Here is a 71601-nt window from a genome sequence, read left to right as displayed (position 1 = left end):
AAAAATCCTTAAAGCCAAAATGCTCAAAAGCTGTTTATTTGATTTTTAAACTTTTATTACTCCATCAGATTTGCATTGTTAATACATCAAAGAGAACAATACAGAAGAGGAAGATAAACAAATGCCTAAAAAAAGAAAATATACAATACAACATGCAAAGATAAATGCAAAGATAAATCCACACACACATACAGCATTCATATTCTGTATGTAAAATGTAGGGCTGCTACTAACAATTATTTTAATAATTGATGAATCTGTCGATCCTTTTATTTATTTGTTTGTTTTGATTAATCAGAGAATTCGATTAAAATAATTTATAAAAGCATTCATTTTCATTATTCAAAAACATGTTTCTCCTTGAGCTGTTACAATAATAATAAAATAAAATAAAAATGGTTTAACATGAAAAACATACACATGTATGCCAAATATATAGACTTTTTTTAATACATTGCCACCTGAGCAGCCAAAACAATAAATAATTTTTAAAAAATAACAAAAACAATACAAATCAGAAAATTTAACTGGATTTGTTTGAATGTCAGAACTTGTTCTCTACACTACACTGCAGACACACACTTATGCAGACAAACACATTCACAAACTCTCTCACTGACACACACACACTCTATCACTCCCTTTGATCAGACATTTTTCATTGTGAGCATGTGCACATGCTCCTGGCTCAGGCTTGCTATTTTGTTTCAGGCTATGTTGCCTGCTGCAGAAAACAGCCGCTCAGATGGTGTTGATGTGGCAGGGATGCAGAGGTAAGAAGGGAAGTGACAACGAAATGTGTCCTCTGCTTTTAACCATCACTCTTGGTGAAACACAATGTGAAAGGTGAGCTCTGACCAGGCATCATGCCTTGTTTGTTGCAGCGTGTAAAAAACACCCAGGTAACGAACAGAAACACTGTTCAAAGCGGTGTTTTTTTTTTAAACAAAAACATGGCCTGGTATCTTTCCTCTACCTCCGCTCCTTTTTTTTTTCTTTTTGCTCCGCCCTGTCTATGAGTCACCAAACTGTTCGACTATTTTAGTAATCAATTTTTGTTGATTAAATTTTTTTTTATTTTATTGATGCGTTGTTGCCACCCTAGTAAAATGAACATATGAGTAGTCTACCTCATTTCCTTCCGTAACATTCGAGATGATTTTACAGATTTTGGCTTTGCAAATGTCATATTTGTTAATCTATCAGAAATGTGCAATATATGCATGCTGATGATTTTTCAGATTATGTAAATGTAAGATCAAAGGGATCATCTAGGACCATGAAGAACTGGTGAAGATGTGACATGCATGTAAAAATACTTTTCCTATCGTAATATTACACTTAAACACTACAGTGCAGTAAGATACAGAAAAAGGCCTGTTCCCAACCATGAGCAACTCAACAATATGAGATTTTGAACACAGAAATGGTGATTATTCACCAATTCTTTAGTAATTGAACAATTTAAATTATATTTAAATTGCATATTTCATGAAGTAGATTGTATGCATGAATCTCATGACTACATAGATTGAAAGGTTATGACATACGTTCTGATGTAATCACCATTTCTTTCTGGTATTGTTGATTTAGTTGATTGGACACAAAATTTACACTGACCACAACATTAAAATTACTATCAGGTTCCAGCTATACCTTTGGATACATTATATGTACAATATTGTATTGTATACAGGCCCAAACCATCACCCCACGCTCCCCTGTCCTCTTCCTCCTGTTAATCCAAGTCCTGTTAATCTGTCCTAACGTGTGCTCCAAAAACCCAGAAGCGTGACAGTGTCTACAATTGGCACATGAACATCAGACCGAGGACAAATGGAAGAAGGTGGTTTGGTCTGAAGAATATCTGTTGCTCTCCCGAAGAACAAATGTCAGCAGGATGCACAATAGGCAGAAGAAAAGCTGGTGAGGGTACCTGTTGGTCCTGTGCAATGTTCAAGTTTAGTACATAGAGAAAACAAACTACTAACACTTCTGGGTATGATAGGGAGACAGTGCGAGATATAAATAAACAGTAAGATATTGGGCAAAATGTAAACAATATGGATCTGTGCAAACCAGTCAGAGAACATTCTAGATATGAACCTTTTGCATTTTCACTATCCTATAAACAGTCGGCGAAAACCAGAATAGGGTTTGGAGGAGGCTTCACGTTGGATGAGAGCAGCATGGTTGGAGAGGAGCCTGATGGTTTGGGGTAACAACTATAGCACTCACCTGTCAGACCTGTTTAGGATGCTGTAATCATGGTGAATACTGTTCTGAAGTCAGTAAGCATTCGCACATGGCTCTTTTGATGATATTGGCGAGTCAGATAGGGTGCACAAGCTGAATTGGCTTTAGTGCTGAAGCAAGTTAGCAGTGACTCTGCAGCCTTCTTCTGATGATGGCCTCGGAAAGCTATGGATGGTCTGCCCCATGGAGGTGTTGAATTCATCAGTCTGCTGGTTCACACACGCTTTGAACTCCTGGCCTAGTGCATTGTCGGGCCTCTCAACGTTGAATAGGCTGACCCTGAAGAACATATTCTTCACTTTAGAAAGGCTATTAGCCTTCTCATCAAATGAGCTTATTTAAGCCTTTAGGCTTACTGCAGTGTAGACCAAAGTCGTCCTTCAAAAGGTTTTTTAGTACTGAAACAGTTCATTTAAGTTAATTTACTTTCACTTTGGGCCCATTTCCACAAACTTGGTGCAATTTTGGAAATAAACATTGCAAATAAAAAGTGTGCTCACCCTATTTAAAACCCCAAGTTCAGAAGTAGGATTTTCCAGATATTTACTCAGTTGCTGCTACAGCAAAAGCCATGGTTCACAGAGAGCTTACAAAGCATCCATTGGGATCTCATTGTGAAAAGGTATCAGTCAGCAGAAAGGGACAAAAAAATACCACAGCATAGGATAAATAGTGGAACCCAGTGAAGACAATCAAAAAGTGGAGAACATTTGTGACAGCAGCGATGTTGCCAAGAACTGGATGTCCCTCCAAAATTGATGAAAAGACAAAATGAAAACTGGCCAGGGAGGCTGCAATAAGAAGGAGCTGCAAGGCTTTTGGACAAGTACTGGTTGCATGTGACATGTTTCCCTGTACTCTCAGGACTAAAGATTAGAGATGCAAAAACACCCAGGCCTGGCTAATATTTGCAACAACAAAAAAAAGGTTCCCGGAAGAAAATAGGTTATTGTCTGATGAGACCTAGGTTGAACGTTTTAGCCACAGTTCTGAAAAAGGTACATTTAGCACAAAAACACCACTTAACATCACCAAAAGCACACCATACCCACGGTGAAGCATGGTAGCAGTGTCAGGGTTTTGGGTTGCTTTTCTTCAGCCGGAACTGGGGCTTTAGTCAAGGTGGAGTAGATTATGAATGGTTCCAAATAGCAGTCATTTTGGCCCAAAGACGTCAGGTGCCTGGTAGAAAGCTGAAGATGGAGAGGAATTTCATCTGTCAACACAAGAATGGCTTCGTCAGAAGAAGGTTTTGGAATGCCACAGACAAAGACCAGACCTAAATCCCTCAGTGTGTGTCACCAAGGTATTACCTAGTCAAGATGCTGAATGCTCCTACCCAAGACGAATTAATCAAAATGCTGTGCTTAAATGTGTGTGCAAAATCATGCAATCATCAGTTGTGCATTTTTTAGATTTGTACTTATTATAGGTCACATTTTTTATGATTTATTACAGGGGTGTGTACATTTTTTATGTCCACAACTATTATTTTGTTAACATGCTACCACTCCATCAGTCATTTTCAGACTTATCCCACAATATCTGTTGAATACCTGAACCTTTGTTGCCTTTTATGTTCTTTCCTTTACATAATACACTAGAACTTGTTGAGGACCATCAATCCCTGAAGTGGTTGTCAACCTGTCTGTGAACTGTGTGTTGATTCTGCAGTGCTGGTCACAAGAACCCCTTGGGGATGATGCTGCTTTCTCAGACTGTCTGCCTTTCTCCACAGCTGACCTCATTTCACCAGCAAGGTTTTTTCACTTAATCATAAAAATGAATTAGTAAAGTAAATATATCTCATTTGTTCCTTTTCCTATGAACATTGGTTACCAATATGCCATATAATTATTTTTATATGAAAACAGATATGCACCAAATTATTTCACAATGTAAAATTATGAATACAGGTTAATGAACAATAAAGTCTAATTCTATTACACCACAGTTATGACAAATTATATTATCACATTAAAAGGTGGGCAAAAATTAAAGCAAAAACAATGAAAATTATGTAACTTTTCTGTTCCCAATTTTGGTTAATGCTTAAATATTGGCGGTGGAATTCAGCAGCAGGAAAACTAAAAAACAAACCGAACTTAAAAACATTTCATTTTTGAATCCCTGCCAAGCACAGCAGTGCTGCAGCACAGAATAACACCGCGGCATGCCGCACAGATACCCATGTCAAAAAGTCACTAGTGCATTTTAAAGGTGACATTGTAGAATAAGTTTGGGGCTGCACTAGGACTTTGATCGCACTGAACCCAGCGTCCGGAACCCTGGGCCCATCCTAGAGCCGAGGCAGCTTGTGCTGGAAAGAGAATCAAATCAACAGCTGTCAAGACGCTTGTCGTCGTAGGCGCGCAGCACACAGACTCTGGCAGGAACACTTCTGTTCAGCGTGTGAAAACACAAAGACAAGCAGGCAGAAATACTGAGACACTCACTGACAGATCTGAACATCCTGCTGACAGATCTGTAAAAGCTCGCTCCTGGTAGAGGCCTGGGTGACCAAAGGGTGCCTTTGGAGATGACAGCCATAATGTCATCACAGTGAACGTCCTCCCCATTTTTTTTTTTCCTGGAAGAGATGTGTGTCAACAAACATATCTCATGATGGAATGTGTCAGCCTGGAAGCGGCGCCTGACCTCCGGAGCGCCAGTCGCTTTGCAGCCATCATCGCGGGGTGACTGCCATGCTTCTGCATGTCAAATAAAAGATGATGAAAAGACTGGTTTGGTATGGGCAAGTGATTTTATTTACCCACTGCCGGGTGTCTTTGCACAGGGAATTAAATGCAAGAGCTTTGCAAGTCCAGTGGAAAAAGACGCGCTTGGCATTTCAGTGAGCATGATTAAAGAACGATAAGAATGTGTGTACTCCAGCACGATGCATATTCATCACCAATAAAGCAGTGCTTGTTCATTGCTTATTCAAGCCTTGCTTCGACAGGCCAACTTAATCCTGCACTAGTGAGAGAACAGGCGTTTTGTGGTGAATAATTAAAAATGGAGCACAGCGAAGCAGGCCTAGTATATAAGCAAGAGTTCAGAACAACTTGTCAACTGCATCAGCATTCATATGCACTCAATTCTAAAGGGCAAGTCTGCAAGGCAACCGAACATTCGGGACAGAGCCTCTTTATTTATTGTGTGTTATGCAGGCTCACCATACATTTATGTATTCATCAGACGTTGTGGATAAATGCTGAGCAGACGAGTTTAACGACCAAATACAATACCAAAAGCTATTCATCCATCATCCAACATCCAGCATTTATTAATAAAAGTATGATCAATATCTACAACATCAAATTGCTTTTGGAAGCTTGATCAGAAGCTTGAAAAGTGAAAGAGAAGTGATTGTGAAACACTGCAGCACAGCACATGGTGACACAATGAAATGTGTCCGCTGCTTTTAACCATCACCCTTGGTGAGCAGTGGGCAGCCATGATAGGCACCCAGGGAGCAGTGTGTTGGGACGGTGCTTTTCTCAGTGGTACCTTAACCGCTAGGCCTCCACTGCCCCAAACGCGCATAACAGAGCATAAGCATGATATGATAAACAGACATATGTATGAATAAGAGAGTACAATAGAAATGTAACTCACAAGCAGAAAGACACAATAATGGCTAGAAGTGCTGTGTGAAAACACATTTAACTTTTTAAAAAGATTTTTGCCTTTTGTAGGCCATGTGTAAAGATATGACAGCTACTTCAGTCGACCCTGGAGGCTGCCTCCATGAAGCCAATTAATACCATGCCAGTTGATCAGAGTCTTAAGCATGATTTTTCACTCCCATACCGCACCACAGACCCTTCTATTAATTAGCTTTTATTAATGAGTGCAGTGCGGGAATTGTTCAGCCTTTAGGGATGAATCGTTCAGTCATCAGCAGTCTAAATGAATTAGTGACCAAGTACAAATAATGATGGGACTGTGTGTTAGTTTTAGTCATGCTGATTGCCACAATGCTGAGTCAGTGAAAAACACATCACCAGATTGCACACAATCTCCATATTTCACTATTGTAGGTAATTTTTAAAATAGATTTAAATGTAGGTAAAAAAAAACTAGGTGAATGTGGCCTTGAGTCTCTATTTCTTCCTGGAATTAAGTATTTAAATTAAAAGAACGATTAGCCTTGTGTTCTGTGCACAAGCAGAGCTGTCCTGCTGTCCTACTACACATATTGTTCAGTTGGCAGAACTGAAATGCGGATGCATCAGCAACGTAGAAGAAAATGCTGCTTTTTGTGGACTGTGTGGCATATGGGGTGCCGGCTTCATTTTGTGGGTTAATTGATGAACAATCCTGTTTACAGAAGCCTGTTTACAGATAATCCCATTGACAGATGCCTGGCCATCTTGACAGCAACTGCCCAGTCCAGTCAGCATGAATATCTTGGATTTAGTAGGTGGAGGTACAGGAATGTCTGGCTTCTTTCTGGGTTGATGGCTCAGAAGGGACCATGTAAAAAATTTAAATGCTGCTGGTATGAGATTATTTTTATATGGTCTGAAACAGTGGGCCTGTTGCAGTATGCAGTGGGCCTTCTGACAATGAAACATGATTAGATGGGCTGCAGCATGCCTTACAGGAGCCATATACTGTTCCCTGGTCTGTTTTAACGCTGCCTTAAAGTTGCCCGTACTGAATTCACATGTTGACACAAAAAATATGCTGTGCATCCTGGGAACACAAACCCCTGTGTTTTGTCATTGCTGCAGCATAAGAAAATGTCACGATCTGGGCAAATTACAAGATTTTACAAAAAACCTGAGCAAAACTATATTAATTTTCGCTGTGGTTCATGAGCAGCCCACAGCCACTGCAGTTACAAATCGAGCTGAAGGAAACAAATAATAACTCCTGGTTACATCACTGACAAATCTATTACATCTATACAAACCTATTGCAACAGATCCCTTTTGGAAGCTTTTAGTATGGAAGGCAGATCGAGTTATGGTTGCCCCAGGAGACGCTCAAACAGGAGAGAATGCTCACGGCTTATCTGCACCGGTGCATGCAACCAGGATACAAACAGCAAAACACACATTAGAATCAAAAGACACGGTAATGTGTTGAATATGAAAGAATGAAGGGAAACACGGGGGGATGGAAAAGTAACTAAACTTCACGCGTTGCGTGATGATGAGCAGAGCACAAGCAGGTGGAACAAATAAAAGAGACGACTTGAGGAAAACAAACAGCTCTCAGGAGTTCAGATGGTCTAATACCATCTCAGAGCAAGGTTCTGCCTGGCACAACAACAACAATAATAATGATAATAATATGATTAGACCAATTTTTTTTTTTAGATCTGTCCAACTGTTGTACCTGTGTAATATAGCCTGCTATCAAAGCTACTACACATCTTCATAGATGTTGAAGACAGCACTGACAGCACAGAATGTGAAACCTGCTTTAGGAACCGAAGGTTATACTCTGATGAATGTTAAAATGCACACACATATTTCAATTAGCTTCCGTTTCTGTTGGTTTAGTATACACAGTACAAATACAAATATTTTTGTGTGACTGTTTGTGTATATCATCAAGGTTATGTATTTCACACATACTGTTTCTGAATATTGTAGAAAACCCGCTCAGCTGCATACAAAATGACCAAGCTGCAAAAAGCTCATTTTATGCTTCTGACCTTGAGCCATAAGCCATTAAAAAAAAGAAAAGAAAAAAATGAAATCAGAGAAGGGGATCATTACTGCCAAACCAATGCTTTTATCATGGAATTATTATAACACGATGCATGCACCAATAATAATTTAGATGTCAGTTTTGAACCCTAATGCAGCACACTCCACCAGACTGGTAGTCCTGCTGATGGAGGTGAGGAATCTTTTTGACCTTCCACTCTGCTAAGCAGCTCATGAAAGTCAGAATCATGAATGTGACACCATTGTTAAGATGCATGCATCTTCACATGTGACTGACATGCATAACAGAATTAGAAATTGATTTTCGCGGCGGGCCATGCTCTGATTAAGTTGCTATCATCACCACCACCACATAATCAAATCTTCACAATGAATCTGTATATTTTTATTCACTTCCAGATTTACTGTAGAAACTGAGGCCATGAGCACAAGGAAAAAACAGAATCTTGTCTGTGATTTTATTATTTTTTGCCTAAATTAGCATAATGAAATGACTAATGAAATAAAAGACCTTGTCTGGTACACTTGTGGTTTTTTGCTGCATCCTGTCAGTTTAGGCTGTTTAGGAAATGGTGTGTGTACTCTTTCTCTCTATCAGTGTTTTTACTGTGCCGTTTTAATGCATTTTCAAAGAATGAGGTTGTAGTCATTAACATTTCGGCCTCTTGTAAGAGATAACATAACATATCAACTTTGTGTGGATAATATAAAGGAAGTCAGAACTATCAGAAATCAGAAATGCTGTAGCCATTAAAAACATTGTGTTGATTGTATGTGTGTGTGTACATAGATATTCTAGTGTCTCGTGTTTTTAAGTGAATTCTTTTCTATATTTTCAATATTACACTACAGCATCTATCAACCTCAGAATGCTAATTTTATGGCTCTGCATACAACTCAATGAGTCATGATGTTTCTAAATATATTTTGTTGCTAATAAAGGGGTGGTGGTAGCTTAGTGGTCAAAACAATCTGACAGCATCTGATAAATGCTGAAAATGTAAATGCAATATGCTTGGTAATTGTCAGTTGGAGTTGCATATGCTAAAAGGTGGATTTGCCTGTAAGGCCTGTCAAATTTGCTCATTGGGACTGAGATGGCAAGAAAACCTTTAAAATGTTCTATTCAATGGACTGTCTTCACTCAACATCTACGAGCATACAGAGTTAATTAGTTTTTGTAATAAAAAATATTCTATGGTGGCACTCATTGACAGGTGAAGCCATCCATATTGCAGAAACAGATACTTACTCACTGTTAGCTAGAGGACTGAGTTTTGAAGCCAGGCTGATGAGGTTGAGTTGGACTTTTATTCATGAGTGTTTTTCTTTTCATGTTAATTAATGACGATTTTCTCACCTGCGCCCACTCCAAATCCTTTATCAGTAGAGATGTGAGGGTCAGACATAACAGTTTGTCCCCTAATGAGATTTCTTCCTGAAATGCAAGAGCTGCCATGGTGTTTGTTACAGCATTATCCCCTATTACCTCCTCGGAGCTAATACACACACATTCTGATGCGGTATTCTGTGCAAGCGTTCGAGGCTGTCTGGCTTTGCAGTCCGTTCGGATATGCTTTCCGGTTCGATAACTGAGAGCACACCAAGCTGATGGATCTAATAAAGGAAGTCTCAGATCAGCAGGGAGGTGTAGCAGGCTGCCTGTGTGATCCGGTGACACAGTGTGAACAGTCTGTGCACCTGAGCTCTACCCAGTCATTTTTTTATACCTACATAATCCTGAACTATTCACTGCCTGTTCCAAACTCCAAAACTACATTTTAAAATACCAAAAGCATTCTTTTGATATTTCATGTCAGAGCTGTGAAAATGGTGGTGTAATATTAATATGAGACAACAAGCCAACAGTGAATTACACTTCTCAAAAAATAAAGGGAACACAAAAATAATGAATACTGTTATTAAATACTTTGTTCTTTACATAGTTGAATATGCTGACATCAAAATCACAGAAAAATTATGATGTGAAATCAAATTGATCAACCCATGGAGGTCTGGATTTGGAGGCACACTCAAAATTAAAGTGGAAAGACACACTACAGGCTGATCCAACTTTGATATAATGCCCTTAAAACAAGTCAAAATGAGGCCCAGTAGAGTGTGTGGCCTCCACATGCCTGTATGACCTCCCTACAACACCTGGGCATGCTCCTGATGAGGTGGGGGATGGTCTCCTGAGGGATTTCCTCCCAGACCTGGACTAAAGCTTCCACCAACTCCTGGACAGTCTGTGGTGCAATGTGGCATTGGTGGATGGAGCGAGACATGATGTCCAAGATGTGCTGAATTGGATTCAGGTCTGGGGAACAGGTGGGTCAGTCCATAACATCAATGCCTTCATCTTGCAGGAACTGCTGACACACTCCAGTCACATGAGGTCTAGCATTCTCTTGTATTAGGAGGAACCCAGGGCCAACCGCACCAGCATATAGTTTCACAAGGGGTCTGAGCCCTGCTGGAAGTAATTTTGTCAAATGCAGAAGTAGATGTCCTGCTGCTGGGTTGTGGCCCTCCTACGTCCTCCTCCACGTCTCCTGATGTACTGGCCTGTCTACTGGTAGTGCCTCCATGCTCTGGACACTACGCTGACAGTCACAGCAAACCTTCGTGCCACAACTCGCATTGATGTGCCATCCTGGATGAGCTGCACTACCTGAGCCACTTGTGTGGATTGTAGACTCCATCTCATGCTACCACTAGAGTGAAAACACCGCCAGCATTCAAAAGTTACCAAAACATCAGCCAGAAAGCATAGGAACTGAGAAGTGGTCTGTGGTCACCACCTGCAGAACCGCGCCTTTATTGGGGAGTTCTTGCTAATTGCTCTAATTTCCACCTGTTGTCAGTGTTGCTTCCTAAGTGGACAGTTTTACTTCACAGAAGTGTAACTGACTTGGAGTTACATTGTGTTGTTTAAGTGTTCCCTTTGTTTTTTTGAGCAGTGTATTTAAAAATTATTTCATTCTTCTTCAGGTCACCCCACAGATTTACCTCTAGTTTGTTCCAATATATTTGTTTTCTTCTGATAAAGCCATTGTTTTGTTGATTTGGATGTATGCTCGGGGACCTTGTGTTGAAAGGTCTTCATCTTTCTTGCAGACACCTGAATATATTGGGCCTAAAGTGACTGGTATTTGGAAAAGTTCTGAATAACAATCCCTTCACCTTGACTATCACCACAATTGCTGATTCAAGAAACCAACAACAAAGCATACTACAAAGATACTACAACATCCATGCTTCACCATGATTTTGGAGATGCCAAGTTACCAAATTTCCCACATGGTGCTTTAATGCCTGGCTGAAAAAAGACTTCTGTCTCTCAACCCTACCCCATAGTCCGAACGGGTGGAGAATACAGGAGACTGTTCATTCCATTTTTATTTATAACTTGGCACAAAGCACTTCACATTAGAACAGCGCTCAAGGTCCCTAGTAAGCAAGCCATAGAGACGACAGTAAAAACTCAATTTGGTTTCATCTGCTATTCAGGTTTTAGGACATGAGGACTCTGATATGTCAAAAATCATTATTGACTCTTGAACTATGACCGATGTATTAAAATTATTTGTGGTGAAATAGCAGCATTACAATAGTTTTGCCTTCACTTTTTTACACCATTAACTGTGCCCTGACAGTATATGACTGATGGGCACTCACAATGTCACTGGAACATCTTTATGCGATTACTATTTTCCAAGCAGTTCCTAAGGCCTGCGGTTTTAAAAATAATTTTTTAACTGCTTTAACTGAAGGATTGGACTAAAATTCAATTCACCAATGAAGCAGGAAATAACCTGTTTAGAATTGTACCTGCTCAAGTTGATCAAGTATTTAAAATGCTGATTGTACACATATCTGAAAGCTGATATTATCTGTGACATGGTCATTTAGCCAAAAACACAATTATTAAACAAAATTGCTAAATCATTTCATCATAGCAACATGGTGCCTAATATCATTCAACGATAAGCGTGCGGGTGTTTTATAGCTCAGTTATCTGCACTGCAAGAGTCACCAAGGAGATAAATTCCTCCTAATCTTGTCACAGCCATCATGTCAGTTCACCCACAGATGCCTGATCTAATCGAGTTCAGGATATCAGCAGAGGTGTCGGTGTCCAGAATTTTGTTGGTAGGCTGTACAACAAGGTCACAGGGAGACATTGTTGTTTCAGTTCCGTTCTTGGTCAGCTGGAACGTTCCAGACACAGATGTAATGCTTATTACACAATTTGATGATGGTTCCTGGACATTCAGTAACAGCTACGTGCCACTTATTAGAGATAATTGCCATGTGTCCAGGGGGGTAAACAAACATCGCCTATCAGCACACACTGCTACAAAAGAAGACTGGATGTAATTAGATGTTGTCAAAATCCATCTTTTGTCTGACGTGAGAGTGCCGCTCTAGTTTTCATCTTGAACAATTTACATATCTAAGTGCTGCATTGTCTGTGACAATCCACGCTGCATCTGGATGTGTGATGATACTATTTTGAGGGATTGCTTTGATCAGAATGTGACCGTGTCTGGCACTTCAAGGCCACTTAAAAAAAAACATGTAAAAAAAAAATACCTTTAACCCCGCTGTCAAATGCAATTATGTTAGCTCTCTTTGAAATATATGTGCTGTTCATGCAAATGTGTGCACGGCATAATCTAAATGATTATATTAGTGCTTTAATCAGCTATTCAGGCTAAGGAAAGAGCCCACTTTACCCAGCTTAACTCACAAAGTGACAGAAGGACAGGGTCAAGGATGGGCGAAAAAGTTGTGACACAGAACAAACTTCATGATTTGCAATCCTTGCAAGGCTCCACTGTCCTTTCCCTTTACAGAAAACTACAGATAACCACATTTCTTTCCCATTGGTATTTATTCATTTGTTTTATGGTTTTAATTCAAATTTGTTTTCATCAAAAGTCAGCAGCTATGTTTGAAGTGCTTCTTGAATATACCATCTGTTTGAAATCCCATTAAATTTCATTGGGGTACTATCAAGGTCTAGACTTTTTGAGTCATTTCTTGGTGGATTTACTAGGGTGCTTCAGATAGTTATGGCTCAGCTTCAGTGTTCAAACTTCAAGCACTCTTGATATACTTTAAGGGGATTCATACTTGATATGAGGTCCATGTCCTGCAAGACTGTAATCCTCAAAGAGTGACAACTCCAGTTTTTGTCTTAAGTTATTTTATTGGCATGTGTCAAAGTTGCAAGTGTGAAGAAAATTGTACTCAAATAAAACAATTCTCTTGCAGGCACATGGATGCACTCAGAATATTAAATACACCTTCACAAAGTTTCAAGCTAAAATGAAGAACAGACATGGACATCAAATAATACTCTAGGGGTCTGGCACACTAGGAGAGCAGAGAGGTGACAACAAGACTCCCATGTAGGTAATATCTCTGTCTGATCTGTCTGATTCTACAGGTCTGCGCACCATATAATGAATTTATGGGGTTCTTCCTACTAGGAGAATCAAACAATCTTTGGGCTCTTGGTCTAAATAAAAAGTGGACTCCAGTAAAACATTTGAAAAGTAAAAGAAGACTAAATCTCACCAAATGACAGGGGTGTGGTTTTGGGTTTGTTAGAAATGGGTGGAGTGTAGAATGGTGTAGCCTATGATGTCGATAATAATGCATCTTGATCGCAGAAGCATAGCTCACTGTGATGATGCTCCTGGCCCCAGTTTCCAGAAGAAGCTGATAGAGGAGGTTTGTAGGCCTGCAGGAGAACTGATTTAATGCTTTTCTTTTGTAAACTATACAGAAGCAATAGAGAGGTCTGCCCATGAATGTTTTAACAATTCAATAAACCAAAAAGATTTTTTCATTGTGATGTGTCTATGCATCCACAGAGACATTTAAATTGTCTAGTTAAAAGCCCAAGCAGTGAATGGTATTTCACTCTCCAGAGCACACAGAATTGACCAATGTTGCATCACAGTGTGGCTCAGCACACAGGTACAAAAAGAGTCCTGAAAAAGGGAAAATTTACTTTCAAGGAATGCCATTCATGATGTGATAGCTATTCTTCAATTGACTAACTTTTCCTCATTTGATCAGCATGTATTTCAATATCTATAAAATTTATTTGATTGAAATATGAGTGCCCCTCATAATCATTTACAGCACATACCACATATGCAGCATTTACAAGAACTGTGAACACATAGACTCTAAAAAAGTTAATACGACTATACCGCACAGATGAAAAGTGCATTGTCAGCACCCTTTTATGAGGTTTCTCCTCTAATCCACAGAGAATGACTTATTCATTTAATTGGAGCAGAGGTAGACTATAGCTCATGAATAAATGATGGAACAACAATAGCTTTGTTAATAATTTGAACTATGATAATAGAACAGCATTGATGTCAATAATCAAAAATGGCAGTTCAGTTACAGAAAGTTTAAGCCAAGGTTGTTAGTTATTGACAATACAGATATAATAAGCAAAATCACAGAAAATAGCTCTGAACTAAAAATCCTCTCTGGGTGTGATCAATTCTGTGGTTGCATTTTGTTACATTTTGCATGCTACACATTGTAAATGTTTTTTTCCCCATGTATGCCCAAAAGGTGACCTAAAACATACATAGGATTTATGCATGCATAGTTACTGATGTTTTATTTATTTATTTATTTATTTATTTTGTGAGTTGGAGGTATTGACTGCCATGTCAAACAGGCAAGTCTGGTTAAAGCTACACCTACTGCTGGAACTGGCTGACGAAGCCTTTGCCAGTGAAATGCAAGAAACAACTGAGAAGGTTTAACTGCCGTAGTACTGTAGAGCTTCAATTTAACTAAACAATGATTGGTGTGAATTTGAGGAATGCATCTTGTCATTTGGACATAATTGGCATAGGAATGCATCTTGTCAAACTGAATATCATAGGCATCAGCCTTCAGTATGGCAATGCTGCGCTATATTCGTAACTGATAAGAAATTTTGTTGTGGCGCTATTCAGCTTTTTTTTCTGCAACCTCCAGTAAGGCTTCAGTTCAATTATGGACTTGACTACAAGAGTCAAGCAAGTGTTTTAAAGAGCCTATGATCCAAACACTCGGCTTGCAATTTTCAGTTGTCTGTAATTTTTGTGTCCATTAGAGTTAGCCACTCTCAGCCTAAACAAGGTTTGGAGAAAACAAGGTTTGGATATTGCTGTGCCACAGTCTAAAATAGAGAAAGCAGAGAAAAGAGGTAAGAGCGAAAAGGTTTATTTGACCTGGTAACAGATGGCGTGAGTCATCCGTGGCACCATGCTACAGTGCAGCGGTTTACAGGCAAAGGTGATTGTCACCTCTGAAGGGGAACTGGATACCGACTGATAGATAAATAAATATATAAACCTGTATGTACAACTCAGACCCATTATGACCTTCCGTGTCCTTCCACTGCTCCAGACCCACTTTACACACATTGATTCTCCGTTTCCTGTCAGGCCTCAGCAAGTGATGTCTGTGGATGTGTTTGCCCAGTTAATTTCCCTTGGTAGAGCATTTACAGATGGCCAACTCTTTGCTCCTTGTTGTTTAGAAACCCTCAACAGATTTTGGCCATAAATTAGCATTTACTGTTGAGATCTACATGCCACAGTTAGAAGAACAGAAAAAAGTTCAACAGATTAGCATTTTATACAATGATGTGCTTTTATATTGTCATATTGCTTATGAAATAGCACATGGGCAATGAAGCAACACCGATCATAAGGAACATCTTCTGACATAACTTACAAATATTACTAAAATGAGATTTGAAGTGGTATATGAAATGCTCTTTTTACTGTGTGATCAGCATGGCATTTACAGGTACTACGTACCAACCCCTATGGACCAGCGTGCAAGTGCTGGATGCCAGTGAGCAATTGCGGAACAGCAGGCTCTCTGAGTTCATTAACAGTTGAGCAGCAGGCAGATTTTTCCTCCTGTGGTCAGTTCTAAGGTCACTCTGTAGGTCAAGCCTCTGACACAGACAGTGATTTTGCCCAATGAAACACATTTCTATATTTGACAGTGGAGAGCCAGTTTAGAATTATGAGAAAGTTAATGAGAAATGAACAAATACAACAGCTAATAAGGGGAAATATTATTGGACTTCATTAATATTGTGCTATGTACTATGTTGTTTTGTATTCCACTCACTTTGGCTTTCCCTGTTTTATTGGCTATTTTGAATGAACAGTGGTGTATTGACAATAGAATGGAGAACCAGTTCAGCACTGGCAAAAATCCAATTAACAGTGGTATATTGGCAGTTGCACGGAGAACCACTTTAGCACAGGCAAACAGCCAATAATGCCCTATTTGATCCTCCTTTGTAAGTTTTGAATAAACGTGTTGCATGTTAGAAGCAATTACAAGGACTAAAAATGAGCTGCCAGAATGCTGACTTAAAACCAGCAAACCTTTGCAAGAGAAGTAAAGATAAAAGAAGAGTGGTAAAGGAGATGTCGCAGAGCAAAATGAAACAGATGTGCAGAGGGTGTGGGTGTCAGAGTGGTGGATATTGTTTCAAGACTTAGGTATCAATAATATTCTGCTCTGTTTACTGGAATTGTTATAATATCTACAAATGTTCTATACATAAAGCAGGGAAAGAAAAGAGAGACCAGATTCAGTTGCTATGGTGATTAATTCTCTTTTATTTCTGGGCATGATGGCACAAAGACTTTTCTTAACAGAAAAGTCTGAAAACACTCGGGGGTGAGTTAGTCTTGCATGCAACTATAAGTGAATTGCTCAGTTTTCCAAATAGTTTCTCTGTCTGTTAATTGGTGCAAGACATGGATGCAGAAAATGTGGACACTGCATCATCTTTGGAAAGTGAAGCCATCATGGGTAGCTGTTGACTGTGCTGCTGGTCTAGTGTTGTTGCAGTTCACGTTCTAGAACCACCCATCCCAGGCTGTTAGCATGTAAAAATCCTCAGAGTCACTTTCTCATGTAAATGCAAAATATATGTTTATTTTTATAACTGTATACATGTATTAGTCTTAATGAGAGATTCTAAATTGACTCTAAACAAGAGCGAAGGAGAGTAAAATAATCATTTGTACAAGGTTGACAGTAATCATTGGTGACAGTGAAAATGCATTCAATGATAATTGTACAATAACAACGTCTGCCGCTGCTTCTATTTGTTCTCTCCAAGGCACTGAATTAAGAGCCCAGACAACCTCCAATGAAGAAACCATCAGATGAATCCTGGTCCCTAGCAACTGCTGGCGAGATGACTTAGCATGAAATGTACCAGAGGATCACCACAGCCACCACCACCGTAACAGCTAAAGCTTCAAGGATCTTTAAATAGACCAGCAGCATTATAATGGACATGCAATGTACATCATGACACTGGACTAAACAACTACTCTGCATTGTCCAGTACCACCAAACATCGACAGATTCTGTATACTACACTGTTGGACTTGGATAAATCATCACCAGCCCTGCACTGACACCAATTGCCTTTTTTATTTGTGGATTTAAGCCACAGAATTTTGTGTGCAGAAGGGTCAAGTGTGGGGGGTGTCAACTGTAGGGCTTGTCAAAGCTCATTGAGACATACTGTATGTGATTATGGGCTCTATAAGAAATAAATGTTGTTATTAGGCTACATGTAATGGTGTGTCACGTCTGCAGGCTGACGGGGGATGGAAGCGCAGAAACAGGACATCGTGCAAATGGGATTTATTAATAACCAACACAAAAATAAACCCGCAGGAGTGTGGTGATTGCCAGGAGTAAGTAGCAGAGTCCACATCAATGGTGCAGCCTTGGACTGACTGCCGCATTCTGGTTTTATGGGAGTCCTGATCCATTAAGCCCAGTTGGTGCCAAGTGCAATGGATCGGGACTCCCTTATCAGGTGCATGGGCACCTGCTGTGACATCCCCATGGCGTCACATGGTGAATATGTTTGAAGTGAAAAATAAATTAATGTTTGCGTGAATGACATTCACAGATGATTCTGGTGTTGTGCAAAACTGAATATGAAATTTGTGAAGTGGTGGCCTAGCAGTTAAGGAATCGCCCCCGTAATCAGAAGTTTGCCGGTTCGAATCCCGATCCCAAGGTGCCACTGAGGTGCCACTGAGCAAAGCACCGTCCCCACACTCTGCTCTCTGGGGCGCCTGTCATGGCTGCCCACTGCTCACTCAGGGTGATGGGTTGAATGCAGAGGACAAATTTCACTGTGTGCACCGTGTACTGTATCACATGTGACAATCACTTCACTTCATTTCATTATACCATACTAACCAACTCAAACTGAATCTGGTATACTCTAATCTAAAGTAATTTTTCAAAGCATTATTTCAACATATGTTGTTAATACAGTACATTTTTTCGGCACTGTAGGGGACATAATGTTGTCAATGAGAATGAAGATTTAATGCAAGTTTGTCATCACACAAAACATCACACTCAGCTCCTCCTGAGGAGACAGCTCTGGCGCAAGCTTGAATGAGATTTCTTCCGCAAATAAATCCCCATCAGTCTTTATAATCTTATAGATTATAGGAATAGGCCATCCTTCTTGAAACTGAAAAGCCAGGAAAAAAATTTAACTTAAATTTAAATGGATGGGTGAACAAATCCTCTGCATGAGTAAATCAGGACACATCAGATACATAGTAGTGTGCATATATCTCTATTAGCATAATTGTTTTTTATTTGAAATGCCCTTCAGACCTTGTCTTTTACAGTGCTGTGGAGAAATTTTGGCACACTCATCTTTCCTTGTAGTATGACCATGAACCACTGCACTGTCTTCATTCTGTTTTCCTTAAGACTTGCTGTTTCATCTTAAAGTTACAAACAGATAGCCAGAAATTCTCCTTCAGGATTTTTTTGTAGGCAAAAGAATTTACTCAAGTCTTCTAGGTTCTGAAGCCTCAAAACTGCCCCAGACCATCACACTACCACCGCTTGTGGACATGTTTCACTTACACAAAAAATTCTGAGGACATAACAAAAATTGATTGGTTTACAGAAAGAACCAATCAAATTGTAGAGGAGGCAGGTCTAACTAAACAGAGGAGGCAGGACCAAGAAACTGAATAAATATTTTTGAATCAGTTCACCGATACTGCCGATTATATAAACTCCCGCCTATTCAGTTTTTTGGTCCTGCCTCTTCTGTTTTGTTAGACCCACCTCCTCTCTGGATTTCATTCTGCCCTCAGAACGTTTTTGAGTAAGTAAAACTCCACGACCACCACCATATTTTGCTGTTGGAATTTTTCAGAAATGCAGTGTTACTTTTAATGGGACACACACCTTCCAAATTGTTACACTTTCCGCAGAGGATTTTCCCCAATAGTCTTGGGGATCATCAAGATGTTTTCTGGCAAAAATGAGATGACCCTTAACATTCGTTTGACTCAGCAGTTGTTTTCATCTCGGAACTCTGCCATGCAGGCCATTTTTTGGTGGTGGAATCATGAACACTGAGCTTACATAAGGCAATTGAGGCATACATCCAGTTCTTTGGGTGTAGTTTGGGGTCTTTTTGGGGTAATTTTAGTTAGCCGGCCACTCCTGGGAAGGTTCTAAAAGTAAAAGTGAAGTGATTGTCACATGTGATACACAGCAGCACAGCACACGGTGCACACAGTGAAATTTGTCCTCTGCATTTAACCCATCACCCTGAGTGAGCAGTGGGCAGCCATGACCGGCGCCCGGGGAGCAGTGTGTGGGGACGGGGCTTTGCTCAGTGGCACCTCAGTGGTACCTTGGCGGATCGGGATTCGAACCGGCAACCTTCTGATTACGGGGCCGCTTCCTTAACCGCTAGGCCACCCCTGCCCCCTGTTCCATGATTTCTCTTGAATTTCTTTGGATCTCGACATGATGTCTAGCTTTGGAGGACCTTTTGGTCTACATCACTTTGTCAGGCAGATCTTATTTAAGTGATTTCTTGATTGAGGTGTGCCAGTGTAAGATGGGAAATCCCAGGTCCATGGCGCTTTTGCATTGTACACCAATTACACATACACCAGATTACACCAGTAATCAGGCCTGGGTGTAGCTAGAGATATTGAACGTTTTTTTTCTCCCTTAGCAAATCCTTCACTTAAAAAACACATTTTGTGTTTACTTGTGTGGTCTTTGAATGTATGATTTTTTGAAGATCTGGAGCATTTAGATGTGGCTAACATGGTAATAAGAAAGAAATCAGAGAGGGGGGCAAACTCCAGTATCTGAATAACAACTAGCCTTTGCTCTATGAATTGTACTTTTAATTTTTTAATTTACTTTGAAAATTAAACTGTAAATGAGCCTAAATGTTTGTGGTGGTAGTTGCCTAGTGGGAAACACACTTGACTATGAACCAGAAGACGCAGGATTCAAACCCCACTTACTACCATTGTGTCCCTGAGTAAGACACTTAACCCTCAGTGTCTTCAGGGGGACTGTCCCTGTCACTACTGGTTATAAGTCGCTCTGGATAAGGCTGTCTTACAAATTGCATTTAAAAAATAGAAGTAAAATGTATCTTATTGTAAGGGTGTGCTTATATTAGGGCAGTGACCACCTCTCATAATAAAATAAACATATTTTTAAAAATGGACTGAGCTAGGTTAAGTAGTATGAAGCAGAGTAAAATGCACAAAAAAATAGATATGTACACAAACACAACAAAAAAAGGAAAATATCCCTCACCTGTTCTGCTTTAGGAAAGAAATTGGATCTCTGTGCAAACTGACATTCAGGGAATGTCCTCTACAGTGACAATGACAGTTTAATAATAGCAAATCGCTACTGCAAAGTCATATTTTAGCACATGGAGAAATACAAAGAGGCTTTCTTGCAGCTGTGAAAGCTGTGCTTGGATAAAGCTGGGCCCTGCTAAGAGGCAATTTGCATCTGAAGTTGACAGAACTGTGCAGAAAATCATTTTAGTTGTAGGTCCTTTTCAAAAAATTACCTAGCTCTACTGTTTTGACCTAGCAAATGGCAAAACCATTTACTGTCTTGATATATTGCTTTTTCTTTGCCTCATTGTATTTTACTGAAAATATTTAGACATAATCAGTGAAGAAATAAAGGTATGCAGTCATGAAGCAGCCCCAGTAATGGTCATTTTCTTCTCCATATAAGATAAAAACAGGGCTGTATGCAGGCTCAAAAAGTACTGAGGTCATGAATGAGTCATCTCACCCCCTTTTATTCTCCGCAGAACACGCTGAAGGCTAAGACAGGAACTATACTTGAATGAATGTCATCTGATTTCTTCTTGTTTACCCAGTGTCTATGTAAGTCATGAACTGACTGAATATTATTACCTGCTCTGGACAAATGTTAATTCCCTCGCACATTTAACCTCTGCCTCTGATTAAACATTTATTATTTGAAATAGTGAAATGTGTATGATAACTTGTCAAAAGTCCTCAAAGGTATGTCAAATATTTAATATATAGGTGAGTAAATTATTTGAACATATAGATGAAGGACTACACAAAGCAGCTCCATAGCACAGGGTAGGTCACCATAATCAATGTCAGAATTTAAAGTTTGCAGACATCTTTACACTTCCTTGTTTCTTACAACAGGGGTTTCTTACAACCCTGTTGAAATCTGTTCCTAATCCACCTTTAATGTGCTTTTTTTAGTTCTTTTCAGTCATTATTTTGGCAGGGGGATCTTTGACAGGACATCAGTGGCCAGTTTATTTGAATATAATATAACGGTAAGTGTCCCAGGACACCAAACTCTATGTGCTGAACAAAGAACTGTGTAATAATTTGCTGTTAGGGTATATGCTGTATAGAGGTTGATATTATATATTTCTTTTTCCACTTCATTAATCTGGTTATGAGCATAATAGAGCGTGTAAATCTTATGTCATTTGTAGATGGTTCCCAGGGAAAACAGTAGCTGAAATAAGCATGGTTTAAAGTGGATTTAGAACCCTTTCATATTCCTTTGTCCTTTGTTTTTGGTGGCATTTCACCAATATTTTTCCTGGGAGAAATTAGTACACATTTCTGCACCTGTCAACATATCATTTGTTCCGCCCTTCCTCAGCAAACTGTTCCAGCTGTCCAGATTTGAAAGTTTTCTTCACCAGACGGCATGTTTCAGTTTTTTGCGATGATGTTTGATTGGATTGAGATCAAGGCTAAAAGAAGGCAGCTTTGCTGCATTTTTTGCCTCATTATCTTGAGGGCCCATGATTTTCATCTAAAAAAAAGCTTTCTGACACTGACATTCTGTATGTTTTGCTGCAGAATGCCTTGATTGTTTATGATTTGACAGTTTCATTGCATACTCAAATCTCCCATGTCGGAAAGAATAAAACAGCCCTAATGTAATAATTAAGACTCCTTCATGTTTTCATGCCACTGGCAAGACCAACGTTCTCCCACATCATTGTTTTACGTCATCATAAATATATTTATATATTTATACCAGAGCACTCATAACACTGTCCCGTCTGGAGGTTGGTTCCCCAGCCCCTTTGAATGTCAGTCAGTGTCAGTGAGTGCAGGATACGTTGCAAGAATGGTGGTGAGAGTACGCAACATGGGTGGGTGCGGTGGAGTCTCTGACACAAACTTGACACAGTTCCTTGTCTTCCTCCAGTTCCCAGTTGTCACCTTCCTCTGTTTTCCCATGATTAGTCCTTGAACCACTTTTCCTCATCGTTGTCATAGTCTGGGCAGTCAAGCAGCTCCGGGATGGTGTGGTGAGCACCTAGCTGTCCAATGAACCCTGTGTGTAGTGTTGCTGCGATAGTGGTGAGGTCAGAACTGTTATCCTCACTTCCCAGGTAGTGAGGTCCCCAGATACTGATTTTTTTTTTTAGCTTATTTGTATCCCACAGAGTGCCAGAGACATGCATGTCACTTCGCATTATAATTCTACGTAGGTATATTTTTTGACCTCACTGGGAATGTAGATTGTAGAGTGCAACTTTTTTGCCATCTTCAGCATCTTTTTCACCGTCTGAAGAGCCTGCATGTACAAACCACATCTCTGCTTTTCTGTGTAGATATCTGAGATGCAGCTTGATTCATGAATATACTTTTCAAGGGCATTCTGTATCTTACACAAATATAACTAGAGGGTGTGCGTCAATGCAGCCACATTGCACTCCATCTGAAGAGTCTGCAGATACATGAAAAACTGCAGCAAAACAAAAATACAATGAATATACAGGATGGCATATTGTAGCATCCATTAGCTATATAAAATCCATTATATGTGGTCCTAAACCCTACCAGGCCATTAAAAACGATGACTGGGGTCGTCTGGAATTTTATCCGTAAGAGAAAAGAAACACAAACGTGGAAATGTGATTACAGCCATGTGAAATCTATTTAAGTAATGAACCGAAGGACAGTTGGATGCATTCAAGTTCTTAAATTTAAACTACATTGGATTTGATTGATCAATCAATCAATAGATGCTCAATATCACATGTACATGAAGTTATTCCTGTCTGCATTTTTTTCACTGACTTGATAAAGGTAATGAAACATATCTTTGAGTAATTTTGTGTGTAGTTAATTGCTGAGCAGCTGAATTGTTGTTGGGTGATTATGGATTTTTTTAATTTGATTTGGCGTATGTGGAGTATGCAGTAATGAAATTGGCGAGGTCACCAAACATGTGTGGTGCCACCATTTGGAGTGTGCAGTGTGCTCAAGGAGATGACCATCCCCTGCAAAATAATTCAATTGAAAATCCACTAGAGACACAGGAAAACAGGAAAGGCTTTGTTCTTCCACCTGGGCTTGAGGCCTATCGGTGTCCTGCAGGTGCCACAGACAGCTTCCACACCAAGATTCTTCGACTTGCTGAGCAAGAAAATATTTGTTACAAAACCTGTTAAAATTTCTCCATGTGTGACGCCTCTGCAAATTTGTGATGGCAGTGGCAACACTATAAGTATGTGTCTGCAACCCTGGGTCTGATGTTCATGAAAGACAATCAGTACATGTGAGTGAAAATGTGACAAACTTGCATGAGACTGTATCAATTGTATTTTCTGTGCACATGGAATTAAGTATACATTTATTCAGGTCATACCTATTAATATAGGAAATACTTAAATTCCACATGTAGTTACTCTGTATATAGAGTAACGGTATAGTGGGAGCTGTCTGTGGGGCTGACTCTGGAATTGCAGTCGGGCTCATAACTGATGGGTTAATTGTCATCTTGCGGCTTTTAGTGGAACTATTTTGTGAGATGTAGTTAACTCAGTGCCAGAACTGAGGAGGCAATTGGAAAACTCTTCAGACTTATGTTCACATTTGACATTTAAAAGTTTGCATTTCCTGTGTACCTGCTGGTCTAAAGGAGCTTTTTATCTGGCTGAATTGCCAGGGTTGAACCTTGGAGAATTTATACTGTGGATTTAATAGCTTGTAAGACTTTAACTATGTAGAAAGCAGTTTTACTCTCACTCATGCCTGCAAATATGTCGCCCACAGTTTTAAAGATTTATCTACCGGGCTGAGCTGTCTACTGCTGAGAATTAAATGGCTCTTGATTGCTCCACAAAAATAGCCAGGACTGACATTGTCAGTACAAAGGAATCCAGTCATTAATAGTCTAAGATTTTAGAGAACAATTTCAGCATATTGTGTAAAATAATTCACTGGATAATTGCTGAAGTTCTAAAAGGTAGGAATGACAGATTCATCATAGGAATGAAAGAGGAATATTTTTTCTCAGATGACTTTGCAAAGATTGTTATGGTCACAGATTTGTGGATTTTGAAATGCGAAAGAACTGTGCTTGTTGTTCTCTTTTAAGATTACTGTAATGCAACACATTACTTACATGCAACACATTAGGTGCAGATAACTAAAAACTACTGCAGCAAAGCAAGCCAAACTAAACAGTGGCAAATCACTGTGTGTCCGTGGAGCTTGTTTTCAGGCTGAATTTAGAGCTTCATGACAATAAATATTTGTAAAAATGTAATGTTTGAGTTTTCTGTTCATTCCAATAATCCAATAATCATCCCAATAAAACTTGAATTATTGTTTTTATTATATTTACAATATTTGTCTTGATTCTTTGTGTTAAATGCATGTCTGTCCTGATAACAAAAAGTAGAGGAATCAGGTATGTAGTGTATCAGGTATAAGTGCTTAAGTACTAAAGATAGAATATCAAGAAAATAGTTAGAATTTACATTGCTCAACAAAAGTGCTGCCACTTTAATTCAGAAAGCTGTGGGAAACTGATTATCCTCAATGTGAGTCACAATGAGCTGACTCATGTTATTATTTCAGCCTGGTGAAGCGCTTCAAAGCTAATCACACACAGGATGTCTAATCTGACTAAAGATAAAAAAAAAAAATCATACATCCAAAAATACATTTGACCATGCACTGAATATCTTCACCTGAAATTTAAAGACATGCATTACAATCTATGACATGAATACTAAAATATGGCAGACTTATGTACATAAAATTATTTTTTAAGGTGAAAATTATATTATACATTCTAGTTGTTTGAGAGTTGCTTTGAGGATCCCATTTTGTCACTCTTCAGATGAGAGTCAAAGAGAAGCAAACCAGTAAAATTACACATTTTTAGCAACATTTTCACTGCCAGATTTTTACTATTGGTTTAATTTCATACAACTAAATACTGTTTTACTGAAATTTACTGAATTGGTATAAAGGTAAGTGGTGAGTTGGCAGAAGTTGAAAAGGGAAGGTTATCCAAAATAATGTACATATCAGAATGATAGAAATCAGTATTTTTTCATGGAACTTAAAGCTGTTCTGCAGCAACGATTACTCACAATCACCTCTGTCTGCATAAAAGTAGTATTGGAACTCACTCTGTTACCCTGCCCTTGTGGGCATTATTTGAACAGTCTTGCTCTGCAGAAATTAGTATATTGCTGGGGAAACTCTGACAGGAAGAGGTCTGGCAGACCCAAGAAATTTCAACAGCTTGCATGATAGGACACTCACAGGACCACAGCTTGGAAGTGTGATCAGTCTTCGTTCCAATATGTGCCTGGGTATTTCTGTTACTCCCTGTAATTGTAATAATTATCCATTTATGAGTTTTCATTGTTTTGTTTGATATGCAGTCTTGATCTTCTTGCTGGTTTTGTCTTTTATCTCAGTTTCCCTTCAATATCTAAACATTTTTCTTTCCATTTGGCTTTTTTATGTCTTGAGATTTAGTGTTCCTTCTTATTCCTCCAAATTGTTGCAAACTTCATCTGTTAGGATGTATTTGGGTCTTACAAGTAGCATCTGAAACCATATCGAGCTATTACCAGCATATTAAACACCGAAAAATTCTGGCTGACTGCACCTCAGATGCTCACAGGCTAAGTGGAATAAAGAAAGCCATGCTCCGATGCTTTCCATTCTCTCTCCCATGATTTTTCTTCTACTTATTCTTCATAATTCATAAGTCATAATGTCATCCACCGTGAGATTTGCATCAATAAATGGAAAATGGGAAAAGTACATTTAGGTTCTGCATTGTTCTGCGAATGTTGACTTACAACTGCACTGAACAAAACTTTTGTTTTTTCTCCCATTTTTCATGAGCTGAACTCAAAGATCTGAAACATTTTCTACATACACAAAAGGCCCAATACTCTCAAATATTCTTAACCATTCTGTCTAAGTCTGTGTTAGTGTGCACTTCTCCTTTGCCGAGATAATCCATCCCACCTCACAGGTGCGGCATATCAGGTGCACATTTTGAGTAAATTAATATTTCCTGCACATACCTTACATTACTATCATTATTATCCCTGGCCAATGAAATAATAATCAAAAAAACTATTTCTGCATTTCTGTCGGATAAGTTCACTGGCCATGAGAGACTGCACAGTACTTACAGGAGGTTAATGAGTGCAAAATATTAGGAAAAAGTATTCCAATCATGCCAGTTGCTTGTCCTTGAGCTGATGCTACTCATTAATGCAGCACAGACCTTTCACACCCACGCTGATGAGGAGCACAGATTCAGCAGCGGAACTGTGAATGACCTAACAGGCGCAGAGAGGGAGAGTGCATGCAGTATTTCTGGAAAGTGAGGTATAACACACACATACACACAAACAAATAATATATATATGTCCATGAACCTTGGAAGATGTTTAATTAAACCGTATTGATTTACATTGTTCTAAGCAGTCACACAATCTCTATGACCGTAATTCGTAAGAACATGTTGCTTTTCACTGATCAGTCACTAGAATCATTGATTATCTCATTACAATGGCACCTATCAACGGCAAGTGACCAGTCAGTTCTTGAAGCTCATGGCTTGGAAGCAGGAGATAGGATCTGTGGATCGAACTGTCGGAGCATCTCTGGAACAGCGGATCTCACCTGGTACCCGGTGATTAGCACCTACCAAAATGGACCTGTGAGGGACAACCTGTGAAATTCTAACAGGGTCGTGGGTCACTAATGCACATGGACAATGACGTCTAGCAACTGCAGCACAAAATTGCAGACAACCTGAGCGCTTGTCTTCCTGATTATGAGGTTGCGCTGCTGCAGAATGGTCACTATGCGACTGCCTCCTGGCACAGAAGCAGTCAACAGCACTGACAGACTTGACAGGCCTGGTGACAGTCACAGGCAGAACATGGTAAGTGTTGCAAAAGAGGAGCAATGACGGAGAAGCCTTTTACACCAATTTCAGCAGTTCCTGAAGCAGATTCCGAAGTCGCTGTTTTCTTGTCGGCTTTGATCTCATGGTAATATTGAGAGAAAATCCATGATACTTGACAGCAATAAACACAAATATGTATTAATTAGTGAAAATTGACAATAACACACAACGTTCAAAACCTATCGCTAAATAAATCAAGGTTCTCAGCGTACATCCTCTAGCATCAAATCTTTAGATGATTTCAGCATGTGTAGCTGAGAATTAGTGTCAAAGATGTCTGAGGGATTCATTTATTTATTTGAACAAATCAAATAAATAAATATTATATGAAAAAAAAAAAACATGATAAGGTTCTTTAACAGATATTCAGTTTGAGACACATTTAATGTATCTGTCTGAATTTCTGGCCATCAAAGATTTGTCTTTATTATTTTCTTTGTGGCTATGGCTTTGTGGCAAGTTGCTTGAAATGTGAAGTGATGTGACGGAGAATTAAGCCTCTTATGGAAGCAGTGATGGTGGCTCCTATGCAAAATTCTATACATGTTCTTTCAGGCTGTGGATGACATATAGTGGAGCCTATTGTCCCACAGAAACGTCACCGCCAAGTCATTGATCTCCCTGGCAGCTTTCTAAATAGCTTGGATTTCCAGTCATTCTGGGAAAAGCAGATCATGTTCCTTGCTTTGTGATCCAGAAGCGCTTCCTTTTCATTCCCACCACTTCAAACCGAATGCTGTGCTTGGATACAGCAGTGAACCCTCCATTGAAATGATAATAACCCTGGAGCGATCCCCAGCTGGGATGCAGGGAAGCATTTACCCAACCAGCATTCCATTAATCAATATTTGGAAATGATTTGGAGGTGGTTTTTGGCTGTGTGACTCACCGGGCCATATTTGTTTGGCCAGCTTTCTGCTCTCCAGCCAGCCACGCACTTCCCTTATGCTCTCTCACTGCCGCTGCCATGAGGGGCACTGCATCTGATTCATTTTTTATTGGCGCGGCTACCGCAGCCGCCAAACGTCTGCTCTCAGACGGTTGTCATTTGATATTGCACTGGCAGCAAATACAGCGCAGGCACATTTGATTAATTTTCTAAAAAAAATTCACATAATAATAAGAATAGGCATAATGTAGACAAAGCATTTACACAATCTCCATTTTGTAAGAATATGTTTGTTAGCCAATGGCGGCACTCAGGGCATTGTGCAACATTTAGAGAAGTGCACCCGTGCAATTTATTTGTAGGACTTAATGTAGTGAATTAATTCTTGTATAAAGTGTATATTTATTTATGGATGGTATATTATGTGTAACTGTATGGTTTCTGTAGTCATTACACATGTGTGACTGTAGCACAGAGCAAATAAATATTAACTTACTTAAACAATCAAAAAATGAATTTTGAGGCATTGCTAAATGTGGACTAGTTTGCCCAGACTAATAATTCAAGAGACCCTTTAAAACTAAATTATAAAAACCTCGTTTGCACTATGGGAAACTGTTTCCTGGCTGACATATTTAATTGTAGACAGGCTGTGAGCTGCCGTCTCACAAATTGTCTGACTGGTTCCCATGAGGCAGCTACTCCGACTGCAAATGAGAAAAATGACGCAGTCATAGCTGTACATTACCATCATGTGTGCATTTATCCGTTGTGTCCCATTGCACCAGTGGGCAATTCCGAGAAAAGAAAATAATGTAGTTTTACCATTTAAATATACACAAGCAAAACTGTCTAAAAGCAGCTGACATTTTATTCTTTCAAGGTTCCTATGCAAAATAGTAGATATTTAATGACTCAACAATGGCATAGGGCAAAAAAAATCCTTTTTAAGTCAGGTAAATTAGAAACATTAGCCATGAATGTCACATTAAAATGTATAAGCTAAATAAGCTTGCAGGCTAACAAAAAAATCTACTGAGATCATCAGGTTTTGAGGAGGGTATAAACATACTAACAAGCTATCTTGACAGACTTTACTGGCCTGTGGGACTCCAGGGAGGTGATGCAAGCCAACATATCATGGACATCTGATTAATGTTCTCACAAACTGGGTCAAGCAGTGTTACAGTAGGGATCAGTTGTGTAAGGGAACCAGAGAGAATAATGACAGCTTGTTATTTGTTGGCTAATAATGCCACAACATGAAAACAAGAAGAAAAATGGTTTTATTGAACCAGTTAAACATTGCATGTGGTGGAGCATGTACATATAATGCCAGTGTCATCTGGAGAAACAGCAGTGGGATGAGGAATGAGCAGTGACAGTGTATGCATGGGACATTGTAGCAGGGAAAGGGGGAGTCTGATCCAGTAGACCATCACCAGGCCAAACTCATGGATTTCAGGTCTTTCATAATCCACATCTATGAACATAATTCCTGAACCACCCTGCTGATGATCTGTGGCAACTACATGATCTGAAGAGGGCACTGGGGGTCATAATACTATTAAATGAATAAAAAAACTAAACTATTTGCATAAGTATTTGTGAATATATTTACTAATCATATATAAAACATTAGAAGTTCTTTTAACTGGCCCTAATTAATAGCCTATTTATTGAAATAAACATGCTATTTGTTGAAACTAAATTTATTTATTTTTATTTTTAGAAAATTTTTCTAGAAAATGTCCAATGAGAAAGTTTAATACAAGCTTCTATTAGTTTTTTAATTAAGAATACATTAAAATTTCTAAGTATGGCAGTTGCTAATGAGGGTAAATAATTTAAAGATTTCAAAAGAATCGTTAATAAACTATTGGGTTCAGATTTAGTTGCGCTGTATTCAAGCCATTTAAAGTTTTTGCCTTATGATTTTGGACAGTATAGCCACAAAATACCATGACGTTCCTGAAAAAAAACAAGGAGATCTGAATGTAGTGAGCCCAGAAAGAAGATCTTTTTCTGGCTAAATATATATGCTATCATCACATAATCACACATTGCTTGGTCCTAATTTTGAAGTGAGCTCCTCCTGGCTCTTTTCCAGTCACCTCCACACTCCAGCACCCTCTTAGTCATCTGTGGCATGACGTCTCTTCCCAGTGAGAATGTGTACTGACAGCGCTACATTACATGGTAACCAGTTTGTTCCCTGCCCCCGTCCAGTGGGCTTTGCTGACACTTGCGTCCCCGTGTGTCACAGCATCATCAGTGGAGGGCCCACCTTGAGACATGGGATGGTGACACAGAGTTCTGTTACGTAGGAGACGTGACTGGCAGCTCATCAGTGCTGCAAGATTGGCGACCATGCAAAAGGAAGAAATCGTTGGTGCCCTCCATAAATAACAGCAGATGCCAAGACCTCCACAAGGCTTGGGGCACAGGCTCCCTTTTCCCCAAGAAGCCCTGCTTAGCGCTGATAAAGTCTATGCCAAGCACTGTGAAGGAAACACTGAGTCAGTCCGGATGAAGGTGGCTCACACAGATGCATCATAAGCACTGCTGTCATTTTGGAGACTTTTGGTAAACTCATCCAAATTACCAATGGACCTTTTCTTTCCTTGACCATACACATCAGCAATGGGTGGCACTGTGTATTCATTTGCTACATTGGTAGTTTCTGTCATAATTTGGAAAATCCACATGAAACAATTCCAACTTAACAAACCAGAAACGAATGCTAAATGCAGATAATTTTTTTACTAGGATCTGTACTTTGTGTCCATGGAATACTGAGCATAATCTCATCTCATTATTGCCTGTCTTACATGCGGCTCACATTCATTCTTTATCTCAGAAAATGGGCAGTCGCGTTCCATAATCTCATGTTTGAATTGCAGGGCCCGCAGAACCGTTCGGTTGCAGTGTCCTCATCCAAATCAGAAGAATCATGACGACGCCACTGATAAGTTTTTCTTATTTTTTTTATCTCTCTCTTTCTCTCTTCACTTAGTTGAGAAATGAAGTAAAACTATATGGTGAATCTACAATCTATGGTCAACAGCGCACAATTTCACACCACAAGATGCTGGGAAATCATGTTTCTTTGATGAAATAGCGTGATTTGTCCTGCTCCATGTTCTCTTAACAACACCCAGGAACACATCAGGGAAAACATCAAGTCAGAAATCTTAAATGGAAAATACTGGTAGTGCCCTTGTGTAAAGGATTTTTTTCTATTAATGTTTTATTTAAATGCATTAGCTGGTTGGTTTGCAATGTGACCTGGATTCAATCCAGTCTGGGCACTTGCTACATGTTCTTCTGTTTTTTTTGTTTTTTTTTAATTGAACTGCATATACTAAATTGCATGATATTGCGTATCTATGTCTATCAGATCTAAATCTGCTTATTTGGAAGTATGCAAAAAATGTACCTAAATCAACATGTGTTTACATTTATGGTATTTATTAAAATTATTTATGGTGTTGATTAAAATAGGTCCGTACTTGAAATAAACTCTATATCCACTGGCTATAGAGAATCTAGTAAAGGCATATAATACACAGAAGTTGAAAATAAACTCCCAGTTTAATGATGTCTGTACCTTAGAATTGTTTATCCATGAAAAAAAAAATGCTTTTTGCCTCCGGGTTGATGCTAAGGCGGCTCCTCCTGTCAAGAAATGATTGTCTGTTGTTCATTATATAACACAGGGGGAGGCCAAACCCAGCCCGTCACACACAGCAAAGAGCATTTTGGCCTCGGCTCAACATGCTGATATCACCACAGCTGCACGATGAGGAAATAAACAGACTAATTTTGACCTGTAACACCATTACCGGCACAGTGTCCTGCTCAACTGCTGTACAGGAAGCCACCATTTGAGCCTTGAGCGGCTCACATGCAGCTGAGAGAAAAGCTGACGCTCAAATTCATGTCACTTTATTTCACAGCTCTTTAATTTCAGATTCTTTAGGAATATGTCCTGCTGACAACTCCAAAAAAACCTAATCTTTGCATTTTTGCATATTAATGAGCATATAGCCTCAGACTCATGCACCATACAAGCACACACGGGGTGTGTCTATAACACCATCGGTTGTTACTGAAGGATTAATAGGAGCATTTGAGCATCACAATTCCCAGAACACCCTTTGTGTCTTCAGGGAGTTTTTCTTCTCTAAGTGAGGTTAAAATGAGAGATCACGCGATACGTTTATCTCTGAGGAAGCGTTAGTTCTTTTCTACCTTAGGGCAATAACAAGCTTCTTTTCTTAATGGCTTCTTTTCAAGGGGTAATCACAGCTCCTTCCATCATCATTAGAATCAAATTAGTCTTCATCCTGATAAGACTGCTGAGCAGCGAAGGAGGCATTTTATTAAGGCAAGATGGGTACAGTGCTGCGAATTCACTACATCAGCTTTTTTTATTATCTGATCACGCTTCTTTTACAATAAACAAAGAGTTTAACAAGTATTCTTCCTGTTAATATTAAAACATATTGGAGGTTTGTAATACAAGTTGATTCTGCTTCAGTCACAACATTAAGATACCCTGCAAAAAGTTCTGTAGCTCCCTCTTTTTGGCAAGGATGCTAAAAGTCCTCTGAAACTGCCTCTACCTAATCTTTTGGCTAATTGTGGTTATGAGTTATCCTCCACTTTTCCACTGTAACTGTTTTCTCGTAGTGACAATAATCTCAGTTCGAGGTCCCCACGTGAGATGTTAAGACCATGTATGAAATATGCAATCTGTAGCCTAGTGCCGGATTCGCACTGAGCCCAACCGTGTGCTCTCCCTGAAGCAGAAGCACCAGAGGAAATAGAACATTGGGGGGATACAGCCATGCGTTTCATAGACCAAAAGTCTTTAAAAATAGCAGTAGACGGGGGAATGGGCGATGATGGACCAACATAAGATTTATCTATACATCCTGGAAAATGGCCTGAAATGTGTAGAATCCTCAGTGCAGTAGGCTGAAAGGAAATAGTTAATGTCTCTGAGGGGCTCAATTGAAAATATGTGGTAGGAATGGAAAATGGATCTCACAAATGGTCCCTTTCCAATTTAATGGGCCATGAGCAATTGTGCAAACAGAAAAAGAGTGGAAATTGCCCAGATGTGGGAAAACAAATGAATGATTCCCTTGCTGACAGGTTTTAACTGAGAGTGAATGAATAATTACACAGTGGATTCTGAGTAGAAAGAAATATTAGATTGTGATACCGCATAATAAAATTTCACGTCCACAATTCTGCACACTTGACCATGGCTTACCAGTGTTAATCATTTCAAGTGTGATTTACAGTAATTAAGGCATTCTCATCATTCCAAATGGATCTATATACCCAAACGTGTCAGCATTTTACCAAAGCCACCTCATCCATCCTGTAGCAAATAAACTGGTATGTGCTCAAATTAATGTTTATTAATGTTGATTACCACCAACCTCTGTTTCTAACTGTCGATTTAACACAGGTAAAACTATACCTTAAATATCTAAATATGGATCATAAAGATGCTAATATACAAGGTCTACATCAGGTATTTGGACAGAATCCTCTGGGTTCTGACCAGATTTAGTTTGCTTTCAGTTGAATGGTATCTGGCTCCCCCACGTGTCTGAACTATTAACTACAACAGGAAAAATCAATTTCACTAAATACTTTCAACAATGTACAACATATACAGTCCCCTCCATATGTATTTTAACAGAAAGTCCAATTAATATTTTATATGATGAAAAAGAGTCTACAGTTTCCCATAATATTCAACGCTAGATACGTTGAGCCTTATCAAGCCATTCACCATTCACATACACCTATTGTCAATTTAGATCTGCCAACCCACCTAGTGAGCATGCCTTTGGATGGTAGGAGGACACCGGAAAACTCAGAGGAAACTCGATGCAACACAACATTTAAACTCAACACACAGAAGGTCTGATCCAGGATTTGAATGCACAACCTTGGAGGTGTGCGTCCACTGCTTGTAATAAATGCATATACAACTAGACTTCCTTGTTTCTTACCAAATTATGCCTCTCCAAGCTTTTTCCACACCATTGTCAAAGAAAAAAAAAACACTGAATGGCCACAATCAGGTTTAATACAGAAACAGTTCAATAAACAGACACAGTCTTACACCATGACCTGCATGCAATTAAAAAAAAAATTACCACAACACTTTTACTTAAGGAGGAGCTGTTTTTCCACATCATGGCACATATAATGCATGGCAATAGACATCATTTTAAAAATACAAATAAAATAAATAAAACCTGGATAACACGCCACCATAACAACATTCCACATTTTAAACACACCTTGAAGTGCTCACATTTCTGACCTCATAAAACATCCTAAACCACCAAACATGATGTTTACACAACAAAAGACAAACAAAGAGAAATAAACTTTGTAAAATAAATTTTTTAAATTGCACTTGTAGACATCAACAGTTACTCCTCTGCACATGGACCAGTTTGACAAAATATATCATCTATATCACCTACATCAGTGTCAATCATCTTCTGCCGCAGTCGATTACTTATGTAAAATATGTAAACCGTAAATAAAATATTTGGCAAGAGAACAAACACCAGATATGCAGAGTTCACACCAGGACTGGATCTGTCTGTACTGCATTATTATGCAGTTATGGCTAATGGGTGCTTTCAACCAAGTCACGTGTATATAATTTTATTTGGTACCCTTCATTAGCCCCTTACGAGGCAAATGTCAAACAATACTTCTCTATTAGCAATTAAGATGAGAGAACTAATCATACCATACTCAGGAGCTCTGTGCACCACTGATGAAAGCAACACTTACACAGGAACGGACAGCAGCGCAGCAGCCCATGAGCACTAAGGATTAATGACAGGACATCCTGGTGACATAGAGAGGAGATATTCATGTGATTCGTTGTCTTAGAGCAGGGAGTGAGACAGGCTAATGTTTGGAGTCTCGCGGGTAGAACTCGGCCAAGGTGCTCTGCGGGATCCTCTTCAGCATCTCCTTGGGGAAGATTCTCATAAGCTGCCAGCCAATGTCCAGCGTTTCGTAGACGCTGCGGTTCTCGTAGGCACCTGAGGCAACACAGACGCCAGGGCATTAGAGCATGAAATTGCATAGCATGAGAAAGATCATACGTGGGTAAATCCTCCACGCTTACACTGATCTTCTGCACCTGCCCCAGAGCTATGGTCACAGCTTTTACTCTGACCTTAGGTAGCCTAGTGTGCGTGCTCACCCTGAGAAATGAAGTTCTTCTCAAACTTCTGCAGGAACTCCAAGTATAACAAGTCATCTGCAGTCAGGGCCTCCTCTCCCACCACTGCCTTCATGGCTTGGACGTCCTTTCCAATAGCATAGCATGCATACTGCAGAAAGAGAAGATAGCATCTAGCAAACTGCAGTGCATCTACCGCATCTGTAGTAATACAGGAGAACTTTACCCTGAATATCCAATGCTCAAAAAACTTCTTACAAATAATTACATTAAACAAGATGCAAGATAAAAAGAAACTGAAAAACTGAAAATTCTGTATACTGCTGATACAGTACTAGTGTAAAGAAGGCCATTTACAACACGAACAATGTCTGGACTGGAGTTTTCACCCATTTGATGTCAACTCTTACTTGAGAGCAAAAAGAAATGTCATGCAGGTCAATATTGTACAACACTGGGTAAATACGTAAATATGCATGCAGAACGTTTTTTATTATTTCAGGTAAATTATGGTCACCCATACTAACCAGCTGATTAGACACGTCAGAGTGATCTTTGCGTGTCATTCCTTCACCGATGGCTGACTTCATCAGTCGAGACAGAGAAGGAAGTACATTGATAGGAGGGTAGATCTGTAAAGGGAACATCCAGCATATCCGGTAAGACTACTATTCCATTCCCAATCTAAAGATAAGAGTGGCCTGAGCCTGGTTCCTCATCACACCTGTCTGTTGTGCAACTGCCTGTCCACGTAGATCTGGCCCTCTGTGATGTAGCCGGTGAGATCAGGTATAGGATGAGTAATATCTGTAATGCAGACAGATATTTAGCATGGGCTGTTTTTTTCATACATGCCTTCTACCAACGTTTTTGATCCTCACCATCGTTTGGCATTGTGAGGATGGGGATCTGGGTAATGGAGCCGCTGCGTCCCTCCACACGTCCTGCTCGTTCATAGATGGTGGCCAAATCGGTGTACATGTAGCCAGGGAAACCTCGTCGGCCAGGCACCTCTTCTCTTGCAGCTGAGACCTGAAGAGACAATGTCAAAGTGTTTTAGGAACAGAGCATGCCCCGCTAACATGGTCACGTGACGTGCTAGTTCAAACTTGCCTCTCGAAGGGCTTCAGCATACGAGCTCATGTCAGTCAGGATGACAAGGACGTGTTTCTCACACTGGTAGGCCAGGAATTCGGCGGAGGTCAGGGCCAGGCGAGGTGTGATAATGCGCTCGATCCTGCAGAAAGGAGGCAAAGTCTTAACTCCCAGACATGCACAACACTTTCTCACGTCTGATGACATTAAACATGAACAGGCCATGCACTTTGTTATCTTTCGTGTGTTCTTACGTGGGGTCATTGGCCAGGTTTAAGAAGAGGCACACATTGTCCATAGAGCCATTCTCCTCAAAGTCAGACTTAAAGAAACGTGCAGTCTCCATGTTGACCTGGGTTAAAAGGAATTTTAGTCATTTGGAGAAACATGCAAAGTTTTCTATCACTAATTTAGCCAATCTGTTTTCCATTCTGCAACCAGCCATGCATTGATTACTTTTGTAAAAGGGATTTAAATCTGATCTCAGTATAATTATCAACTAACTAAAGGTTAACAATAAAACCCCAAAAAGTTCCTAATAAAATATACAATGTAGAACAAATTGTCTGAAAATTACCCCCATGGCAGCAAATACAATGGCAAAATTGTCCTCGCTGTAGTCCATTACATCTTTTGACTTCTTCACCAGGCCAGCTTGACGACAGATCTGCGCCGCAATCTGGAAAAGAGCAACCAACCAAATAAGTGCATCTCAGTGGGAAGTAAATAGTCTGACAGGGAACATTTCAGCACAAATGTCTTCCTCAGTGCTGATGTTTGCATACCTCTTGACAATATAAGAGAAAATGTAAAAACATCCACACTGAAGAATTCAGGAATCTGAAGTCCAACTTTCAGTAGCTGTGATATAAACTATATAAAGTTCTAAATGAATCTGATCTATAAAAGACTTAATCAGCAAACCCAAAAGTCTTTTGGTAGCGGTTAAAAATAAAAAATATATTCTGGCCAGCTGCTCTAATGAATGTAAAACTGCTTGATATGAACATGTGCTTTGTATGAATTATGGCTAATCCCATTTAAGAGCTATTTGTGAAGAAATTGCTTATCATTCACACTGAAAAAGAGGTTCCCAAAAACCCCTGCTCTAGATATTCCTGCATTCATTTCCTAAAGGGGACAGTGGTGGCCTATTGGGTACGAAAGCACTCATTATCGGAAGGTTGCGGGTTCAAATCCCGAACCGTACCAAATTGCCACCCTTGAGCAAGGTACCGTCCCACACACTGTTCCACTTTCATGGCTGCCCACTGCTCACTAAGGTGATGGGTTAAATGCAGAGGACACATTTCATTGTGCTGTAGTTGTCAGTGTTTATTAAAATAAGTCTTCTTCCTTCGGCGGATGGTTTTCCACTCAATTGATAGGATGCCCTCCCCATTTAACCGGGCTTGGGCCTGGCACCAAGAAACTGATGGTCACATGCAGCTACAGTAACTAAATATGTAGATGTTTTAATGAATAAAGATCCATAATTGCATAAATAGATCAAACCTCATTGTGTGGCAGGCCAGCAGCAGAGAAGATTGGGATTTTTTGTCCTCGGGCAATACTGTTCATTCCATCAATGGCAGAAATGCCTGTTTGGATCATCTCCTCAGGGTAAATACGGCACTGAGGGTTAATCGGCTGGCCTGCAAAATTCCAATATCTCAATTAAAATAAAATAAACCAGTCATCTGTTTGACCTGCTGTATCCAGAATTTAATGCTGCGTCTGTGGCTGCTCAACAATACAGGATTTGACAGTATTTGTACTACCATTCAAATAACTATAGAGAAAAGGCTCATACCCATGATGTCTAAATAATCCTCTGCCAACACAGCAGGGCCTCGATCAATTGGTTTCCCTGATCCATTGAAAACCCTACCTGAAAACATACAAAAGAGTTTTATAATGTAGTAAAATAACACAGTGCATATTACACAGAACATTACTACGTATATGGACCGAAAAACATCTTACCAAGCATATCCTCAGACACTGGGGTACGCAGAATGTCTCCTGTAAATTCACAGCTGGTTTTTTTAGCATCAATACCGGATGTTCCTTCAAACACCTTTCAAGACAGAATTTGTGAAAATGCTGGTAATCGGCAGTAATCGTCATACCTCTACTGGTGCCATACAATAACACTGAAAAGCTAAACAGTAATTCTCCTACCTGCACAACAGCTTTTGACCCAGTGACTTCTAAAACCTGACCACTCCTCTTTGTGCCATCTGGAAGAGTGAGGTGCACAATCTCTGCATACTTGGGGAACTGAAATCATATCCCACCATTAGCATAAAAGAACAGAAACATTTGGGTAAACATTAAATTAGGTGTGTGCAAATTAGTGTGCATCTTAGTGTCAGCATGTATCAACAAAAACTAAAGACAAAAAATAAAAACTGAAACAATTCCATGTACAGTGAGGCAAAAAATTATTGATGCGGCAGCCCCACTTAAAAAGATGAGAGGCTGTAATTTTCATCATAGGTACATTTCAACTGTGAGAGACAGAATGTAAAAACATCCAGGCAATGTATGATTTTATTTGTTAAGAATTTATTTGTGTTACGTTCTTTGGACAGTAGAGTGGTTTGGGTGCTCTGTGTTAGGTGTGTGTTTCCCTTTTAGGCTGTTTGCTGGGTGGAGATTGGGATTGATGGTTCCGCCCACCTTTTGTCATCATCAGTCTGCCAATCAACTCATCAGACAGGAGCATTTACGGACACCACCAGCCACCAGATGGGGTCCATTAATGTGGAGCCGGAGGAGGATAGAGAGGAGAGTTTCGGAGTGTTGAAGAGAAATTAGAGAAAAGCCTTTGTTGCGTGTTAGAGTGGTCAGTGTTGCTAGTTCTGTTTTTGTTGTGTAAACTGTATAGTCTCTCATTTTATGGTGTGTTTGGTGCTGAAAGCCAGAATTCTACCCCTCACACGTTACTTCTTCTTTAAGAAGCTCTTCTTTCTTTCACTCGTTACCTGTATTAATGGCACCAGTTGCTAATTACCTGTATTGCTCAAGGACACAATGGTAGTAAGTGGGATTTGAACCTGGGTCTTCTGGTTCATAGGCGAGTGTGTTACCCATTAGGCTACTACCACCCAGATCAGTCACCCAGATCAGAGATCAACTGTTGGAGCAATTATTAGAAAGTGGAATAAATCTGCCTCGACCTTGGGCTCCATGCAAGATCTCATTTCAGGGGTAAAAATGATCTTGAGAATGGTGAGGAAACAGAACAGAACTACACAAGGAATCTGGTCAATTACCCGAAGAGAGCTTGGACCCACAGTGACAAAGGTAGCACACTACATCATCATGGTCTACCAGCTGAAGCCAGCACATATCCAGGCCCATCTAAAGTTTGCCAAAGACCATGTGGTTGATCCAGAGGAGGGTTGGGAGAATGTCATGTGGTCAGATGAGACCAAAATAGAAGTCATGTTTGGGGGGGGGATGAATGTTGAGTCGCATCTCAAGAACACCATACCCACTGTGAAGCATGGGGGTGGAAACATGGTTTGGGGCTGCTTCAGTGCAAAGGGGACAGGACGACTGATCTGTATTAAGGAAAGGATGAATCATGTATCATGAGACATGACAATGATCCCAAACAGAAAAAGCATTACAAGGCTCTGGAGTGGCCTAGCCAGTCTCCAAAGCTCAATCCAAAATAGAATTTGTGAACATTTCCTACCGGGTACATTTGACCTCTCTCATTGCCAACCAAGGTTACATTAAAAAAAGGATTGAGGTGAACTTTTGCTATTAACCAAATATTTTCTGTCTGTTACATTTGAAGTGTATCTATGATGAAAATTACAGATCTCTCTCATCTTCTTAAGTGAAACAATACAATCGTTGGCTGCCAAATACTTTTTTTTGCCCTACTGTACAAATGAGGTTTAATTAGTGAAGCAATATACCAAATACACTACATTATATAATATACAGAAGCTGAAGGCCTTATTTCTGAACATGATAATGGCAAAACTGGCAATTCATTCTCTTTCAGACATTTCAGACAAAGAGGCATTGCCACATTTATCGCTTTGCCATTATACTCCTGGAAATAATATTCCTGCACAAACTAATAAGCACCACATAAAACATAAACTTCTAAACTTGCTTAATTACTTATGTAGTAAATGGAAACATGAAACATGTCTAGAAGCACTTACTTTCACTTGATCCAAAATGACCAGGGGTCCATTTACACCCGACACTGTCTTATATGCTGTGGATATTGAAAGAGTGTCACAATCACCAATGCGCCAAAGGTTTCATAAAAAATTCTAGTTTTAATGGACTAATGAACCTGTAGCTAAGCTAACCTAGCACTACAAATAGTTCTCGTCATAACACTCAGCATGTGACGGTACATTGTATTCATAATCATATAAAGATACATGTAACAAAGTACAAAACAATGTAACCTAGCAGATAGCCTTTCTTCCTAAATAAATTAAAGTTGACTATACAGTTAGACCCTGATAAATTATTTCATAAACCAAAAAGAGCACATTAGCCACTGATTACAAATCGTGTAGTATGTCTTATCTGACCGTTTGACCTTTAATAGACAGTTTTTTTCCAGCCTTTGCCATTATTGTAATATTAAGCATCACTATGTGAAACCAAATGTAGCACTCTTCGTGTGTTCTTATAAGTGACCATAGTGACAGAGCGATATTGTAAAAATGGTATTGCCAACCCATCACCCATGAAAACACTGGTTAGGTGGCTGCAGCTACGCCACTGCAACGACCATTTTCATCATGAACCGACCTTTCAGTGCAATAATCACTTAAGAGTTCAAACATCGTAAATTATTCGGCTAATGCTGATTGTGATCTGAAAGCCAATCGGCTGGTTATTTGGCACAAACCCCTGTGATGTGATGTACACTAATAAATGGTTATCTGAACGTTAGCTGTGGCCACTGATTATTCCCGAACTCTACTTACTTAACCGCGGTTGGGAAATATAATCCCGGCTGACAGCGAGAGCGTGTTCACGGGCAGCTGCCTGTGGTGGTTTCGGTCCGCTGACAACGGAGGAAAGTTCATTCATCGCACCGCCAACCATTCCTCGGAGAGCCTTCATCGCCATGTTGGCTCCACTGCCAGGTCGTGACAGGCTTCTGCGCATGCGCGGGACGCGCTGCGTCTGTGCACACGCTGTGTTTACTGGACCGAGAGCTGGCCAGGGTGCTGATGTTCAGTTATCTTATACAGGCGATCAATATTGGTGCACGTCTGTGAAGATTCTCAGTCATCCAGGTGAATTTGTCTGAAAGTTGAGTCATGGCAACTGAAAGTGCACCTAAATTAAATTTATTTATTCTGTGATTTGTTCTACACTTTCATTACGTGTAACTTTGGGCTGATAGCTCGTATTAATCGCTCACATTAATGTGATATTACACAATTACTCGAAACAGGATTCACAATTCAGAAAGAGTGATTCTACTTCTGAACAGTATTTATACAGTCAGCGCTTGGTTGGTGCATTACATTTTTCACAATATTCCATTCTTTAATCCTACTAAATAGTGCCCACTATTTAATATGCAGAATACTATCCTTCTGAAATAAAACATAACCAATGTTGCAACAAAAACAAAAGAGAAAGCTTGCAGTTTAAATATTTATTTGAAATGTGAAGGTGTAAAGCTAATTCCTCTTAGAAGCCACACTTGTCCTAATGATATAAGGACAAAAGGCTGAAAAACCTATTGAAAGAAATGCCTTAAAACACAGTAATATAGCACAGAGAAGAGTAGGGTTTAAAAAAATAAATACATGAGTATACAAGGAATCAGATGAATACTTCTTCAGGCTTGATTTACAGACCCAGCTGCAGCAATTACTGTGTACCTGCACATATTAAACCATTTTAATCATAGTTTCAGTAGAGCATCTACACTGTTACTTCTACACAAGAAGTAACAGAACCAAACATGTACTGGTCAACTTGTGTAAGATTGAAAGGGAGAAAAAGAAAGACATATAAGGAACGAGATTCTCAGGCAAAGCATATTCTTGAATATCTGGATAAAAATAAATAAAGAAAAGGAATGAAAATGAATAGAAGAACTGTGATGGTGCCTCTGTCTTTTGATTACTTGACTCCAAAACCACATACTATGTGGCATTCCTTCATGTTCAGTCCATTCATACATGAAGAAATCAGGCATGCTGATGCCTGAGGCTGAGGAAGGCACGGTCAGTGTATGCCGGATGGAGTTATCGCAAGTCCAGCACAGTCACTGCTGTCTTTGTAATGGTGACATGTCTGCTTTCCTGAAAGCACAAAAAGCGTGTCTTTCACACACACTTTACAACTGTACAAGTCAAGACAAAAATGCAAAACATATGCAATACTTTCAATACTTGCAATATCGAGGTCTATAGCAGTCGCTAACGCATTTCACTGAATATCATACAGTGTATGACTGTGTATGTAACAAATACAATTGAATGTGAATTTGATATGCTACAGCTGAACCCACTTAAAAGATATGCTAATCTGAATAAAGATATATTGCTTTTGTTTGATAAAAATAACAAAATTCCTTTAAAATTAGTGCAAGAGTGTCTTGCTATTAAATGGAAAACAACTGAATTTGTTGTTAATCCTTATGACACTGGAATCAACTACTATTACATTTCTATTTTCTATTATTCTAATACATATAACTACAATGTCATTTAATCTTAAAGATGTATCTTGAAGACAACACACACTGTTCCATCTATGTATAAAGTATGTGTTAATATCTCTTTATTTAGCAGTGTTGTTTAAATAGAGCATGGGAAATATTCCTGAAGTGTGTCTTCATTATTTTACAGAAACAGATACAAACAAGAAAGCTTTGATTTCTAGTTCTCTTTATCATGTAGAAGAGAGACTGATGACACACTCAGCCCTTCTTGTTGGTGTGTAACCCCATCTTGCAGCCAGAAGACAAATGTTAATATCAATCAAAGAAATCAAACCAGAAAGAAAATACACATGTAGAAACATAGAAATGGTTACTGGTAGAGCATAAGATTCATACGTTACTCACAGAAAAAAGGGGAGGCTCTTTAGTATGTGGATGGAAACCTTTTTCTTTACAGGAAGAAATCTCAGTCATCCCATGATCAGTAAGTCTGAAGTATCCAGTCCTGAAAAAGATTCACATAAAATTCACATTAAAAAAAGTATCTGAAAGAATTTACAACATTCTGTTGTCTTTTATTATACTCACTCATTGAACTTAGGAGAACAGACAATGGCAATGGACTCTGGTAGCATCATTTGATAAGAACAATGGGTGTGCAGGTCCACACTGGAAAGAAACGCTGTTTGTGTAGGATGCGTCTAGGTGGTGAGGATGCAAACAAAAATCAATCAAATCTATACACATCCCTTCAAAAGACATAAACCCACAGATATTGTATATGGTGTGAGGATCTTACATGGATCCACCCGAGCGTAATGAGATCATACTGATCCTGAATCATGAACAGCTCCTCTTCATTCTCAGTGTCACAGTAGTCAGGACCACCGCACTGCTTGGGCACGATCACATGAGTTACCGTGAATGCATTCTTGGTCTGTGAACAAGGTACAGATTGATTCCTTTGCAGAATACTTTTTCACTGTGAAAACCACGTGGGAACCAATTCAACACTGTCTCGCACAGAGCTCACCAGTTTGCCGCAGAGTATACCACAGGTCTCCACTGCCCGGGCTGTGTTGGCATCTGCAAGCTTTAAAAAGTTATGGCACACCTCAGCAGGCACTGCAAGCTGCCGCAAGCCACCTAGCATGAAACCTGAAAAAGGTGGGTGGGAGGAAAGAGACATTTCTTCACTCCATGCAGTACAATCAGATATTCCTTTACCTAACACAGATGATCTGCCGATGATTTTTCTTACTGTCTGCCGATCTCAGTGGCACTCCGGGTTTCAGCGAGCGATCAAAAGTGGGAGGGCCAACTGGTGACATTGCATTGTTTTGGGGGGTGCTACCAGGGCTCAGCGGGGGAGCTATGGGCGCCTCTGGAGGTCCTGGCACATCAGCAAACAGGATACGAGGGGGTGCAGTCGGAGCAGAGGGAATGCTAAACTCTTGAACAATGCGCTGCCGCTCCTTCTCCAGCTCCTGTCGTCTAATCATCTCTTCAAACGCCAAAAACTGCTCCTGTTCCTGCTGACGCTGCTTGAGAGAAGCCAGCCGCTGCTGCTCAGCCTTCAGCTCCCTCTGCCTAGCCAGCTCCTGCTCCTGAGCCTCCTCTTCTGCTCTCTGTCAGGATGGTGGGGAAAGATAAAGTATGTCAGTGGTTACATCATCATGAATGAAAACATTAAATTGTACAAATAAACGTGTGTAAATAAGGCTCGGACCAGTATGGCTATCAGAAATCTACATAATCTGTTTATAATATGATTGACCAACCTTTCTTATAAGATATTCTGCATATTCTTTGTCATACTGCTTTAATAGTAGTTTCTTCAGTTCTTCAGCCTTGGGAAAAGCTACTTCTCTTAGATTCTGTGAAAAGGAAAGGCGTGATTAAGAAACGTATCTAGTCCTCTGACAGGAGTGCTGATGTCTACAGTCCTCTCTTATCACACTGACGTATCGCTGCAAAAGTAATCCTTTCTTTAAATTAATTCTTTACCTTCATAGTGTCCTTCTTCTCTGGTATGTTTGCTGTTTTATAATCCCGATGCTTCGGAAGTTTTTCAATGAAAAGTCTGGATTGAAGGAACAGTGTGTTAAAGCATGTACAGTATTTTAAATCCATGAAAATGCTAGAAAAAAACCCACCAAGTCATAAAGAATAAAGAGCAGTCACTTACGTTATATACTTATTGTAGAGAATGAAGGCATGCTCTGTGTTCCCTTCATTGGCATACACACTGGCCATCCGGATCATCTCCATGCCAGACCGGAAGTAACGGCGAGGCGGCACATCCTCATTCACCTCCACTGAGCTCCCCATCCTGGTGAGCACCCGGACCCGATCATCTGGAGACATGGTGTGGTCTGCCATGGTTGTTGTCTGTAATGCAGCATAAAAACAAAAATAATACTCATTTTTGATCAACAAATGAAACTATATAGTGTAGACAGTTGGCAAAGCACATATTTTAACAAGCTTATCCAAACAGAAGAGACTCTGTACATATCAAACTTCCCCTACGAACTGGTTTACATAACTCAGATTCATTTGCGGGATGATAGCGAGCAGGAGATGTAAGGAGTTGTAACACTATAATTGAAGAAACAAACAAAATAAGCTAAAGAAAACGGTAGGAGAGCCCACTATATAAAAACATTCAAGTAATTATGTGTAGTAGCATTCTAACTACTTTCCTAACTTATATGGCATTCACGAGTAAACACTACACTTAATGAATTTACATTTGGTTTAAACCACTGTAGTTTAAAGACCGTAAAAAAATGTCCTTCGACCCCAGTTCACTAAGTGGTAGCTTACCTGCTAGCTAGCAGGCTACTGCGTCTGTATGCTAGTCTATTGGCTATCAACTGAACTTTTATCTCCTATAACGCCAGATTCCAATTACCAGTACATATCCTGTTTAAGTGTTCCCTCCGTGATGTGTTGTTGCTGGATAGTGGGTTTATCCGCAGCACGTATCTTCATGATTTAATGTGTTGACAATTTACTCTTGCTATAGGCAGCCATATTGCTGGTGCAGCCCTTTGTTGCCAGATCATCCTACTTTTCTACTTCTTTGACTTCGAAACTGTAAGGTATTTTAACTAAAGCCCTAAATACCTTACATTTTTACTTTAGAATTTACTTTGTATTTCATTTCAAGTTTGTCGCTCACAGCATTAAAGCTGTTTTCCTGTGATAGCTAAACATTTATCTGCAAAACTCCCCACGCTGGACAAGTGACTGGACAAAACGGATGCTTTCACGGAAACATTTATATTTAGGGCATTTATCAGACGACTTATTCAGAGCGACTTACATTCAGTAGTCACAGCTACAGCCCCCCTGGAGACACTCAGGGTAAAGTGACTTGCTCAGGGAACACGACTCACTGCTCATAGTGGATCACGGGATAATTACAGAAATTATATATGATTAGGAGAAAACAAATAACACGTATGTTGATTGTGTCATAAAGATCCATCAATCACGAGAAATCTGAAATTAATAATGGCATCTTTCTTGAGATGTCTGGCAACAAAGATGCGGCCGTGACGTGGGCGGCAGCTGAGAGTGAGATCACGGTCAGGCGGTCAATCTTACACAAGATTCCAACAACAAACATCGAGCTCTATTTGACATAAAACATTGAACAGTGACTAAGTATCAATCAATAAACAAATGAAAGGCTGTGGATTTCAGAAGACACCCTTCACCACATCAGACAGCCCAGCGTCTTCTGAAGTCTTCTGAAGTGAATCACTTGTGATACACAGCAGCACAGCACATGGTGCACACAGTGAAAATTGTCCTCTGCATTTAAACCATCACCCTTAGTGAGCAGTGAGCAGCCATGACAGGCACCCAGGGAGCAGTGTGTGGGGACGGTGCTTTGCTCAGTGACACCTCAGTGGCACCTTGGCGGGTCAGGATTCTAACTGGTAACCTTCTGATTATGGGGCTTCCTTAACCGCTAGGCCACCTCTGCTTCTTCTGTGGAGTTTGTCAAGTTCCTGCGTTCCACCATCTCCCATTACCTGAATTAGGAGACCAATATCTGCTACATCACCAAAAAGACTCAGAAGAAGATGTAATTCCTGAGGCAACCGAAGAATTCCAGTCTTCCAGGACATGTCCCTCTCAAGATCCAGGAAAAGGGCAGGGAAGATAATCACGAATCCCTCACATCCATTTTTGATCTGCTGCCCTACACTCTAAAAAGTCATTAATGGGACCTTTTGTCATTACTATTATATAAAATGAAAAATCAAGTCAATAAATACTGTTAGACTTTTTACTTTCAATTTATATTTTATTGAGCTCAGGTGACACAAAAATTATGCCTTTTGATTCAATATATAATCGTGACTTTTCTGAGTTTAAAATGATATGTTAAGCAAAAATAATTCAATTTTAAGTTCTGTCGATGTATAATACAACTTGGAAACAGTTGTATAAACAGCCCACATTTTCCTTCTTCTGCTGAATTTACATTTACATTTACAGCATTTATCAGACGCCCTTATCCAGAGTGACTTACAATCAGTAGTTACAGGGACAGTCCCCCCTGGAGCAATTTAGGGTTAAGTGTCTTGCTCAGGGACACAATGGTAGTAAGTGGGATTCGAACCCGGGTCTTCTGGTTCATAGGCGAGTGTGAACCGGCCTAGCGGACCTGAAGCGGCTGAAGCGGACCTGTCTAACAGCACGTGTTCAAGGCTCATCCAGCGTCATGGTCATGTTGTGAATAAAATATGAAGGATATGAATAAAAGAAGTAAATGCATGATAACATATATACATTTTTCCAACAAATGTGTAAGTAAGTAATTGTATGCTTGATATTTATGGAACATTTGCTTCACATAGAAATCGCAAGCATACTCCCCACTCATTAGATGAGTTTAAAGATGACGTTTTAAAAAGGAATGAAAACCCTTCTCAAACAGATCAGTGCAGTGATTTAGTTAATCAGGAAGGTGAACAGTCTGACATTGATGAGTTTAGAGATGATGATGTAAAAGTACAGCCAAAGTTGATTGAAAGAAGATTTCATGTTCCAACTGATGCATTGATGAGCTTGTAGAGGAGTTGCATTTTATTTCTCATTCAGCCTCTGCTCCCATCATGAAATACATTTTACAGTCTTGCTTGAAGAGACACAACTGTGAAATTGATTAAGCCATTGTGTCTGAAATGGTGAATGACATCTGTGGTGCTAACCCTATTAGCTCTGCCCTCCGTGATGGTGGTTCTCTTTCCTCTGCCTTCAAAAGAAGAAAGTATTTTAATGAACACTTTTCTGTCGTGGAACCGATTGAGTATATTCTTAGTGGCGAGAGCAGCTTCAAGTATGTCCCCATTACTCGACGCTTGTGGCAGGGCATTCAGGCCATTACAGACTATAAACCCAGCAACTCAGCCCCCACATCCACAAATATCCTCTTTCTGAATGAGCTTAACGACTTTTATGCTCGCTTTGAAAGAGACAACAAGCAACCTGCTGTCAAGATCCCCTCATCTACCGAGCACTCGCCCATCATACTCACCTCCTCAGACGTTTGCACTGCACTGAGTCGGATCAACGCGCGCAGGGCTGCCGGACCAGACGGCAATCTCTTGTTTTGATTTACTTTCATGTGTTCAAGTCAAAGAATGGTGATCCATGTACTGGATTTTACTACAGTTTATAACACTGTTCCTCATATGTTTCTGATTGCATGTTGTTTTGTGTCTCAGGAAAATGTAGCCTACAAATCTTGCTGTTTGAAAGTGTAACAATTGTCCTACTGTTTTTACTGTCAATAAATGGGTCTAACTCATTTGAATAATACTGTTTGAATTTCTATTCTTTTTGAGCACCAGGAAAGAGTCCCTTAGCTGCTGTCCAGGTGCTTGGTTTTGACATTGCCCTCATGTCTCTAAATACTCCTTGCAACCTTTCAGAAGGTATTTTGCATCTCCTTGCTGTCAGCTGATTTCACTCGGCCACCTTCAAACCACCAAACAAACAAACTCATCTTCCTCAGATTGTGTTATAATCATTTAACTGCTTCTTGCTTCACAAAGACAGCAAGGTTCTGTAGCTACACTTCATTTCTGGGGGATCCTTTTTCTGAAGGTCATGACACAAGAGAAGACACAGCACATGGTAGCTTAACTTCATTTGGAAAAAAGTCTGATTATCAAGTATCCAACTGTCTTAGAACCTTGACTTCTTTGTGGGAGGACAAAGGGAGGAACCTTGACTTCTTCGTGGGAGGAGCCCGACCCACAAGGTACTCAAGGTTATATTACAACCAAACGACCAAGGTTGTAGTTTTGAGAGACTTAGCCTTCTGGGAAACAGGAAAATGCACTTATTATAGGAATCTCTTGCAGGGATCATATAGGGATCATACTAATTATTAAGTTCATGTTATTTAGTAATTTGTTTCATTGTGACCAAAAAGCTACTTCACCATACCAAAAATATCATGTTAGATCAACTTAAATACTTGCATGTATGTTGATAAATATTAAATTCATTTTAATTAGAAATGTATTTTATTATGACCAAAAAGCTACTTCACCATACCTAAAATATGATGTTGGATCAACTTAAATACTTGCATTCTTGTTGACAATTATTAAGTTAATGTAACTTAGAAATGTGTTTTTTGTGGCAAAAAAGCTACTTCCCCATAGTCAAAAATATTGCTTTGAATTAATGTAATTCTGCAAGGAGTTGGCAATAAATGCAATGCTGATTCTATTCAAGAAGCAAAAAGTTATTCTGAACAAATAAATTAAGATTCTTCTTCCATGCATCAAGGGGGCTTGATATAATTGAAAGACACTACTCACAATAAGTTAGAGATATTGTGATTTACATGAGTGCTTTTCCTATTTGCACTGAATTTTAATGAAATAAGTAAAGGTTCCCTTTGAAATTACTAATAATGTATGAGAAGAAACACCATTTCCATTAGTTTAATATTTGTGTGATGTTGTGTGTTCATGACTGTTTGAATGATGAACTTGGAACTACTTACTGACAATATCAGCTTTTTATACCCACAGAATATTGAAATTGATGCCACGACTTCGGGTTTGGCTTGAAAGAGGATGGCAGCATAGGAGAACGTGCTCCCGACCTTTGAGATGAAAACAGTGCACAGTAACTCGAATTCGCAAAAAGTAAAAATAAGAAGGGGACTCAAAGATGCCAAGAATCAAAAGCAAGAAGAAATCTACACAGAGTGAGTTACACGAGAGAGACCTCGCCCGCTAGCGGCGCTATGGAGGACAACGACGTGCTAATAGATTGTCACGTCTTCGGGCTTACGGGGGAAGGAAGCGCAGAGGTCTGACATGCTGGGAAGGGTTTTATTATTATTAAATAAACAAACAAATACAAATAAACAATGGCGCGGTGGCCAAAGCGGGAAATAAAAGGGAAACGAACGTAAACAAACCCGTAGGCGTGTGGCGATTGCCAGAACTGAAATTACGAACACCTACACGGTTACAATGCCAAGTTCACGAAAATGCCGGAGATCTAGAAGGGGCGGAAACATCCGGCATTTATGGGGCGTCAGGATTGGAGTCAGGTGTGGAGCCCAGCTGCAGGCAATCCTGACAGTGCCCCCCCTCCAAGGGCTACGTCCTTGGAGCCCCAACAGTACCATCAGTGGAGGCGGCGGGGCGGACGGCGGCAACCACAGGGCTCCTGCCCTGCTGTATAGGGTGGTAGTAGCCCAGTGGGTAACACACTCGCCTATGAACCAGAAGACCCGGGTTTGAATCCCACTTACTACCATTGTGTCCCTGAGCAAGACACTTAACCCTAAGTTGCTCCAGGGAGACTGTCCCTGTAACTACTGATTGTAAGTCGCTCTGGATAAGGGCGTCTGATTAATGCTGTAAATGTAAATGTAAATGTATCCTCCCCTTGGAGGACCTGGCTCCCCGGCGTGGTCAGGCGTGGCGGCCCCGGTCCCTCGGCCTGGCTCCCCGGCGTGGTCAGGCGTGGCGGCCCCGGTCCCTCGGCCTGGCTCCCCGGTGTGGTCAGGCGTGGTGGCCCCGGACCCTCGGCCTGGCTCCCTGGTGTGGTCCCGCTTGGCGGCCCCGGACCCTCGGCCTGGCTCCCCGGCGTGGTCCCGCATGGCGGCCCCGGACCCTCGGCCTGGCTCCCCGGCGTGGTCCCGCATGGCGGCCCCGGACCCTCGTACCTGCACACAATAATCAGGGCCGATCCATCTGTGCCCTGTCTCCACACGTCCCCTCTGACACGTCTTGTGTCACCCCCTGCACCGCGCAGGGAGATTGTCCCAGAGCCTCCGGCAACTGTTCCAGGCACCCCAGGCTGGTGCCTTCTGGGACTATGCAGCCCCTCTCGCTGCACGGCCCTGGTGCCAAGGGGGGGGGCATTGCCAGACCATCTGGCTAGCCCCTTCTGCGTCCGTTGGGACAAGCAGGCCCTCTTCCTGCCTGTCCCAGCTGGGTCCTCATGCCTACCCGGGGGCTCTATGGCGCTCCACCCCTCTGGAGGCGGACACAGACCCATGCCTGGCCCACCCTCCTCACCGGCTACCGGAGGACCCAGCTCAATCGCTTCCCCACCTACCCTCCCCTCAGGAGGAGTCCCCAACCCGAACTGCACCCCCCCAAAAAATTCTTTGGGGGAGCACCCCCCCGGCTGGACTTAGGGGTACCTTGGGGTTTGTCCACCTCGCCTTGGACCAGCACATTCGGGTCAGGAATCTCCTCCCTGGGGTTCGGCTCCGCGGCTGGGTCACCATCTGGTGGACACAAAGAGGGGAAGTGGGGGCGACATACGGACACATAAACCACGCACACACACACAGACAGAGACAGACAGAAGAGAGGGTCGTCTGGCTCCCTCTCTGGGCTCTCCGGGACCTCCTCAGGGGGCACAGCCAGGATCTCGGGAGGTGCGACCTTCTCGTCGCCCGCCAATGCTTGGTCTTCTTGCCCCGGATCCTGACTGGCGCTGGCTGTGGTGGAGGGGCAGAGTTCGATTCCTGGCTCAGGCTCTGGCCGATCAAACTCCGCCCTCAGTCTCTGCTGGAAGTCCCGAAAACTCCTGTCGGTCTCTCCCTGCTGCCAGAGGGCTGCGCTCCAGCCCCATGCTGATCCAGTCAGACACGTGAGGATGGTGGTGATCCCATCCGTGTCTGCTGCCCCACTGAAGGGTCCTGGGACCATTGGGCTGTCCCACACGGGGCTGGGCACGTCGCTGGAGATGGTGGGGGGCGTGTGGCGTGGGGGGTGGTGGCATGCGGGCGCGCTGGTGATGCGCTGCCGTTCAGCTGGGGAACGTCCGAGCAGAGGGAAAGTACTGACGGTACTGAATCTGCAGAGGTGAAATCTGTGTTAAAAGAGAAGAAAATCCGGTTCCAAACTCCATTCCCAGCAAAGATGAGAGTATTCTATCCGGAGGGGCTGGTGTTATAAGGCTCGGTGAAAAGGGGATTCCCGGTAACGGTCATTAGACGGCCGGAGACTGTTATGGAACAAGTCCGATGCCTAACGTGGCGCACAACAAGAAAGACCAGGGGTCAGATGGATCGGACCCAGGGTTATAAGGAGAAACTCCAAGCATTCAGACGAAAGGAACAAGAGTAACAACAGGACGTGAAAACTGACATATTGAGAGGTGAAGTGTTTTTTTTCCCACCTTTTTTCTCTTCTTCTTTTGCTCTCCTTTTTTTTTTTAAGATGTCCCTGAAGAGATAGTTAAGGTGAGATGCATAAGGGGTTTCTTTGTTTTAAAAAATTTGGAACTCATTAAAATGGTTGGGTGTTCTATCTGTGAAAAGAATGGATAGCGGCCGGACAGCGCATGAAGGCCCTCTCGCACCTACAGGTCCCCCTTTCACCGGGGCTTACTCAGGGTCTTTTTGATGACCCCAGAGTTGGAAGTCAACATGTTTTTTGTATTCTGTATTTGAATACAAAAGACAATTCACTGTTCTTTTTGCAGCTGTTGTTCTATACAGCTCTAATGTTTATATAATGGTTGGTTATGTATGTTCAGGGAGTGTATGGATTGCGCTATTTCAAAAACACCCAGACAACTACATTATGGCTAATGGCAAGATAAAAATTACTTCATATATTGTAAACGGCTTGTTAAATCCTATAAAACGTAATAAGATATTAACTAAAATGAAAAAAGAACAAGCACAAATAGTATTTTTACAAGAAACCCACCTGAATTTTAAGGAACATGAGAAATTGAAAAGAATGGGTTTTACAAGCGTGTTTTCTTTTTCTTAAAAAGGTGTCCAAAGGAGAGGAGTTGCTATCCTTATATCAAGCAAATTACACTTTGAGTAAGTGACAGGGAGGGACGATTTATTTTAGTAAGGAAACATCTAGGATAACCTAATAACGCTACTATATATATGCACCACCCGGAAGTGGTATCGACATTTTTTTAAGAAAGTTGTTAATATGATGGTATCAGAGACAGTAGGCACTCTAATCTGTGGGGTGATTTAAATGTACATCTACAGCCAAAACTTGATATTTCTTCTGGGAAAGCCCAAGAAAATTAGCACAATATTTGAGGAGGTTGGGTTAATTGATATATGGAGAGATTTGCATCCCAATCAAAGAGATTATACCCATTACTCCTCACCCCACTCACTTTATACAAGAATAGATTATTTTCTAATGTTTGGAAAGGACAAAGATAAAATAAACACATGTGAAATTGGGACAATAGATTTGAGCGACCATGCACCAGTTAATTTATCTTTATATCTAAACTTACAACCAACAATGAATAACTGGAAATTAAATTCAAGCCTGTTCAATGATCCTCACTTTAAAAAACAGATAAAAAGAGAAATGCACTTCTATTTGGACATGAATGACAAAGGGGATGTATCCCCTCCCATTCTGTGGGATGCGCTAAAGGCGGTCCTGAGAGGGAAAATCATAGCAATATCCTCTATAAAAAAAGATGAGAAATGAGAATTTGGGAGAACTACAAAATAAAAAAAGTAAAAGAATTAGAGAAAAAACATAAAGAGCGAACAGCACAGCCTCTATTGGAGGAAATCATGAAAACAAGAAACAAAATTTATAATTTGACAATGTATGAAATCAAGAAAGTGGTATAAGGAGTGGAATAAAGAGTTGAAAGAAGAGCTAATACCAGTAATTCTCCCTACTAAAGAAAGCACAAACACCACCCAGTTGGAAAGAAGCAAGAATATCTGCTATTTCAAAAAAAGATCAAGATAAATTAGAATGTGGATCATAAAGATCTATATCGGTTCTCAATATAGATTATAGGCTATTTACATCTATTGTGGCTAGATGCTTAGAGAGATTTTTTTACCTAATTTGATAGATAATGACCAAACAGGCTTTATTCGAGAGCGTCAAACGCAAGATAACATACAACGGACACTACAAATTATCAACCACATCCAAAAGGATAAAATAGCAGCTATGGTAATTAGCATCGATGCAGAAAAGGCGTTTAATTGGAGTTTTACTCCCTCCAGATAATACACGACACCGCGGTTCATCAGTCACAGATGGATTTATTCCTTCGTTAAACTTCTCCGCCAATCCACCATAAAATCCACCATAAATCCACCGTCAAACTGTCATTACATAAATGTACAGAATGATCAATGTAAATATAACAAATAAACATTTAAACTAAAATTGACAAATGCACAATAAAACAGAAACACAGTTAAACGTACCTCGCTGGCTGCACGTAACCGTGAGGGAATAAATTTGCTTTAGAACAAAACTTAACACGAAACACTTCCAACTTTTTCTTTCTCTTCTTCACAGCTTACTTTCACCTTTAACAACTTATTTATGCCTTCTTTAATTTACGGCATCTTCTAGCTTCTTAACCCTTTTGCGTCACTTAAATGTGACTGTGTGCAACACGGAATATAACTTGGTTCCTACCCATAAACGAAACAATGTTTATAAAATGAAGAAAATAAGTAAACACAATAAATTAAACAACTTGACATAATTTACATTTATGGCAGTTAAACTCCCACCAAATCTCAATTTGAGATTTCCTTGCTCAGTTGAACCATGAAGCTATGAACATTTACTACAGTTCAACACATGCTTATTCTGCTTCAACCAGTAGAACTATTTTTTGCACTGGCCTATCAAGATAAACTAGCTTAGATGTGCGTTTTCCCTGTTTGTCTAAGGTTGAGTCGCTAATCAACAGCTTTACCTTTCTGACCCTTCCATCAGAGCTGGGATACACCTCCGTGACTCTTGCTAGTCTCCAGTGATTTCGTGGAGCACTGTCCTCTTGAAGTATGACAATGTCATTAACTTTGGTATTTCTGTTATCCCTTTGCCATATCTGTCTTTGCTGAAGATTAAGAAGATACTCCCTTTTCCACCTTGTCCAAAACTCATTTGCTAAGAACTGCACCTGACGCCATCTCTTACGCAGGTATAGATCTTGACTCACAAACTGACCAGGGGGTGGCAATATTATGTTAGACTTCATCAGGAGAATGTGATTTGGTGTGAGTGGTTCAAGACTTGTTGGATCGTTTAAGTGTTCTATTGTCAGAGGTCTGCTATTTACAATAGCCATCACTTCATATAGAAAGGTTCTAAGTGAAGCACTGTCAAGTCTTCTAGCAGACTGATCAAGGATTGCGGTTAGAACACTTCTGATTGTCCTTATTTGTCTCTCCCATATTCCTCCCATATGGCTTGATGATGGGGGATTCATTACAAATTCGCAACCATATTCCTTCAACTGGTTTTGATCCAAGTTCTTCATTGCGTCCATGAACTCTCCTTTTGCACCCACAAAGTTGGTACCTTGATCACATCTCAACTGTCTTACATTCCCACGTATTGCAATGAATGCACGCAATGCATTGATGAAAGCATCTGAACTAAGGTCATCAAGCATTTCGATATGTATGGCTCTGCAACACATACAAGTGAAAAGAAGACCATACTTCTTCAGTTCCTTTCTTGCATCCTTCACATAGAATGGTCCAAAGCAATCTATGCCACAATATGTGAATGGAGGGGTCATTTCCATTCTGTCCTTTGGCAAATCTGCCATCTTTGGATCTTGTGTGCTCCTTCTATACTTCCTGCATGTGATGCACTTATAAATGTGAGAGGCAACTGCACTGCTGCATCCAATAACCCATATCCCATTGGATCGCAATTCATTTACAGTCATACCTCTTCCTTGATGCTGTAATTTCTCATGATGATGCTTGATCAGTAAAGAAGACACGTGACTTGTTTTTGGCAGAATGGCAGGATGTTTAACGTGTGGATGAAGACCAGATCTTGTCAAGCGTCCACCTACTCTCAGCACACCCTGCTCATCCACAAATGGACTTAATTTGTGTAGCTTGTTTGCTTTGTCTTTAGATTTTATGTCCTTGCATTGTTGTAAATCTTTGATTTCACTGCTGAATGCTTCTCTTTGAACCAATCTGATTATGAAAAGTTCTGCTTCTCGTCTTTCTTCAACACTTGTACTTCCATTTAGTTGAGGATTAAGACCTTTGACTTGCTTAGCACGACATTTAAGACAAGCAATAGCCTTAACAGCTCTTCTCCAGTCAGAAAACTTAGTCAGACGGTCCAACAATGTTCTATATACATTTGCGCTGGTGTTGAGCACCTGAGCCTTTCGAAGCTCTGGATCATTATCACTAACCTCTTTCACCTTAGCATCACTTGTGGGTAGCTCCTTTTCCCATAGAAAATCTGGTCCAGTAAACCAATTTGAAGCAACAAGCTGATCTACTGATAGACCTCTCGAAGCATGATCCGCTGGATTGTCTTCGGACTGCACATGATGCCATTGCTTGGCATCTGTGGTGGACTTGATCTTTTGGATTCTATTTGCCACGAAAACATGAAAACGTCTGGCATCATTATTAATATATCCAAGAACAACTTTCGAATCAGTCCAATAATATTCTTGAAGGTTGTCTATTTCAAGCTCACATTTTAACACAGCACCTATCCTAGCAGCGATCACTGCTGCAGATAGCTCAAGCCGCGGAACTGTTGTAACCTTAGTAGGGGCAACACGCGCTTTCCCCATGACAAGTGAGCAATGAACATTGCCATTGGTGTTGACTGTTCTCAGATAAGTACACTCCCCATAACCTGTGATGCTAGCATCTGAGAAATGATGCAACTCATACTGCTTGACATCTGTGAAGTTTGCTGGTATGTAGCACCTCTTGATCTTTACTTGAGACAAGTTTTGGAGATCTTGTAGCCATGATTGCCACTGTGATCTGAGCTCTTCTGAAAGTGGATCATCCCAACTAGCTTTCTCTCGACACAGTTGTTGCAAAATTAACTTTCCACGTAGGACAAATGGTGCTACGAAACCCAAAGGATCGTAGATGGAAGCTACTGTGGATAGCACTCCTCTTCTCGTCATTGGGTGTTTCTTGACAGTAACTCTGAACTGAAAGTCATCAGAGGATACACACCATTGCACCCCAAGTGCTCTTTCCAAGAGTGGCTCCCTTAAATCTATGTCCAGTTCTTTCACACTGTCAGCACACTCTTCCTGTGGTATTGAACCCAATACCTTCTTGCTGTTGGAAATGAACTTATGCAGTCTAAGCTTGCCTGCACTGCAGAGCTCTCTTGCTTCCTTGATCAGCTTGATTGCCTCAGCATCAGACTTTACACTCACCAGTCCATCGTCAACATAAAAATTTCTTTGGATGAATTTAACAGTGCTTTGGTTAAATTGATCCTGACCTTCTGTGGCTAGATGTTTAAGTCCAAAATTGGCGCAGCCTGGTGAGGAAGCTGCTCCAAATAAATGGACTTTCATCCGAAAAACTGATGGCGTAGACTCCAGATCACCATTCTCCCACCATAAGAACCTCAAGTAATCTTGGTCTTCAGGCTTTACATGGAATTGATGAAACATTCGTTCCACATCACACATAATAGCGACTGGACCCTTTCGAAATCTACAAAGAACTCCCACCAAAGTGTTTGTGAGCTCTGGCCCTGTAAGAAGGTGGTCATTCAATGATATGTCTTGAAATCTTGCAGAGCAATCAAAGACCACTCGTATTTTCTCTGGCTTTTGAGGGTGGTATACGCCATGGTGGGGAATATACCAGGCTGGTTGTTTATCAAGCTCTTCTTCTGGGACCCTTTCTGCTTCACCACGACTAATAATGTCTTTCATGAAATTCATGTAGTCTGACCGATATTTCTGGTCTCTCTTGAGCTTCCTTTCCAAGCACATGAGACGTTGAACAGCACATGGCTTGTTATTTGGTAGATCTGGTCTGTCTTGTTTAAAAGGCAGAGGCATTTCATAATGACCATCTTCTTTGTGTTTAATTTCATCTTTCATCTTAGTCAAAAAACGGAGATCTTCTTGAGAGAGATTTGCCTCTTCTCCAAGTCTTTCAATGAAGTCAGATTCCAGCACCTTAAGTACATCTTCTGGAGCAGTCATTTCTTTTATTCTTGTTTTGCAAACATAATGAACTTCACTCTTCAGCTTACCCGTTACTTTGGGTTCAGGGGTCACTTGCTTTACAATGATACGGTGACTTACTCCAATTGGATCACTGTAGTGTTCGCCTGGATCACTGTAGCTCACTATGCTCCAACCTAAGTCAGTTTTCTGTGCAAAGGGTTGGTTGTCCTTACCACATACAACTTCTCTAGGCATTAGTGCTTGTGGGCAGTTATACCCGATCAGAATACCGATTTCACATTCCTTCTGTGGGGCAATGTGTTCTGCAAGATGCTCCAAATGAGGCCATGCCCTTGCAGTCTCTGGAGTCGGAATGTGTGTACGATTTGCAGGTATGAATTCACGAGTGTAAACCGTTGGCACTGAGATCTTCTTAGGAGAAAATAACCCTCTTATTTGTAGGCCTTTGAGTCTCTTACATGGTACAATTGTCCCCTTGGACGACATTGTAGACAGTTTCAACTTAACTTGTTCTGCGCCAACATCTAGAACATCTGCTACTTCCTCAAGAATGAATGAAGAGTCACTTTGTGAATCTAACAGAGCATAGACGAGGACTTCTTTGTTTGAATCACTTGGCATGGACACATAAACAGGAACTATCGCTGAAGTCTGAGTGCTATTACCATCATGCACAACCCTATTGGATGTGGTTTCTTGAGTGGTGTCTTGTGGTTGTGGCAATTGTGGCTTTCTTTCCTTATTGTAACTTGCCTCATTATATTCTTGTTGTTTTGATCGATCCTCATGTAGGCATGTGGGGTGGCGTTTTGAGCAAGTGTCGCAGACCATCCGGTTGCTGCAATTCTTGGATTGATGGCCAGGACTCAAACAGCCAAAGCACAGTTTCTCACTCTGAATGAACTTGATTCGATCAGCAACTGGCTTTGTGGTTAGTCTGCGGCACTTGTGTAAGACATGTCCTGTTTTCTTACAAAACACACATGTGCTTATGTTCTTCTCAGTTGTGTTAGTTGTAAAGATTTTTGCACTTGCTGCTTGGTTCTTAGAGGTCACTACATTCTGAGGTTTAGACCTTGTCCTTTCCAGCTCCCCTTGCCGCAAGGCATAGTAAGATGTAACAGGGTTACAAGCAATACGATCCTCCATTGTCAAGAATGTTACAAAATACTTGAAATCTGGGAACCTTCCATGCTCCAGCTGGTACTGTGTGGCTTTCCGGTTCCATCTGTTGCTTAACCAGTCAGGCAACTTGGCTGTCAGTTTTTGATTTTCAGCGCCATCATCAAGAACATGCAAACTCTCATTATGAGCCATGGCACATTGGCAACTGCGTAAAAAGTCCACAAATTTCCTTAAGTCAGAACTCTCTCTTGACGCTATTTTTGGCCAGGCATGTAATTTGTCTCGACAGGCTTTGGCAATCATAAAAGGCTGGCCATATCGTTCATTGAGCAGTTCCCATGCAGCAGCATATGCAGTATCTGAACCGATCAGAAAATAACCTTCCAAGGCCTCTCTAGCTGCTCCTCCAACATATTTCTGAAGGAAGAATATCTTCTCTGAACTTGGAATGTTTTTCTTTTCAATTAGTGTTTGAAAGGATGACTTCCAATGATTAAACTTGAGTGGATCACCACTAAAAACTGTGGGCTCTGGAATGGGTAGCCTGTTTGCTGTTATAGCCTCAGCTAAGACTTTCAAAAGCTCTCCTGTGTCATCTTGAAGCATGCGTTTTGGTGCTGCATCCTTTGGTGGTTGTAAGTGCTGGTCCTCAGGATTCACCTGATTGACTGACTGTCTGACTTTATGTAGCACAAAGCTCTGTGGAGCAACCTCTTGGGCTGGATTGAGCTCACTTTCATCATACACTTGAAGCCTTGCTTTGGCTGCATTCAGCTTTTTCAGTTCCTCCAAACGCTCAAGTTCTCTCTTTAGGTTTTCTACAGTCCTTCTTCTTGCAGCATTCTCTTCTTGCTGTTTCTTTAAGAAAGCAGACTCATGTTTCTTTCTTTCTAGCCTACGTTCAGTTTCTTCTCTTTCTCTTTCAAGACGACGAGCTAATGCAGCTGCTTCTTGGTCTGCAACAATCAACTTCTCTTCAGCTTCAAGTTTTTGCAGTTTCTCTTGGTAGTCCTCTTGTTCAGCCATAATCTGCAATACAGCTTGTGTAGCTGCATACTCAGCAGCAGCTTCTTGTCTTTTTACTGAGGATGCATAAGAGCGAATGGAAAACGCTTTAGAACCAGTAGAGGCAGGAGGTGAAACACTGGAAGCTGAGGATGAGAATACAGAACTATGATCTGGCCAAGTCAACTCCTCCGCTGTTCCCTGCATTTCAGATTGAGCATTTTGTACTACAGTTTTAGTGATCGAGATGCAGTTATCCATCTTGCGACGCATGTCATGGTCTGGACGATCAATTCTTCGGTAATCATCATAAGCATTATTCAACTCAGATAATTCCCTTTGAATACTGATACTGTGTTCTTGTAGGATGTCACTAGGATCCTGTTTTAACACAGATCTTTTAGCTACCTTAATCAGAGCTTTCCATCGTTCGTATTTGCTGTCAAAGCGAAGCAATAGCCCCTTAATTTGCTCTTTCTGAAACTCCTTTCCTTTTTCTGTTAATATCCGGGCTCTTTCACTTCTACGAGGCTCTTTAGGCTGTGTTATTCCTTGCATAATACTTGATTCTTCTTCCAGGGCAGCTGCTGCACCCTGTGCTTCTTTACTTGTATGTGACATTCTAATTATTTAGACATATATATATATACAGGCAACAAAATTCGCAAATACTGAATAATGGGATTAACTAAATGAAATTACTGTCGTTCAAATTAGCCCATATACATCTGGAATATTACAGAGTAAATTACACTTTAACAGAGTTCTTATTATAACCTTTTCACACACTGAACTTGTAAAAGAATAACTGTTCAGTTGAACATGAATTTACACCAATTAAGTAAATGTACGTGAAACACCGTCGCAGTGACTTATAGACTTCTTCATGAAAACCTTATGAGCATATGTGTCCTTTACGTTAAACGCTGTCTTATCTGTGTTCCCGTCTCGACGAGCTGTCCGTTGTGCACAGGTCGGGCGAGTCTGGGCAGGAGCAGGAGACCGGAGACTCGGATGCGGCGGCGACGATCACAGTCGAGTTTGACTTTTACTCCCTCCAGATAATACACGACACCGCGGTTCATCAGTCACAGATGGATTTATTCCTTCGTTAAACTTCTCCGCCAATCCACCATAAAATCCACCATAAATCCACCGTCAAACTGTCATTACATAAATGTACAGAATGATCAATGTAAATATAACAAATAAACATTTAAACTAAAATTGACAAATGCACAATAAAACAGAAACACAGTTAAACGTACCTCGCTGGCTGCACGTAACCGTGAGGGAATAAATTTGCTTTAGAACAAAACTTAACACGAAACACTTCCAACTTTTTCTTTCTCTTCTTCACAGCTTACTTTCACCTTTAACAACTTATTTATGCCTTCTTTAATTTACGGCATCTTCTAGCTTCTTAACCCTTTTGCGTCACTTAAATGTGACTGTGTGCAACACGGAATATAACTTGGTTCCTACCCATAAACGAAACAATGTTTATAAAATGAAGAAAATAAGTAAACACAATAAATTAAACAACTTGACATAATTTACATTTATGGCAGTTAAATGGAGTTTTCTTTATCGAGTTTTACATAAATTTGGCCTACACGAGACCATAATTAAAACAATAAAAGCCATATAAAATAAGCCCAATGCTAGAATTAAGGTAAATGGCAGCGTATCTAATAGTATTACATTGGAAAGGGACACGAGGAGTGTTCACCACTCCTACTTGCATTGTATTTAGAACTGTTAACCCAAAGAAATAATAGGCATAAACATCCAGGATAAAGAGCACAAACTAAAAACCTCCCTGTTTAGAAAATATTTGGACTAAAAGAGCTCTTCGGTACAATTCCTGTAATGTATATGTAGAAAAAACAATTGGGTTCTGAGTTGTTTTGGCGAAGGGTAGCTACAGACTGGGTCCTAGTCAGCCAAACGAGGGATTTCAATGATGGATATTTAAAGCACTTATGTAATTCACTCTGGATAAGAGCATCTGCCAAATGCAGTAAATGTAAATCTAGGCTGCAAGCAGTTTTGTTAGCGTAAAAAAACCCCTTTTTCAGACATTTATTTAAATATTAATTTGCAGATTCACATTAAACTCTTCAATAATGCGGTTGATTGTTTGTTCGAATCCCGATCCGCCAAGGTGCCACTGAAGTGCCACTGAGCAAAGCACCGTCCCCACACACTGCTCCCCGGGCGCCTGTCATGGCTGCTCACTGCTCACTTAGGATGATGGGCTAAATGCAGAGGGCAAATTTCACTGTGTGCATCGTGTGCTGTGCTGCTGTGTATCACATGTGACAATCACTTCACTTTAATTTTTTTAATTAATTATTTATGCTTATGTGTGTCAACTAATTTTTTTTTTGCTTTTACTTTTCTAACTTGATGTAGTAATGATGGAACCAAGGAACCTGACCAAGAGCTTGTTCGAGGCAGTGCAACCTGGAGAGGGGGTGACCACACCCAAGCTGGTCGAGCAGCACCTCAGAGGCAGTGGAAAACCCATAGAGCAAGGTATGAAAATTCATGTGATTTACTTTTTGTAAAGGATTATATTGAATTCATGTAATCATAAAGGCTTATTTTAGGAATAATACCCTACTGTGCAAAAGTACAAACCAGTAAAATCAAAACGACTGTTTATCTAGGCTGCAAGCAATTTGATTAGTGTAACAAAAGCCCCTTTGTCAGACATCGATCAAAATTGATTTACCTAAACATTTTATAGCATAATTTGCTAATTTTCAGTAAACAATGATATTATATGTATAGAGAAAGAGACAAAAGATCTACACTGCTATGTTAACTTAATTGTATTCTGAGCAGTGATACAATATTCCTTCCCATCTGTAGACTTTTGTTTGTATATCATTTAATTTGTTTGGAGACACCCACCCAAGATATTGCAAAAGATCTGTCAGTATTAAGGCTATCCCAGCGTGTCGACGTCATCAATTACGTTGATGCAAAATATGCATACCAATGGGTCAGAACCAAAACAAAAAACGGTGGTGTTGGCGAGCAGAAGTAATTTGAGTGACTCCGAGTGTAAGAAACACGCTTGTCTTTCAAAGGGTTGGGACGTCTTGGTAACTTTAAAACCCACAGCTCTAGTAAAAAAAAAAAAGAAAAATACATTGTCAGCGTTCAGCACGTGCAATCTCAATATTTGTGAACCCTGCCCCTAACCCCACCTGCAACTAAGTAAGATTTCACAAGCAACACACTAGCCTAGTGTTTTTTATATGTGGCATGAAAGTAAAAATAATATCTGCAGTCTTATCTTCATTTAGAAAGAATTAGTGGCTTCCAGTGCTTTTTCTTTTGTGGAAACCGGATTAAAATGGCCCTGTTATATTGCAGCCATTTTCTAAAATCATTTAAGTTAATTTTTTCCTCATTAATGTAAACACAGCACCACATATTGTCAGAAAAACACAGAATTGTTGACATTTTAGCAGATTTATTAACAAAGAAAAACTGAAATATCACATGGTCCTTAGTATTCAGACCCTTTCAGATCCTGGTATTTAGATCTACTACAGCAAGTCATTTTGGGAAAGATTTAACATGTTTTTTAACAAGTTTTTCACACCTTGATTTTGGGATCCTCTGCCATTCCTCCATGCAGATCCTCTCCAGTTCAGGCAGGTTGGATAGTGAACGTTGCTGGAAGGCCATTTTTAGGTCTCTCTAGATATGCTTAAATAGGTTTAAGTCAGGGCTCTGGCTGGGCCTTTCAAGAACAGTCACTGAGTTGTTGTGTAGCCACTACTTCATTATTTTAGCTATGTGCTTAGGGTCATTGTCTTGTTGAAAGGTAAACCTTCGACCCAGCCTGAGGTTCTGAGCACTCTGGAGAAGGTTTTAGTGCAGGATATCCATGTACTTGGCCACAGTCATCTTTCCCTCGATTGCAACTAGTCGTCCTGCTACAGCCATGATTCACTGTTGGACAGGTGATGAGCACTGCCTGGTTTTCCCCTCACATGCCACTCATAATTAAGGCCAAAAAGGTCTATGTTGGTCTCATCAGAACAGAGAATCTTATTTCTCAACATCTTGGAGTCCTTCAGTTGTTTCTACAACTTTCTCCTGACTGCGTCTCTGGAGCTCAGCCACAGTGATCTATGGGATCTTTTTTTTTTGTAACCTTGACCAGATCTGTGCCTTGGCACAATTCTGTCTCTGAGATCTTTAGGCAGTTCCTTTGACTTCATGATTCTCAGTTGCTCTGACATGCATTGTGAGCTGTAAGGTCTTATATAGACAGGGGTGTGGCTTTCCTAAACAAGTCCAATCAGTATAATCAAACACAGCTGGACTCCATCTCAAGGATGATCAGAAGAAGAAGGGTCTGAATGCTTAGGACCATGTAATATTTCAGTTTTTCATTGTTAATAAGTGCAAAAATGTCAACAATTCGGTTTTGTTCTGTTGATGCAGGTGCTGTGTGTACATTAGTGACAGATAAAATAGCTTTAATGATTGCAGTATAACAAAGAGTAAATTTAAGCGAATGTATATATGCTTATTAATGCACATATTTCACTCTTGGTTGAATTTTGTTTTGTAATTTTGAGTTTAAGAGCAATAAACATGTATTGGAATGCTAAGAAACTAATGTTTTTGCATTCTGATATGTAAAATCAGAATGTATAAATTGATGTGTTAAGTCAGCAGGTTAAAAAAATTGTTTAAAAAAATAATTGTTTGGGACAGTTGTAGACAGTATGAAGCTTTTATGAAATTTGCCAGTTACTGCTGGGAAGATTGCATAGTACCTTTTTTTGTATGTGTGTGTGTATATTTATTTATTTATTCTTGTCTAGGACGCCTTATCAGTGGCATAGGAACATGAATCAGAGATATAACAATGAAGGACCTGCTCTCATGAGGTCCCAAAGACCACCTCCTGTTGACTGGAAAAGAGGGCCGCCAATCCCTTGTCACCCACCTTACCCTATGCATCTTCCTCGCTATACTTTTGGAGCACCGCCGGCTGCACCCAATGGACACATGCCACCATTAGCATATTCTCCCGGTTTTCAAAAGGGAGAACACAATTGTAGACCACCTAGCAAGTCTTACAAGGGTAAACAAAGTGGAAAAATCCATTATTAGATTCTGTTCTACTCATTTGACTCTACATGCAGATATACCTGAGTGGAATTAGAAAAGACGATGTCTCCTGAAGCCTTATGTCCATGAAATATGTTGCCCACTGAGAATAACATCTGTTTATTTCTCTTCATACTCTGTTACAAAGATAGTTTTCCATTATTAGCAGGGTAAAGCACTGCCCTCATCTATTATTCATTAAATTATTCAATGTCTTTCAGGGTGTCAAATTAGATCTGTTTTGCATTAAATCCCATGCAACATGAACCCAACACTAATCTCAGTTTTTTAGCATTTTTTTTTTTTTTTTTTTTTTTACATATTTGGGGGATTTGAATGTTGCTTTAAGGCATTGAAATCTCACATGGCTAATTGTATTTGCCATGTATTTATCCTGCTTGTTGTACCACTTGTAATAGATATACACACACACACACCTTTTATTCAAACAACAAACTTTTGAGGCTGTTGACCAATAAAAAATTTGTGATTTTGCAGTTGTTCTTAACTATTGCTGGTCAATCATTAACCAAAATTAAGCAAAATTAAATGTGCATTTTTCAATGCAGGAGCTTGTGGTTTAGATGTTCAAAGAAACCACCCTTTAATTGGGCTTTAGGTTTAGGTAATATCCTTCATTAAATTAGATTTCAAAGTGCAATTTCAGTGCAAAGTCCAAATAAATGATGGGATCTCTGTCAGTTCTAAGTTGAAGTATGATTCATGCAAGCGTTTAATCCATAGATTTAATTGCACTACTCACAATAAGTGCCAATATCAAAAGGCAACCTTTCTCAATGTGGCATCAATTTATTTCTTTCTTTCTTTATTGACATCCTGTATCAATTGTTATATGTACATCCATCTTAAGTATTAATCACAAAGTATCAACATGAATGTCTGTTTTCCAGAAATAAAGAACATAAAAAAAACTAAAAAAACAAAAAAAAAAAAAAAAACTTGAACACTTACGGAGTGAAGTATGGTTACTGCTACATATATAACATATTATTGTCTCAGGTTAAGCAAATCAAAGTCTGGCCTGTGTGGTGTTATATAGTCTACCTTGAGCGATCTTACCAAGTTACCAAGGATCCACCTCTACCTCACGTAGACTCTCCACTGGTGTCCCTCAAGGCTCAGTGCTAGGTCCTCTCCTTTTCTCCCTCTACACGAGATCACTTGGTGAGGTCATTTCCTCACATGGATTATCCTACCACTGCTATGCTGACGACACACAACTCCTCTTCTCCTTTCCTCCCTCTGATCTTCATGCTGCTTCTAAAATCTCTGCATGTCTAACAGACATCTCGTCTTGGATGGCAGCCCATCACCTCCAACTCAATCCCACCAAAACTGAACTAATATTCATTCCAGCAGATTCTTCACCACATCAGGATCTTGCTATTTAGACAACTCGCAGCTCTCTCCTTCTGCAACAGCCCGCAACCTTGGCGTAACAATAGACAACCAACTCTCCTTCTCGACTCACATCAGCAATCTTTCCCGCTCATGTAGATTCCTTCTCTACAATATCAGACGAATCCGCCCTTACCTGTCAACCCAGGCCACCCAACTACTGGTTCAGTCCCTAGTAATCTCACGACTGGACTACTGTAACTCCCTTCTAGCTGGTCTACCACTATGTACCATCCGACCTCTACAACTCATACAAAATGCAGCAGCACGACTGATCTTCAACCGTCCCAAATTCTCCCACACCACCCCTCTGCTACGTTCCCTCCACTGGCTCCCAGTAGCTGCACGCATCAGGTTCAAAATACTGGTGCTGGCCTACAAAGCCAAACATGGAGCAGCACCATCCTACCTCACAGCCCTCATTACACCCCGCACTGCACCTCGTTTACTCCGAGCCTCCAGTACTGCTCGCCTGGTCCCTCCATCTCTGAAGGTAAAAGGAAAACATTCATCTAGACTCTTCTCCGTCTTGGTCCCTCGGTGGTGGAATGAACTTCCCCTCGAGGTCAAAACAGCTCAGTCACTGAGCACCTTCAAACGACAGCTCAAGACCTTCCTCTTTAAAGAATATTTAGATTAAATTGTAATTTTCTTGTTGTCGAACTTTGTGTACAGAATCTACAACAGAGTGAATTAAATAGATGTATTCATAGTTGGGGTCCTAGTGAACCGGAATTGATCTCTTCATCGATGGTAACTTGAAAGCACGTTGTAAGTCGCTCTGGATAAGGGCATCTGCCAAATGCCATAAATGTAAATGTAAATGTCTATCCATTTCTTCCAACGTAAAACAAACAAGTCCTTCTTATAGTTCAAATCTGCAGTTAATTTCTCCATCCTGCATATATCCATCGTGATATCAACCCCAAAAAACATGATTATGATTTGCATGTATATTTCCACAATTTTGCCAACAGGCTTAACTCTGTGAGCTGCTACATTTCCATTGATATTCCCAGATTTTTTCCCATTCATCCTCTGACAGCTCAATTTCTCCTTCCCTTTCCCACTTTGCTTTAATGTACAGGGTTGAATGTGCTTTTTTGTTTATAAGCCCTTTATATAAACCTGAAATAATACCCCTATCTTTGTTTGCGCCATAAGCCCTTTTATACAGATCTAACAGCCGATTACTTGATTCATATACATACTTTAACTTGTCGCTGATAAAGTGTCTCAGCTGCATCTAGCGATGAAAATCCAGTGACTCTAGGGCATATCTCTCTTTAATCTGTTCAAAACTAAGGAGTGTATTATCTTTTATTATCTTGCATAGAGCTGTTACTCCTTTATTCCTTAAATCTCGTATCTAATTTATTTGGGACAAACCGTGTCAGTAGTGATTAAAATATACTTTATGTCAAAAATGATTGATGACATATCTGTATGAGGAAAAAGCGCGTTATTTATGACCATCTACCCTTCTCCCCTTCTCCACTGGACACTGTGCGCGTAATTTATGACCTCCTAGCCTTCTCCCCTTCTGCCTTCTCCACCGGACACCCTGCGCGTAATTTATGACCTCCTTCCCTTCTCCCTGACCCTTCTCTAACCCAACCCATACATATGGCTAAGGTGTTGTGTGTGTGTGTGTGTGTGTGTGTGTGTGTTTACCACGGTGGCATAGGGTAATAAAAGAGGCGTAGGATGTCTCTGAACAGAGTACAACAGATTCTGTTACAATGGGGAGCCCGCTTGGTGCAGCTATGAAGAGACGTATTACGCCTACGCCTGTTACAAACAGGATAGTTTGTGATACACCATTTGCGCCAAAAAGGAGAAGGCCATGATCCTTGGTGAATTTTCTTCAGAACCCTGGTGGCTGTGAAGAATATGAATGGATGTTATCCGATGGACGTGTCGGCGGTTATATTTTTGACAAGAAGGAACGTCATGTGAGACTGTACTCGGTGGACACAGACCAGGAGTTTACACCGGACGATCAATTGTGTGTGTCGTTTTATGCTGAAGACTGGTGTTTGTTCAAGAATAACGGGTGGAAAAAGATTGAAGATGTAAATACGGGGCCTTTCTACATATCGTGGACCGGTGCTACGGATCAAAATCACTACTACATGTGTGGTGGATGTCAAGAGCGGAAATCAGAGTCTTACATTTACGTGTGTAGTGGTGAGAATGTCAGTCGTGTGGTGCCAGACGGTGAACGCCGTGTGTATGGATCGCCAAAGGATGTGAAAGTGATGTACCCGTGGTGTGATGTGGCCATACTCCACAACGTCTTCAAGAAGATTGACAGATTGTTTAAATGGAGCGAGATTTTGGCCGGATACAACGAAATCAGGGTGTGTCTTTTTCATGGGGAGGCGGAGTGTGACAATGCCACGTCACACCCTGAACCACCCCCCACACCGGCTAACCATTAAAAAGCAGAACAGGACCCCAGACCCCTAACACAATCTGGGTGATCACAGGTTCTGTTAAGTCATGGCTGTTAGACTGAATGGTGCAGCTGATGCTGTTGAAGACTGTTGTTGGATCGACAAACTGGGTGACAGTCTGGGGTTGCAGAATTTGACATACATGCCTGGACCATTGGTAGACATCCCGTCGTTGCAAACCTCTGATGAGAAACCACCACCGGCGGCGACACATGTGGGCGATGTCTCAAACCCGTGGGATGGCGACGAATTGACATGTTCCACACTAAAAGCTTTTAAAACCATAAAGTTTTGCGTGTGCAGAATCCTCCAAAACATCGTCGGACGACTGCTACGGGAAACCTGTTATGGCTGCATGGTGGACCATCCGAGTCAGACCCAACACCCGTGTCTCTATGAGCCGGAGGGATATTTCTACATTACCAACATGGACAAGATAAAGCAGAGACTTTTCCAGCCTGAGACACACCACCTCATCACAAACGTTCTAACAGCGTGCGGCCTCTATGTACATCCTCAGAAAATCAATGGTGCTGTGGGGGTGCTGGCCTACGAATTAGAAGATGAACCTTTCTTTTTCCAGAGGCTGGATCAGATGACTGAGAGGCTTGCTGACTCACAAAGTGCTGATGTAATTTATGAAGCGCTAAAGAGCTGGGGTGAGAAGACTGTTCTGTAAACATGGGTTTCAGTCTGTCAAAAGATTTTGTTAAATCTGAACTAACATCATTGTTGTGTTATGTTATTGCAGATGAAGTGTTTGATTTTAACAGTATTTATGTGACATCTAGCATACGTTTGGACAATCTCAAAAAACACATGACGTTAGCCAGAAGAAATTCTATAGTATGGTGTAATCTTGTACACATGTGTGTAAATGGTGACGGATGTTGTCATGCGTCTATATGTAGGATCATAGAAAGCATGTTGTGTAATCATAGTTTTAAAATAGGCCACATCATAACGTTGTGTGCTTACGTAACCGATGTTTGTATTGTTAAACTGCGTGAAAATGTCATGATGAATGTTTATACCATCGTCGAGACGCTGGTTTCATACCTTATTGAGAGAGATTTAGATATATGTGTGAAATTTTTACAATACCTCGACAACGCATAATTTGAAAATAAAAAATGTGTAACCAAAATAGAATGTGTCATTATTTCACGAAGCAACCCATCATGACTGACCTTTTAAAAACATACTACTATACGCCAGACAGCGAGGGCTCCTTCGGTGGTAAAACAAGGTTAAAAGATGCCGTGTTTAAAAATACAGGGGTCAGGTTGTCTAATAAGACGGTTTCTGACTGGTTATCAGGGGAGGATGCATACACGTTACACAAACCAGCGCGTTTAAAATACAAGCGGAATAGAGTCGTGGTGTATGGTATAGACAAACAATTCCAAGCAGATCTTGTTGACATGTCTATGTATTCAAAGGAA

At 40.4% G+C, this 71601-nt stretch overlaps 2 protein-coding genes across 3 annotated transcripts; both read right to left on the bottom strand.

Annotated features, from left to right (window-relative positions):
• Positions 1–34587: 34587 nt before the first annotated feature.
• atp6v1b2 (ATPase H+ transporting V1 subunit B2) lies at positions 34588–41995 on the bottom strand. Its single transcript, XM_028973280.1, has 14 exons — positions 41809–41995; positions 41023–41078; positions 39014–39112; positions 38816–38909; positions 38643–38720; positions 38345–38484; positions 37407–37508; positions 37084–37181; positions 36848–36971; positions 36616–36766; positions 36459–36541; positions 36262–36366; positions 35756–35885; positions 34588–35591 (listed from the first exon to the last, which is right to left on the bottom strand). The coding sequence occupies exons 1-14, from the start codon at positions 41990–41992 to the stop codon at positions 35455–35457; spliced, it is 1581 nt and encodes a 526-aa protein (XP_028829113.1). The 5' UTR covers positions 41993–41995; the 3' UTR covers positions 34588–35454.
• A 481-nt stretch (positions 41996–42476) lies between these two features.
• On the bottom strand, positions 42477–46571 carry stambpa (STAM binding protein a). Of its 2 annotated transcripts, none has more exons than XM_028973281.1 (10): positions 46426–46571; positions 45697–45899; positions 45516–45591; positions 45290–45385; positions 44770–45136; positions 44542–44666; positions 44308–44445; positions 44097–44209; positions 43914–44013; positions 42477–43146 (listed from the first exon to the last, which is right to left on the bottom strand). In XM_028973281.1, the coding sequence occupies exons 2-10, from the start codon at positions 45888–45890 to the stop codon at positions 43090–43092; spliced, it is 1266 nt and encodes a 421-aa protein (XP_028829114.1). In that variant the 5' UTR covers positions 45891–45899; positions 46426–46571; the 3' UTR covers positions 42477–43089. The 2 variants fall into 2 exon arrangements, with proteins under 2 accessions (XP_028829114.1, XP_028829115.1); XM_028973282.1 differs by having other exon boundaries at positions 46338–46570.
• Positions 46572–71601: the final 25030 nt, after the last annotated feature.

The sequence above is a fragment of the Denticeps clupeoides genome, chromosome 3 (genome assembly GCF_900700375.1).
Source record: "Denticeps clupeoides chromosome 3, fDenClu1.1, whole genome shotgun sequence".
Classification (NCBI taxonomy): Eukaryota; Metazoa; Chordata; class Actinopteri; order Clupeiformes; family Denticipitidae; genus Denticeps; species Denticeps clupeoides.
The sequence above is the reverse complement of the archived record's forward strand: the minus strand, read 5'-3'. Positions and strand labels throughout refer to the sequence as shown.

What these genes read in the sequence shown, in the direction of transcription:
- atp6v1b2 (XM_028973280.1), bottom strand. Translation starts at nt 41,992, where the DNA reads ATGCGCAGAAGCCTGTCACGACCTGGCAGTGGAGCCAACATGGCGATG. An exon ending in GGATTATTTAGACATCATGG is followed by an intron (nt 38,485 to 38,642) that starts GTATGAGCCTTT and finishes GGAATTTTGCAG; the next exon opens with GCCAGCCGATTAACCCTCAG. An exon ending in CCTCACAATGCCAAACGATG is followed by an intron (nt 36,542 to 36,615) that starts GTGAGGATCAAA and finishes TCTGCATTACAG; the next exon opens with ATATTACTCATCCTATACCT.
- stambpa (XM_028973281.1), bottom strand. Translation starts at nt 45,890, where the DNA reads ATGGCAGACCACACCATGTCTCCAGATGATCGGGTCCGGGTGCTCACC. An exon ending in CAGAATATCTTATAAGAAAG is followed by an intron (nt 45,137 to 45,289) that starts GTTGGTCAATCA and finishes CCATCCTGACAG; the next exon opens with AGAGCAGAAGAGGAGGCTCA. An exon ending in GCCACTGAGATCGGCAGACA is followed by an intron (nt 44,667 to 44,769) that starts GTAAGAAAAATC and finishes CACCTTTTTCAG; the next exon opens with GTTTCATGCTAGGTGGCTTG.